This window comes from Dipodomys ordii, unplaced genomic scaffold (assembly GCF_000151885.1).
Source record: "Dipodomys ordii isolate 6190 unplaced genomic scaffold, Dord_2.0 Scaffold125, whole genome shotgun sequence".
NCBI lineage: Eukaryota > Metazoa > Chordata > Mammalia > Rodentia > Heteromyidae > Dipodomys > Dipodomys ordii.
In genome coordinates this window covers 2,273,823-2,333,547 of record NW_012267341.1, presented here as the reverse complement: position 1 = coordinate 2,333,547, position 59,725 = coordinate 2,273,823, and the positions used below count along the sequence as shown (strand labels likewise).

Below are 59,725 nucleotides of genomic sequence, written 5' to 3'. Positions count from 1 at the left end.
AGGCCCAGAGTTCAGGCCCCACGATCAGACCCAAAAAAAAAACAAAAAACAAAAAAACCAAAGATCTAGCTTTTTGCTCAGGTCGGCCTGAACTGTGATCTTCCTGTTACAATTGCCACATGGATGGGATGACGAATGCTTGCCATCATGCTCAGCTTTTATTAGTTGAAATGAGGTTTTATAAACTCTTTGCCCAGAGAGAGCAGTCCTCCAACTGTGATCCTCCTCATCTCTGCCTCCTGAGTAGCTGGGATTATAGGAGTGAGCCACAGGGCATGGCTTTGGAGGGTGAAGTGCTCATTGCTATATTATGCCATGAGGGGGAGGTAAAAGGAAAAACCAAATAAGAGAATTCTTCTGGATTCTGTGGCTCCAGAAGGAGGCATGTTTAACTCAGTTCTCTTACACATTCACTCATTCACTTACATAATCTGTAAATTTACCTTGGTCTTATGCTTATTCCATACAATTCAAAGCCTAGTGCGAGGCAAAAGTTTATCAGCATGGGCAAGTGAGGGTTGGCAAGCAGAAAAAGCATCCAGAAGATGCTGATTAAGTTTAACCCCATTACCCCCAATAGCACACCTCACCAACACCACATCCCACCTGCCGGGCTCACAATAAGACACAGAGGAAGAAATAAACCATGGCCTGCTCCTGCCTGCTGGGGCCTGCTGCCAGTGCCATGGCATTTACACATCCTGGTCCATGCTTCCTGCAGTCCTACCTGCAGAACCCCACCCCCCGAGGGAGGAGCTGGTGTGTGGCGGGGCTAACTACCAAGATTAAAGCCTGGCTAGGTCCTGGCTTGGACAGGTGGTGTTTCCTGGGGTCTTCCCTCCTTCCGATGCTTAAATTTCACTGGCTGGCTCTGAGTCCACCTAGTTAGGCGCTTCTCAGTCAAGACATGAGCTACAGCATTGGCTCCATAATTATTGGTCAGGTCATGTGACCTGAGTCAGTCCAATCTAAGTCAACCTGAAGACTTTATAAATTTTATATTAGTTTTTAATTTTTTGAGTAATTTTTGTGCCTGCCTTACTGGAGTTTTTACTTTTATTTCAATATTAAGGATCAAACCAGGATAAATGTTTTAACTGCTAGCTGTGTGCTGATGGCTCATGCCTGTAATCCTAGCTACTCAGGAGACTGAGATCTGAGGATCACGGTTCAAAGCCAGCCAGGGAAGGAAAGTCCCTGAGACCCTTATCTCCAATAAACCACTCAGAAAACCAGAAGTGGCACTGTGGCTCAAGCAGTAGAGCGCTCACTCACCTTGAGCTGTAGAGCTGAGGGACAGCGCCCAAGCCCAGAGTTCAAGACCCATGACCGACAAAAAAAAAAAGAAAAAAAATTTAACTGCTAAGCATAAAGTACAAGAACTATACAAGAACTATGTGATACTTCGACATATACATACCTTGTATAAAGTTTAAATCATGGTAAATCTATCTATTTGCTGGGCACCACTGGCTCACATCTGTAATCCTAGCTACTCAGGAGGCTAAGATTTGAGCCAATGAGACTCTTTATCTCCAATTTGTCACCAAAAAGCCAGAAGCAGAGCTGTAGCCCAAATGGTAGAACACCAGCTTTGAGCACAAAAGCTCAAAGACAGTGTCTAGGCCCTGAGTTCAAGCTTTTATATATATATGTATATATACACATATATATGCATATATGTGTATATATACATATATATGTATGTATATATACATATATGTGTATGTATACATATATACACATACACACATACATGTATACACACATATATGTAGATATATATTTTTGCACTAAAAGAATTGAAAATTTCTTCTAGCTTTTTCAAACACAAGTGGAATTATGATTATCTGTATTAATAATACTCATTTCCTATCTCATTGTTAAAATCTCAAGAGCTTTGAGGAACAGTAGCTTTTTCCCCTCGCCAGAGTTAAGCCAGACTGGTGTAAGGTCCAGTCTAGTTGAAGCCATTTTGCCACCAGATGGGTCCTAAGAGCAAAAGCCAATATTTAAAAAAGAGCCCAGCCCAGGATCTATGAAGAATTTGTTTGAGCTGCTGGATCAAATTCCACCTCCCAGCACCTCATCCAGCACAGGCACAATACATTGTTATTTTCAGCAGTCAATGGAACTTGCTCCAAAATAGGTCATATTTTAAGCCATAAAACAAGTCTTAGCAAATAGAGGAAAATTGAAATAATTCCTTACAGTGTATCAGATCATAATGGAATTAAACTAGAACTCTACAGAAAATATTCAAACACATGGAATGAACAACATATTATTGAATGATGGTGATGAGAAAGGGAGAAATAAAAGGTTCTTGGAATCTAACGAGAATAAGGACATAACCTACCAGAACCTCTGGGAAATAGCAAAGGCAGTACTTAGAGGAAAAGTCAGAGTTATAAATGTAGATCAAAACCAGAATTCTCAAATAGCCTCGAACTTTTAGGGGAAAAAAAGGAAAAAAAGACAATATCCAAATGGAAAGAAATAATAAAGATTAGTGTAGAATAACTGAAATAGACTTTAAAAATAGCTATACAGAGACTCAATGAAACAAAAAGTTGGTTCTTTGATTAAAAAAAAAAATAAGATTGATAACCCTTAGTTCCTTGACCATTGAAGACAAGGGTAGATTCAAGCTAATAAAAAAATTGGAGATGAAATTTTTAAAAATAGCACAACAAATACTTAAGAAATCAAAGTGTCACGAGAGAATAGTTTGAAAACATATATTGAAACTGGAAAACCTAGAAGAAATTTTTAGGTACAGTTGATCCACAAAAATTGAATAAAGACATATAAAATACTTAACTGGGTCTATAACAAGCAATGAAATTGAAACAATAGTCTCCCAATAAAGAAAAACCAGAACCAGATGGATTCACTGCTGAATTCATACAGTGGAAAAAGAGCTAACACCAATACCCCTACAAACTCCATGAAATAAAAAATAACACTTCTAAACTCATTCCATGAAGCCAGTATTATATTCATTCAAAATTAGAGAGAGAGAGAGAGAGACAATAATTATAAACCAATCTATTCAATGAACATTGATACAAAAATTCTCAACAAAACCTTAAAAAGATCATATACCATTATCCTGAAGGCAAGGATAGTTCAATGTATGTTATTCAGGAAATATATGAACAAGAACAAGAACAAAAAGCATATGATCATCTCAACTGACACAGAAAAAAAGTCTTTGACAAAGTTTAACATGCTTTTATACTTTTATTTTTTTAAAAAAACTGAAGGAACTAGAAATAGAAGGAAGATATCTGAACTTAATAAAGGCTTTATTACAGTGAAACTACATCTAACATTAAATAGTAAACCAATAGCCAACATTAAACATGTAAGCAGGGGAAAATTGAAATAATTTCCCCTGAAGTCAGGAGTGAAACAAGGATGTCCATTCTCCCCACTCTTATTCAATATGTTTCTAGAACTCCCGCCCAGAGCAGTATGGCAGAAAAAGGAGAGAAGGCCCTACCACCTCCCCCATCACCACAATGAGGGAGGGCCATCCCCCTCTCCTCCCAGCATATGGGAGATCCAAGTCTTAGCATCCAGAGATAAGGAAGAATAACCAGGACTAACTTGAGCTCGGAAGAAACTGCCTGAGTTAAAATCCAGCTGGAGTTGTGCAGGCTAACTTGCATATGAAACACCTGGCCTGACCCCAACCTCCCTACAAATTCGAGTTGTTACTTCAGTGCCTTTAGCTAAGGATGATTGATAAGGGCTATTCTACCTGACCCAGCTGCTAAGCTGGGGGAAACATCCCTTCCACCACTCCTGATTGGAGATTGGTAAGGGCATATTCCAGAAATTTGGAGTTGGAACACTTTTCATAACTCTTCCCCGTTTTTTCTGGTCCAAGACAGGGACTCAAACTTGATAACTGATGCTTCCATTCATTGTCTGATACTCTACCAAGTGAGCCACACCTCCAGCCCCAACATTTTTGATAACTCTAGATCTCAACATACCCAGTACATACATCCAGCATCATCCAAGCTTAATCGCCTCACAGGAGCAGACCAAGCACTCAAGGTGATGTGTTTCCTGATGGTTGCTTCCACAGAGGAGCCTCCTCACGGCTCATTCTCTACACCTTGCCCAGTCTTGCCAAAATTCCTTCCTCCATGTTGGGACTTCCTGCATGTTTTGCCAACAAATCCTTATCCCTGACCATGGGGCTCATGCTTTGGGATTTGTCCATCCTAACTTTGGGTCCCCACTCCTGAATCTTGTCTGGAAAGTGGATCCTGGATTTGAAATTCTCCACCCACCTTCTGTTCACTCCCCAATAAATGAATGCCTTAAAAAAATGGTTGTCCCAGCCTCTGCGCCCATCCAATCTCAGCACTGAATTGTCTAGGACAGCACTGGTTCAGTGAAGACTGCGAAGGAAGGAAGGAAGGAAGGAAGGAAGGAAGGAAGGAGAGAGAAAGGGTAATAAAGACAGAATCATCAAAAATAAAAACTAAAAAAGAGAGGGAGGCTTCTTATTTCCATACCATGGAGTTCATTTCAATATTTTATTTTATATAAGTATGAAGAAGCACTCAAGCATTATGCCTTTGTGTTCCTCTCATAAGAGTAACTTCTCTTGGTTTCACTGTGTGTATCTAAAATCCTGTATATTTTATCATATCCCAGGGTATTTTAGATCTATTTTCTGCATATCAGAAAGAACATGTGCCATATGTCTCTCTGAGCTTGGCTTACCTCACTTAACATGATTTGTTCTAGTTCCATGCATTTCCCTACAAATGACATTATTTTATTCTTTCCAATGGCTGTGTAAAATTCCATTGTGTATATATGGATGGTGTGTTCAAATGTATGTCTTCAGAAGGGTTGGGGGGAGGGTACAAAAGTCAAGGGGAAAAGGGTGAAACAGTGCAGCAGTGGAGCTCACTGAGCACTAATGAAAGTTGTAAGGTCCGCTCCTGGATGGCTAGCAGACTCCACCCTCCTCGCAGCAAAGTCTCCACCCAGTACCTGCGTTACCTAGGCAACTGGGACACCTGGAAGAGGTCACATCTGCATCCGCTGAGGTCACATCTGAATTTGATGTGGCCACACCTTTCCCCGCCTATACCCTACATAAGGCCTAGCCCAGGCCCACACGCTCTCTTGCTCTTGCTGCTCTTTTCTTGCTCTCTCTGTTCTATTCTAGCTCTCTCTCTTTTCTTGCTCTCTCTCTTTCCCAGCCACTTGGAGTGCCAACCTTGCCTGGTCCCAGCAGGTCTACCCCTTACCTGAATACTACGTGAGTGCTACTGTTCTTACCCCTCTCTCTGCTCTTTTCTGGCTCTTTTCTCTCTCTTTCCTCTCTTCCCAGCTCTCTCTCATTCCCAGGCCTTTCCCAGCCACGTGGAGTGCCAACCTTGCCTGGTCCCAGCAGGTCTACTGAATAAACCTACTCCTTACCTGAATACCACGTGCGTGCTGGTGCTGTTCTTACTCGGCAACCTCTTTTTAAAAACCTAACAAAAGTGAACTATTCAACTGGTGGGTGGAGACGGGAGGGAGGGACTGGGAGAGAGTGAGGGAAGAGAAGACACTGTACAAAAGGAAATGTACTCATTACCTGACTCATGTAATTGTAATCCCTCTGTATATCACCTCTATACCAATAAACTAAATTAATAATAAAAATGTATAATGTGAGAGAATGAAGGAAGGTGTGACACTGCTCAAAAAGAAATGTACTCTTGGTGAGGGGAAGGGGAAGCGCAGAAACAGTGGGACAAAGGGTGAACTAATACAGCAGTCATCCTCACTAGACATTACGCTGGAAATGAACTTTACAACTTGTGGGGGAAGGGGGTTGGGAAGGAAAAACATTTTTAAAGATATGTACTCTTTATGTGACTTATGTAACCATAACCCCTCTATATACCACCTTTACAATAACAGTAAATATATGAAAAATGTAATTTAAAAAACAAGGAAGGGCAGGAGGAAGGGAGGGAAGGAAGTCATGCAGGCAGGCAGATTTCTGTGATTGGTAAAGCACATCTGTGGATGTATTGTGAGGGCATTTCCAGACAAGATTAAATTAGGGGAGAAGCTCTGCTCTGATTATGTGCATGACACCAATACAAAGAGGCTGGGATGGAATAAAGCAGGGGTAAGCTAGAGCCCTGGCTTGCTTTCTCTCTGCTTCCTGGCTGCTGAGATGTGAGTGGCTTTTGCTGACCCCTCGATAAGAAAACCTAAAATGATGAAATGAGAACTAAAGTATAACCTTCCTCTCTTGTTTCTGCCAGAGACTTGTTACAGTAAGGAGAAAGCTGAGCCACAAAACCTTCCTCTAACATGCTCTGAACTCTGTGGCTCATCTATGCATAGAAGAGGCTCCAGCTGAACACTCGGAACAATCTGATGATTTGGAATGAGGAGAGAGGATTTGGGGAGGCAATTGGCAGTGTCTGCCACACAAGGTAAAATCAGGTGGGACAGTTAATCTCTGCCTGTCCCCAGGAGCTCCAGGGCCCTGCAGGTTTAGACCCATGGTCCTCTCTCTACCTTTGATCTGTTCACAGCATATGGCAGAAATGGTCACCAGCTAACATCATGAGCTTTTCTCAGTCAAGGTTACACCCATGAAGGCCACCACATTTGCTTCCTGCTTCTCCAGTTACACCTTTTGTTCTACCTCTTACCATATCCACACGCCAGCTTAATTACTCTTGGCAAACACTTCACCCTTAACCTCACCCTCTAAGAATAGTTTAAGCAATTCACATGTCTAAAGACGAATTCAAATGCAAGGAGTTTGTACAAAGTACAAAGACTCCCAAGTCTTTGGACCTCTGAACCCCATTTCCTGATCCCTCTCTTATGCAGTAAGAAGGATTAAATCTGGGGAATTTGCTGAGCTGGCCTTTTACAATCTCAGTCCAAGGGAGTGATGCTAATGGTAGAACTTCAGGTTCAGTGTAAAGGGAGAGACAAGATGGAGACATGCTTAGTACAGAGGCTGGTGGAGAAGGATGTTCCACACATCCAGCACTGACTCTCCCAAGATGCTCTGTCAAGTTTATTTCTCTTCCCTCAGGACCAAGGGGGCAGCATAATCAGTAGATAACTTGGGGTGGGGGCTGGGATAGTGTGGGTGGGTGGGTGGGTATGCACCAGTGCCAGGACTAGGGTTCAAATTCAGAGCCTGAGTGCTGTCCCTAAGCTTTTTTGCTCATCACTGGCACTCTACCACTTGAGCCATGGCTCCACTTCCAGTTTTTAGTAGTCAGAGATACAAGTCTTTATAGACTTTTCTGCCCAGACTGTAATTCCCAGATCTTAGCCTTCTGAGTAGCTACAATTACAGATGTAAACCATCAGCACCCAGCAGTAGACTACTTAATTCCTTTAATGTGCCTTTCAGATAATCAACCAGGGCCTCTCAGAGCCAAGGCTTCCCTGTTTATCACTAAACGTATTGGTTTTGATGAACTATCAGACTAGAATGAAAGGGATGAGGGTTAGCAAAGCATGTCTCTTGACAAACAATATATCACCATCTTCCAAATGTGAAGATTCTCCAAGTAGGGTTCAAGAGACTAGCAGATGCTGTTAGTCTTTCTTTTCCCTACGATGAGCAGATGGCAGCTTCCAGATGGAGGGGATGTAGTCTGTCAGGAGGAAGCAGGAAGTCCCGCCCCTGGAGGAGGAGGAGCATCCCCCCCAGCATCCCAGAGCCAGGGCCAGGAGAGGGGCCCCCTAAGCTCTCCCACTTCCCCATAGCCCATCAAGGAGTTTGGCCCTGAGGATGGCTTGTGGGGTTAGCATGTGAGTGTTCAGGTACCTTATATAGATTCTTTCAATTGTGAAAATGTTCAAACATACACCAAAGTAAGAAAACTCTTACAATGAACTCCCATGAGCTGTGCCCAACTTCAACATTTTGCTTATCTTGTGCCATTTATTGGTCGTTTTTTCTTATCTTGGTCGTTTATATTTGAAGTTGTAGGCCTGAAGCATGGAATTCTGGGTTACAATATGCCAGGTCCAACCACTCACTCCAAAGAAAGCAATAGTAATGGTGAAAAAAACAGGAAAGGATTGTCACCAAAATGGTGACTATAGAAAGTAACTATTTCTAAATTATTTCTATCACTGGGCGCTGGTTGCTCACGCCTGTAATCATAGCTACCCTGGAGTCTGAGATATGAGGGTGGCAGTTGGAAGCTAGCTCAGGCAGAAAATTTATTTCCAACTTCCTCCAGAAGTGGAGGTGTGGCTCAAGGTGACAGAACATCAACTTGGAACCAAAAACCTAAGCAACAGTGCTCAGGCCCTGAGCTCAAGCCCCAGTATTGTCTCTCTGTGTCTTGTCTCAGTCTGTCTGTCTGTCTGTCTATCTTACACACACACACACACACACACACACACACACACACAGCTAAACTTTCCCCTAGAATTTTCTCTCCACCGTCTTCGAACATAGTCTGGATCCATTGTGCATGAGAGTACGACTATCTTTTCTTTTCTTGGTTGTGGGGCCTGAACTCTGGGCCTGGGCGCTGTCCCTGACCTCTTCACCTCAAGGTTAGTGCTCTACCACTTGAGCCACAGCGCCACTTCCAGCTTTTTCTGCTTATGTGGTACTAAGGAATCGAACCCAGGGCCTCATGCATGCAAGGCAAGCACTCTACCACTGAGCCACCTTCCCAGCCCAGCGACTATCTTTTCATGGCATAAGAAGTCTATCAGGTATAAATAAATAAAATCCCCTGCTTCCTTTGCTCAGGGAGAGTCAGTCACAGCACAGCCCAAGGAGTCATAAAATTACCATAATCAAATTCAAAGCTTAAGGAAGCAGAAGGATCCCCAAACATTCGATTTTCTTGCAAACAGGAGATTCCGGGTCGGTAAGAGTAGATCACTCTTACCTGAACCCTTCTTCCTGTTTCCTTGTTCCTCCCTTGAGAAGCGAGGCTAGAACTCCATCCTCTTTGTAGGGAAGGCTGCCTCTAATCCTCGAATCCAAAGCTACCGGAACTACAGCTAGACCTGCTGTCAGTTTGTCTTTTGACAAACGGTACTAAATGCTGTCTGAGATACACATTACAAACAGGCCAGTTCCTCCATTGGGCCACGCAAGCTAGAGTTCTGAGCAAGAAGACCCAGAACCCCGAGTGGTCTAACTCAGCTCCGAGTTTCACAAGGAAGAGAACCCGGACCACAGAGGTGAGGTGGGAGAAGGGGGTGGGGATGGGGGTCAGGGGCGCGGGCGGCAGAAGTGAGGGGGGAGGATTGCCAACGTTGGGCAGGGACCCCAGAGGGGTCAGCCCGCGTGGCTGGGGCCCGAGCCCCCAGCCTGGCCCCTGGGGAAGGGGGGGACCCACCTCCGGGACCGGCCGTGCCCCCGCCCTCGCCCCTCTCCAGGCGCAGATCGGAGCCAGCAACCCGGGATGCAACCGGGTTCTGGGACGTGCCAGCGGCGGGAACTGACCCCGAAGCGCCAGGCAGGCGGGGGCGGGGGGGCGGCCCGGGACAGCCTTCGAAAGAGGAAGGGGCCTTCTCCCACCATCCGCGGGAAAGTGTCCCGCCGCCCCCAGGACGTGGCAGGCCGGCCTCGGGAGCCCCGGGGCGCGGGAGCAGGAAGCTGTCCGCGGGCGCGGCGCCGCAGGTGCAGCGGGGCGGCGTCAGGGCGCGGGGCCCGGACCCTGCGGGCGCCGAGCAGGCGCAGGGGGGTCGGTATTTTCGGGTAACAGGGCAGGGCCCCCGGGCAGGACAGGTGCGCGGAGCTCGGCCCCGGCCCCGGGACGGACTCGGGGCTGGCAGCGGCGGCGCGGCCTCGGGGAGCGCGGCCGGGGGTCTCGGGCTCCGAGGAGGGCTCTGGAGGCGGCGAAAACCGGGTCTGGAAAACGAGATCTGGGAGTCCCAGGACTGGACGCGGGGTCTGGGCTCGGGGAGGGACGTGAGCCTGGGGGGGGGGTCCTCCGGGAGCGGAGGGCGGTGCCCAGGCCTTCCCGAGCGCACCCCGGGTTCCGGGAGCTCCGGAACGCGGACCTGGACCGAGCTCAGGGCAGAGCAGAGGCCGGCGGAGCCGGCGGGGAGGGCGGACGCCCTCCAGGAAGAGGGCGAGGCCCAGGCACCCAGGGAAACCCCCCCAGGGTGCCGAGGGTCCCCGTCAGCCTCCGTGAGCACCGCAGCCAGAGAGCCGGAGCCCGGCGGCGAGCCGCGATGGTGCCCCGGGCTGCGACTTCCAGCGCGAGGCTGGGCGCGTAGGCCCTTTAAGACGGGGCGGGGGCGTGTCCGGAAGTGAGGCCTGGCCCCGCCCCCCGGAGGCGCGGACGTCCGGAGGTTCCCGGGCCCAGCCGGAGCCCGCGCCCGCCCGGGGCCGCGGCCCGGGGCCCCCCTCGTTCCATCGCCGCGCAGCCCGCCCTCCTCCGGCGCCTGGCGACCCCCCTCGTCCACCCTGAGCCTGCACCCCCTCTCTCCTTTCCTCTCCCTCACCTCTCCCCCTGCGATCCCTCCCTGGTAACCGCCCCCATCCCAGAGGAAGGGGGACCCCCTAGGGCTGCACCCCAAACCTCAGCTCCATCCCAGAGGAAGGGGACCCCCTTGGGCTGCCCCCCTCCCGTGTGACACCCGGGGCAAGGCTGGCAGAGAGACGCAGCTGGCCGTCCTGCGCCCCGAGACTGCATTCTGGTGACCCTTCCCTTCTGCCGCCATGAACAGGGCCCCCCTGAAGCGGTCCCGGATCCTACACATGGCGCTGACTGGGGCCTCCGACCCCGGGGACCAGGCGGAGGGCAGCGGGGAGAAGCCCTTCCTGTTGAGGGCTCTGCAGATCGCTCTGGTGGTGACCCTCTACTGGCTCACGTCCATCTCCATGGTGTTCCTCAACAAGTACTTGCTGGACAGCCCCTCCCTGCGGCTGGACACCCCGATCTTCGTCACCTTCTACCAGTGCCTGGTGACCGTGTTGCTGTGCAAGAGCCTCAGCACGCTGGCCGCCTGCTGCCCCGGCACGCTGGACTTCCCGACTCTGCACCTGGACCTCAGGGTGGCCCGCAACGTCCTGCCCCTCTCGGTGGTCTTCATCGCCATGATCACCTTCAACAACCTGTGCCTCAAGCATGTGGGCGTGGCCTTCTACAACGTGGGCCGCTCGCTCACCACTGTCTTCAACGTGCTGCTCTCCTACCTGCTTCTAAAGCAGGCCACGTCATTCTATGCCCTGCTGGCCTGTGGGGTCATCATTGGTAAGTGGCCTGCTGGGGCCTCCTGGGGATGACCCCTGCAAGACAACTCTTCCAAGAAATCTCTAAACTTCACCTGTCCCAGCCACCTAGGGCCCAGAGACAGCTGGCCAATAACTTGGTTCTGGTCACCCAACCAAATTAGGGACCCAGCCAGGGCAAACATAGTTAGCAATGGCAACAGCAAGAGCAACACAGGCACACAGATCTGAGCACTTCACCATAGTAACTCAGCTAACCCTAGAACAGGATCCGATGGCTAGAATAGCCAGAATTTACAGAAGGGAAGACGAGGCACAGAGAGGTGAAATAACTTGTCCAGGATCACACATCTAATTACTAGCAGAGATGGGAGTCTGAATGCAGTCTGGCTGTGTGGAGCCAAATGCATCTTTTAATAAAGATACCATCACCATCTGACCTTGATGAGGACAACTCCCACGTTTTTGGTTTTGTTTGGGGTCTATTGGTTTTTATGTTTGTTTATATTTTGAGGCAGTACTGGGATCTGAACTCAGGGTCTCTCCGGGCCTCCCTTGCTAGACTCTAGCACTTGAGTCACCCACACCCCAGCCCTGCTGATTTCTGCTCATTTTGGAGATGGAATCTAGTGAACTTTTCTGCCCAAGCTGGCCTCAAACCCCAATCCTCCATATTGCAGTCTCCTGAGTAGCTAGGATCATAGCCATGAGCCACTGGCAACCCTCAACACATATATTTTGACAGGCCTTAACCTTCTTCCCAGACTTGATCATCAGAAAATAATTGGGGGGCTGGAAATGTGGCTTAGTGGTAGAGTGCTTGCCTAGCAAGCATGAAACCCTGGGTTTGATTCCTCAGTACCACATATACAGAAAAAAATAGAAGTGCCACTGTGGCTCAAGTGGTAGAGTGCTAGCAAAAGAAGTTCAGGGACAATGCCCAGGCCCTGAGTTCAAGCTGCAGGACTGGCAAAAAAAGAAAAAAGATAGAAAAGAATTGGGCGGAGGGAGCTCATTGTGCTAATCATTCCACCTTAGCATCTCCTTTCTTTACCCAGAAATCCTCTGGGTGGTAGCATTTAATGATCATCTCCTTACAAACTAGCTGAGGCTTAGAGAGGTTATACTAGTTGCCAGAGCCACACAGCTAGAAAGTAGGTAAGCTAGAATGCAAACCCAGATGGGCCAGGCTCCCAGACCTGTGCGTCTAACCATTCTGTGCCGTTTTTGTACATTGGCTGTTAGAGCTAGGCTGATACAGGTGTATTTAAACTAAATTGTTCTTCTGACCACGTTTTCGGTGCCTGAAACCACATATGGCTATGGGCTGTTACTGAACTCCTCCACTACTGCACACATCCTATTGGTCTGCTCACTGGGTTGGGGGCCTCTGAGTTTGGGCCTCGCTCCCTGGGGCAGCCTCCTAGAAATGGGCTCTTTTTCTGCACCTCCTCAGGTTTTGGCCCATACCACAGTTTGTCTGACTTGGCCTATATACTCTTGTCTGGTGTTGCAGTCCCAAGCTGAGTGTCCTGGTTATGGGGAGGTTGGGGGCCCATCCACGCTATCTGTCCTAGAAAATATTTTCCTTGCTTGACCAGTTGTTGGATCTAGGGCTGCTTGGTGTAGGCCCAGGATGGGTGGAGAGAGAAAGGAGTTCCTCCCCGCAGAACCCCGCACCACCTATACCTTCTCCTCATGGGGAACTGAGACCCTCTCAAGTACCCCAGGATCCCACTTCAGTCCCACCAGCTGTGCCAGAAAAACAGTGACGTGTCCTCCCTGTAGGCAAATGTGAAGTAAGTCCCCAGAGTAACCCAAGATGCTGATGGAGAGGTAGTATCAGGGGACAGTGCCTTCACCAGCCATGGTGGCCTGCCAGGGCAGGGCTAGGAGGCAGGGTTTCCATGACCCCAGACCTGGCCCATCACTGCACGTTCTTCCTCCTGTGTGTGTGTGGGGTGGGGGGAGGCAGGAACCTGCCTTCCCTCTGGGATCTAGAACCTTGAGGTCTTGATCCTGAGGTTCTGCATTCAGAGGTTAACCAGCAGGTGGCTGGGGTAGGAGGGGGTCTCTGCTTAAGCAGGTGTGGGTGTAGTGCAGCCCTCTACCCTACGCGCAGCAGGTCTGTGAGTACCTGTGGAGTGGAGGCGTCTTCCAAGGCAGAGACAGAGGCAGATCCCTTTGTGTGTCCAGTGTCCACAGTGCAGCAAGTGTCTTGACTCCTGATTCTGAGGTAGGGTCTTGCTATAGGGCCCAGGCCAGCTCAGAGATCCTGAGTTCAAGTGATCGTCCTGATTCAGCCACCCATAGCAGCTGTGATTACAGATGCGTGCCACTGTGCCTGAGTCTTAGCTCTTTTAATACTTCCACTCACCTCCATCACAACCTCTGTTCATTTGTTAAACAGAGAAGTGGCTCAGCTCTTGCTGGCCTCTGTGCCGGGCTTCGGGGTTACAGGTCTAGAAAGGGGGAAGGGCCCGCAGCCCCTGCACTCCATGTCAATGGTATGTGGTGGCAATGGAGAGGAATAGAGAGGAGGGCTGTGTTGAAGGGACAGTAGAACATTCTGGAAAGGGGGAGAGTTTTCTGGTGTAGACAGTGAGCCTGATTGAGATATGAGGGGACAGGCAGCCATCACAGGAGAGATACAAGGCTGACACAGGCACAGGACACCAGCGTGTGGAGCCCAGGGAGTGGAGACCTGCCATTGTACCATGGGGAACCACAGAGATGCTGAGCAGGAGGCAACCCAAGAGCAGAGTCTTAGACTGTCCCAGGTCTCAGGCCACTTCAGGCCAGGAGCCATTCTCATTGAATGCTCCAGGATGATATCTAGGGAGGGAAAGCCAAGGTTAGCCAATGTCACCATCACTGTACAGCAGCACTCACCCTGTAGAACACAGTTACTGCCCAGGGCCCCAGGCAGGCACAGCTGTCTGTTTTACAGCCCTCATTACAATGATTACAGTTGTAATGAAAGAAGGTAACAGTCCCTACCGCCCCATCCCACCCCTCCCCTATTAGAATAGAGGCTGGGGGTAGAGGATAGAGGTCCTACTTGGGGCTGCTTCCCCAGCCCCTGTGTCTTGCAGGGAGCCAGGGGCCACTGAGACCTGGGATGTGGTTAAAGAGAATGACATGGAGAGAGCTGCTACACAACCTGTGAACTTTGGTATCAAAAATTTGTCCCTCTCCACCTGGGCCAGTGACTCACGCCTGTCATCCTAGCTATTCAGGAGGCTGAGATTATGCAGATCATGGTTCAAAGCCAGCCCTGGCAGGAAAGTCTGTGAGACTCTTATCTCCAATTAAGCACCAAAAACAGCCAGGAGTAGAGTTGTGGCTCAAGTGGTGGAGCGCCAGCCTTGAGCAAAGAAGCTCAAGGACAGCACCCGGGCCCTAAGTTCAAGCCCCAGGACCGGCATGACAATCGATGTGTCCCTCCCCCTCACATCCTCTCACTCCTTCTCCCTCTCCCACATCTCTCCTGCTACAGGAGGCTTCTGGCTCGGCGTGGACCAGGAGGGAGCCGAGGGCACCCTGTCCCTGACGGGCACCATCTTTGGCGTGCTAGCCAGCCTCTGCGTCTCACTCAATGCCATCTACACCAAGAAGGTGCTCCCGGCTGTGGATGGCAGCATCTGGCGCCTGACCTTCTACAACAACGTCAACGCCTGCGTGCTCTTCCTGCCCCTGCTGCTGCTCCTCGGGGAGTTCCAGGCCCTTCGAGACTTTGCCCAGCTGGGCAGCGCCCACTTCTGGGGCATGATGACACTGAGTGGCTTGTTTGGCTTCGCCATCGGCTACGTCACAGGGCTGCAGATCAAGTTCACCAGTCCCCTGACCCACAATGTGTCTGGCACAGCCAAGGCCTGTGCCCAGACGGTCCTGGCTGTGCTTTACTATGAGGAAACCAAGAGCTTCTTGTGGTGGACGAGCAATCTGATGGTGCTGGGCGGCTCCTCTGCCTACACCTGGGTCAGGGGCTGGGAGATGAAGAAGACTCCAGAGGACCCCAGCCCCAAAGAGGGTGAGAAAAGTACCGTGGGGGTATGAGCTCGGTCGGGGACGCTGGGAATGAACTCAGGCGGGAATCTTTGGGCCCAGGTTGATAGGGCATGATCAGTGTACAGACCTGATACCTGATCAGAGTCTGGGGGCCCCAGAGGAGGCCCCCAGTCCTGTCAGAACACTGGCAGCCCACCCCAGGGCAGTAGCGTCCCTCCTTCCCATCCTAGGCCGGCCTACCTCCACATCATCTCCAGGGAAAGGGACAGGATGCAGCCTTCAGGGGCAGGCTTCTTGATACTCGGGAGTTGGGGTAACCCTACCACAGCCAGCGGAAGGGACCTGGGAAACCCCAATATCTCCAGGGTCCTGTAAAAGCAGGCAGCCCTTGGAGGGCAGGCTGAGGGAGGAAAGGGACTGGCAGGGCCTTTATAGCCATGATCGCAGTCTCCCCTGCCCAAGGAGGCTAAGAGAAAAGTCTCGCCCTCTGCACTCCATATCTGCAGCTTTAGCACATGGGGACCACATGTGTTTTATAGGATAAGTAGGGTGCTCAGTGGAGCATCTCCCAGTCCTTGGGCCTAGATTTTCCTGCCTGGCTCCTTGGTCCCTTAGGGGGTACAGGTGACACTTGCCTCCCTCCCCTGGTCCCTGGCACAGCTTCCTGGCTCAGGCCTGGTTGCTGCTTTTCACCCCTCCCGCTTCTCTCCCCCAAAGCCTTCATCCTCAGGTGGGGCTATGGGGTTAGGGGACTGATTGACCCCCTCCCCCACATCCCTGGTCCTGAGCTGCCTCCCTTGAGAAAGGGATCATCACATACCTTCTCCCCTAAGGCTGCACCCAGGGGACCTGCCTGTCCCCTGCTTAGCCCTCCCACACGCTGGGTGGCTGAAAAACAACCCAAGTTGATTTCTCCAAGTTCCTGAGGCTGCACGTTCAAGTTCAGGACATCTGGCCCTCTCTGTATCATTTGATGGAAGCACAAACTAATTCTAATTGTGAGGTCTCTCCCCCAACCCCCCCCATCTAATCACCCATAAAGGCTCCACTTCCTGTGGACAAGATCTCCTAACATGCATTTCAAGGGGCCACAGCGTCCAGACCATGGCACCCCCTATCACTCCCTTTTGGTCTCAGGGTGTCTTTCACTCCCCTGTCCCTCATGTCCACCATTCTCACCTCCTATCTTGTAGGGGGTAATTTTTGAAGTTTTGGTTCTTATTATAAAAACCTGGGGCAAGTGGTGCCTCTCCTGCCCCTGCGTTCTAATGAAGTCGGTATGGCCAGATGGCTGAGCTGGATGTGATTTAATAAAAGCCTGAGCAAGACATCATGTGTGTATGTGCGTGCGTGTACACATGTGGAATCCCGGGCCCCCATGGGAAAGCTGGTCCCATCCTTTCCAGGCTCCCAGCTGCCTGCAGGGGTCAATCAAGCTGCATCCTAGTACTAGCTGACTCAGACCAAGTGCTGAGTGCTGTCACTGGCCCCTTCCCCATCTTACAGATGAGAACACAGCTCAGAGAGGCTCATCAGATCTAGGGAGAGGTCTCGGCCTTCCACCTGATTACCCACCCCCGGCCACAGCCTCCTTTGGAGGACCTTCTGTCTGCCAGGAGCTGGGTTAGAACTTCTTTTTGCAAAGCCCTGAGTCAGGGCCAAACCTGTGCCTTGTTCTGACTAGTAGAAGACAGGGGAAGAACAGCCAGTGAGGAGCTCACATAGATGAGGCCAACCACCACCTACTGGGCAAACAGGACCAACACGCCAGCCAGCCTGCGACAGCCAGAAAAACCATGAATCCTTGTTTTAAGCCCCTAGTGTTTGGGGGTGATTTGTTATACAGCAGACGATAACTAGCACGTTAGTCTAAATATATGGGATGCTGTTATTTAAGGGCAACTGGGTTGTCTGGTGGAATTTCAAGATCAGAGAAGATTCAGGAAACCAGAGTCCAATGGCCATTGTAGCAGGAGTTCACCAGCCTCCAGCCAGAGCACCCCACCCTCAGGTTCCTAGTGAAGGGTATGGCAGGGCTACAGCTCAGCAGCTCTTGCTCACTGGGGTGTTCTCCCAAAGTGGAGCTTAGTGGAAAAGAAAATGATGCTTGCAAAGTTGTGATTTTCTTCTGGACTCTGTTTAAAAAACTGCCATTCAGCCAGGCACCAGTGGCTCACGCCTATAATCCTAGCTACTCAGGAGGCTGAGATCTGAGTATCATGGTTCAAAGCTAGCCTGGGCAGGAAAGTCTGTGAGACTCCAATGAACCACCAGAAAACCAGAAGTGGTAGAGCACTAGCCTTGAGCTGAAGAGCTCAGGGACAGCACCCAGGCCCAGCATTCAAGCCCATGACAAAGAATTTCATCATGACATTTCTATACCTGCAGAAAATGTACTTTGACTATATTTATCTGCACCCCACCCCCCAGGATGGCTTGTGATTGGTCTAAATCCTTTCAGTAATCCTAAGCAAAGACAAGTATTTAATTCAAGCCAATGAGTGACGAGAGGAAGTAGCCTGGATTTTTTTCCCTTGTAAAGGAGAGTTTGATGGGGTTAATGGATCTGCTGAAGCCATTTTGCTGCTATGAGGGCGCACCAACACCTGAGGACAGGTGAACAGAAAGACTTCAGGAAACAGGGTGCCTGACCTTAGGCTTATTTCTAACCCTTACTTTAGTTCCTTAATGCTCCACCCCAGGACCTTTGTATGTACTGTTCCTTCTACCTGCAATACCTACTGCCTCTTCAGAGCTCAGCCCAAACACTGTCGAATAGAACCAAATCTAGACTTAGATAGGGAGTGACTTTAATTTGCAAGACTATTGCACGAGGACTGTAGTTAATAATAGTGTGCTTGTAATTTGCAAAGAGAGTAGATCTTAAAAATTCCTACCACAAATAAAAAAGTCACTAGATGAGGTGATGTGTACAATTGGGTTACTGTGGTAGTCATTTCACAACATACTCATAAATCAAAACCACACTATATACTTTATGAAATGTTTATTTCCTAATTATATCTCAATCAATTTGCAAGCTGGAGGGAGGAAGGGAGGAAGAGCTGGGAGGGGGGAGAAGGAGGGGCAGCAGAGGATCACTTCATCATCAAGCACTTACCCAAAGTTAGACAGCATAGGACAGTAATACCTTGACTCATCTTGAGTGTGTGTGTGTATGTGTGTGCACGTGCATGTGCGCACACGTGCACATGTTCACATGTGTGCTGATTCTAGTGCTTAAACTCAGGGCCTGGGCACTGCCCCTTAGCTTTTCTACTCAAGGTTGGCATTCTACCACTTGAGCCACAGATCAACTTCTGTTTTTTTGGTGGTTAGTTGGAGAGAAGAGTCTCACAGACTGAACTGAGATCCTAGCTCCCCCCCCACTCCCCCCACACACCAGGAGCTAAGATTACAGGCCTGAGCCACCAGCACCCATGCCATCAAAGCCACTGATAAACACAGAAGGGGAAGCTGTTGTGGGGAGACTGAGAGTAAGCCTCTTTTTAAAATTATTTTGGAAGAAGTACACTCCCAAATGATAAAAGGAAGTGGCACTGTAGCTCAAGTGGTAGAGTGCTCGCCTTGAGCTAAAGAGCTGAGGGACAGCACCCAGGCCCAGAGTTCAAGCCCCACGACCGACAAAAAAAAAAGAAGAAAATGGTACCAAATGATAAAAGGGAGAGGGTAGTAGGCATGTTCTCACGCGCTCTGTGCTGTGCATGACCGCATGTGTTGTGGTTTCCACCCCTGACAGTGCAGCACATTGGATTTCACCAGCATTACCATATGCCACGTGCTTCCTAGGTACAAGGGCTGTGACACAGCAGGTGTCAGGGACTTTATAACCTCAGAGACTGCCATTGTACTACAGGAGATCCATGCGTGACTTTAATTACGCAGCCCCGGAAAGAAAGAAGTGCCGACACATGCTACATGCTTAGTGGAGGAACCAGACCCAAAAGGACAAATATTTTATGATTCCATTTGGATGGGTGTCCTAGACCTGGCAAACTCATAGAGACAAAGGCTTGGCTTCAGGGCTTGGCTAGGGAGGAACAGGGCTTTACCCTGTAGGGTGATGAAAACATTCTGGGAATGGAGAATGGCCAGGGTCACACAACACTGAACACCCTTAATGCCTCTGAGACGTATGCACTAAATTGGTCAATTATATGGTACGTTTACAGGATTTGACAGGCGCTTGAGTTGGTTCTTCTTTTTTAGTTCTGAACACTGCACATTAATGTTGTGTTTATAAACTTTACATTGTGGACGTATGCATTTATAAGTTGTGTGTGTGTGTGTGTGTGTGTGGCCTCTTTCATTAGACTCACCATGCATACCTATAGGTTGTTCTTTTTTTTTTTTTTTTGTCAGCCATGGGGCCTGAACTCTGGGCCTGGACACTGTCCCTCAGCTCTTCAGTTCAAGGCTGATGCCCTACCACTTGAGTCACGGTGCCATTTCTGACTTTTTCTGCTTATGTGGTGCTGAGGAATTGAAGCCAGGGCCTCATGCATGCGAGGCAAGCACTCTACCACTGAGCCACCTTCCCAGACCTAGGTTATTCATTTTTACTACTGTCTAGTAGTCCTTTGCTTAGTTACACCATAATTTGTTTATCTAGTCTACTTGAATGGACATTTGAGTTGCTTCTGATTTAAAAATCTCACTAATACTCCTGTGATCATTCCTGCTCCTCTTTTGGTGCACATGAGCATAGATTTCTTCTGCTGTTCTGTTAGGTATTGGTACAGATTTCTTTTACTATTCAATGAACAAAGTTCACAGACAACAGGGGATAAATGCAAAACATTTTATTCAGAAGTCTGTCAATGAAAGGCTGGTGCTGCCCCCTCCCTGTCCTTCCTGTGTCCTCTCTGCTAATGGTCTCCTCTCTCTCTGAGTCTAGGGGTGTTTAATACCCTAGGATATACTCTGATTGGTTGTCCCTAAGCAGATGAGGCATAGGACAACTGACCAATCAGATAAAACCTGCTGACTTGCTGTGAGTCAGGTCCATTGCTTATATTCCCTCCTCTACTCCTAGCTAAGATTGTGCAGACCTAGGAATACTAGGGGAGGGATATTCTATTTTCTGGGACTGAGTTTTTGAAACAATCGTGCATTTTCTGCTTTCTGATCTCAGCTCACCAAGCTGCATCAATGCATCAATGCATTCCACAACAAGAAGTTCTCCTGGGGCTCTCTGCTCTAATTAATCTACCAACCTTTTAAACTTTCTAACTATGTCTGCCTATTAGTATGTGCTAGGAGTAAATTTGGTTGGGTGTAGGGTACAAGGTTCACTATTCATAAGGCACTAGGTTCTCAAATTTGGTGCATATGTCAATTTTCTTAAGTGGTTGTACCAGTCAGGCTCACATCTATAATCCTAGCTATTCAGGAGGCTGAGATCTAAGGCTCTTGGTTCAAACTCAGCTCCAGCAGAAAAGTCCTTGAAATTCCCATCTCAAAAAATCAGCAGAAAGCCAGAACTAGAGACATGACTCAAATGGTAGATAGAACACTAGCTATGAACAACTAAACCCAGTGAGTACAAGGTCCCAAGTTCAAACCTCAGTCTCAGGAAAGAAAAGAAAAAAGAAATTAGTGTTACAAGTATTTTCTACCAGCCTGAAGTTTATTTTTCACCTTGTTAATGATTTTTATAGAAAATATTCTTAATTCTAATGCAATTTATCAGTATTTTCCTTTGTGAATACCTTTTCATGTTTGGGGCAAGAAATCTTGCACCTAAGGTGATGAAGAAATTCACCTGTTATTTACCTTTCACAGTAAGCAAATGATATACCTGGAATTGACTTGTGTGTACTTGGCAAATGGAGCCAAATCTTATATTTTTACAATAGGAAATCTGACAGATCCATTGTCATGACAGGAAAAACCACCTTTCCCCTCCTCTCTACAAAGGCATATTTGTCATGTGTGAGATGCTCAGATTTTTGCAGGTCTGTTTCATGATTCTGAAGTCGATCTTATTCCAATTCCATCTGCATCTGTACTTCTCATTCTCACTCCCATTTTACAAATGAGCAAACAGAGGACCACAGAAGTTAGAGAGAGCTTCTGTATTTTAAGGAAGTATTTAATTTAATGGATCCTGGCAGAGCTAGAAAGGGAACTCAGAGAATTATACAGCCTATGCTTTCAAAAAGCTTTATAGCTTCTCAGTCTGAATAGTTCAAAAGAAAAACATGCTTGTCCATAGCAGGCTTTGGGTGTAGCCTTGGAAGCAGACCCGGGCCCTCCACAAGGACTGCACCCGGGACTGGAGCTACCCCTTCCCTGTCTCACCACTAGAGGGCATGAGTAGCTTATCCTGGCTGGGGGAGGACCTCTCTCTGCGTTGTACTAGCCTTCCATCACTCATCAAATACTTACAAAGCACAAGTCAAAGCCAGTGCAGAAAAGTTGATCCAGTCTCCCTACAGGACTTTTATAACAACAACATAAAGACAAAATGGGACTTAGCTGTTTTCTTTAGAGAAGAGAGTCAGCACCCACTTCCTGGCTAATTTGTCTCATCCATAATCCTTTCTTGAGCCTTTCACTCTCTAGTGGGAATTTTTTTTCCTTCTACTGTAGTAGAACTCCTCATGACAACCTCTTTTCAGAGGTGCTTGTAAATATGGAGATAAACAGGGATGAAGTCATCAGTTCTGAATTTCCTAAAGAGAAATAGCACAAGCAAAAGCTGAGCACCCTGGTTCATACCTGTAATCCCAGCACCCTGAGGACTAAGTAAGACAGGAGGATCACATTCCTGGCCAGCTTGGGCTACACAGTGAGACTTTGTGAAAGGAAATGGGAGAAGGGAGGGGAAAGGAAGGAGGTAGGGAGATAAGACTATAGTACCTGATTGTTTTAACTCTTTAACAATCAATATTTGACTTCCAATTTTTTTACCCTTTTAAAGGGTAAAACCCAAAAGTGGACTTTGCACAGCAGTATTCTATCTGGTGCTAGATTCATTTCCTGCTCCCTACATGTTACTCTGTTAATATGCCTAAGCAATAGGCATTCAATGAATGAATTCATCTTTATCAGTTTAGTGATAAAACTCAAAGCAGGCAGAACAAAGACAATACACAGCAATTGAAATGTGCTCAGCATAAGGAGGCTTGAGAAAGGAATGGCCTGGGACCTCAGCTTTGATGAAAGCTGTTCATTTAGATGCAGATGGACCCAGTCCAGAAGGCAACTTGAGGACAGGAAACAACTGACTGGTGAGATTTGGGGAGACTGACTACTTATCTTGGTTCTTTATGATTGGTGTAATTTTGAGGACATGAAAAATGAGTAAAGTCAGGTGCCTGTGGCTCACACCTGTAATCCCAGCCACTCAGGAGGCTGAGATCTGAGGATCTTGGTTCAAAGCCAGCCTGGGCAGGAAAGTCCATGAGACTCTTTTTTTTTTTTTTTGTCAGTCATGGGGCTTGAACTCTGGGCCTCAGCTCTACCACTTGAGTCACAGCACCATTTCTGGTTTTCTGGTGGTTTATTGGAGATCAGAATCTCACAGACTTTCCTGCCTGAGCTGGCTTTGAACCATGATCCTCAGATCTCAGCCTCCTGAGTAGCTAGGATTACAGGCATGAGCCACCAGCACCCAGCTCCATGAGACTGATCTCCAATAAACCATTAGAAAATCGGAAGTGGCACTGTGGCTCAAGCGGTAGAGTGCCTGCCTTGAGCTGTAGAGCACAGGGACAGCGCCCAAGCCCAGAGTTCAAGCCCAACTACCGACAAAAAAAAATGAGTAAAGCCTTTTAATCACTCATGATACCACAAATTACATGTAAGATTAAGTCTTAAGCATTACATGCAACAGTGCAAACTCTGACATCAAATCCTACTGTTCAGAATAACAGACACTTACATAGTATAAGCACTTACAATTTTTAAGGTACTCTTATCATCCCTACTGTATCTATTAAGAAAGTGAAGACGCTGGGTGCTGCTGTGTAATCCTAGCTACTCAGGAGACTGAGCTCTAAGACTACAGTTCGAAGCCAGACTGGGCAGAAAAGTCCATGAGATTCTTATCTCCAAAAAACTACTCAGAAAAAGCTGTCATTCAAGTGGTGGAGCGCTATTGCGCCTTCAGCACAAAGAGGCTCAGGGACAACACTCAGGTCCTGAGTTCAAGCCCCAGGACTGGCAAAAAAAAAAGTGAAGGACAGAGAGGTTAACTCACTTTCCCAAGGATAAAGCATACTTGCTTCTTAGCAGGTATCTATCTTGCACAGCAAAAAGAGAGAGAAGAAGAGAAATTATAGTGCTTCAACAGAAAATAAGGTGGCATTGATTCATTCAGCATCTTATTCATAAATAAGCTTCAAGTCAGGTGTAGGGACTGAGTGTAGGGACTTAGAATCTCTGCCAATCAGAGACTCTGGTCCCTTTCATTCAAATAATCCTCCAGTGTTATGGACCATGAAATGAACCATGAAAATACAAGTATAAATAAGCCATGGCCCCAGTGCTGAGAGAGGGGGACTGAGGGGATTACCTAATATCAAATTAATAATCTAATGGGGCAGATGAACAATGATGCATTAGGGATTAAGAGGAGCGCAGACTGAGATAGGCCCAGATGGTAAGAAGCTGACATCAATACTAAGCAATGACACAGAGTAACATGAAATTAGGAAGGGAATGGGGCAGGTCATGTGATCCATGCTAAGGGAACAGCTTGTACACAACCCAGGAAGGGAGAGGAAGTGCCTAGGTTTGCCAATGACACTTGATTTAGAGTGGTGTCAATTAATGCCTCTAACTTACTGACTATAAATCCCTTCATTGCTCATTCCCAAGTCCTGGAAGAGTTGTAAATACGATCACCATTGGACCAGTTGAAAGAGATTGTCTTCCACTCAGTAAGGCCAACGCTGCTGCCCATCCTCAACACTTTGCTGCTGGAAAGGACATTCAGTCAATAGACTCCAGAAGAATGGGAGGGTTTCCCTCAGGAAAGCATAGGATACAGTGCCCCCCCTTTGTCTCTGCAATCCACGTGGAATTCAGTCCAGGGCTTTTGCACAAAATGCCATTAAGTTGCTAACACAGATGGAAAGCAAATTCACCCTTATAATTACCAATCCCTATACCTCCATATTTCATACCAGCTTGCATATCTTCTGATGCACTAGTAAATAAGGACACTCTTGTCTTCCTTAAACACTGCCACTTGCATATGCTAAGGATCTTAATGCACAGAGAGGGTTAAAAGCAAATGCAAGCTTTGTTTGTGTGTATGGCAGTCCTGGGATTTGAACTCAGGGTCTGTAACTGCTTTTGTACTTGAAGTTAGCAGCTTACTACTTTGAGCCATATTTCCATTTCTTTTTGGTAGCTCATTGGAGATAAGGGTCTCATGGACTTTCCTGTCTGGATGACCTTGAACAACAATTCTCAGATCTCAGCCTCCTGAGTAGCTAGGATTATAGATGTGAGTCACCTGTGCCCAGCAAATGCAAGCAAGTGTATGTGTTTGTGTCTGTGTGTATATGTTGATACTGAGGGTTAAACTTGGGGCCTTGTACTCTTGCATAGCTTTTCCACTTAAGACTAGAGCTCTGCCACTTGAGCCACAGCGCCACTTTTGGGTTTTTGCTGGTTAATTGCAGACGAGTCTCATCGACTTTCTCCTGCCCAGGCTGACTTTGAACCATGATCCTCAGATTTCAGTCTCCTGATTAGCTAGGATAACAGGTGTGAGCCACAAGCTCCCAGCTGAAAAGCAGAAGCTTTGGAATCAGAAGACTCTAGGTGGAATCCTCCTAGTTGTTTTGTGATTCGAGGAGCAAAACTGTCAAGTAGCAATCTCGTTGGGGCTTGTTGAATGAAATCACGTTCGTTCACAAGACAGTTTAAGAAACCATCGTGTTCTCTGGCCTATAAAATGTGCTCAGTAAACTGCCGGCCGAGTGGGTAGCTGGCGACAACCTTGTGGCTCATGGTGATACAGAAGGCAGGCTGTCCGTTCTCTAAGTCACTAGCTGCAGTCACAGCAACCTTGGCCAGCTGACTCCAGGCCCTGAACAGGCTGCGTGTAAGGGATCCGCAGTCCCCAGCCTCGGCCCACGCCCGGGAGTGCCCGCCTGCGTCACTGGCCGACCCGCCCCGTCCAAACCCGGCCGAGGGACACATGGTGGGAACGTGAGTGGGCGGAGCCGGCGCCAGCGCCGCTGGGCCAATCACCGAGCTTGAGGCCCACAGCCAATAAGAGAGGTCCTACGATACCCTGGAGGCGGGGGTATATGGAGGAGCGGAGGCGTCATAGGTCACTGGGCGGGTTGTGGGCGTGGTTCGAGGTGCCAACGAAGGCGGAGCGGCGGCGTCCGGGCGCATTCTGGACGGCGATGGCGGCCGCTATGGTGACCGCGGCAGTGGCGGTCCCGGCGCCACCGAGCGGAGCGGATGGCGCGTCGTCTGTGCACTGGTTCCGCAAAGGCTTGCGGCTCCACGACAACCCGGCGCTGCTGGCGGCCGTGCGCGGGGCTCGCTGCGTGCGCTGCGTTTATATCCTCGACCCGTGGTTCGCGGCCTCCTCATCCGTGGGGATCAACCGGTGGAGGTGAGGAGACGCGTGAGGTCGGAGGCCTGGGTGGGGTGGGGGGAGGTCGGAGGCCTGGGTGGGGTGGGGGAGATGGGACGGTTGACACCCCCCGTCCTCTCCGTCCCGAAGGGGCGGGGCAGGGGCCAGGAGATGGCTAGTCACCTTCCTGGCGCCCGCCCGCGGTGGGCCAGGCCCCACCTCGCCCCGCGTTTTCTGGCCCCCTCCACGCACCCGGCGTCGGAGATCCCCGTGTACCGACGTCACGATCCGTCGTTCTGACCTCCCAAGCCTTGCAGGCGTGAGGCCGACGAGCCCTACCTAGGACTGGCAGCCCGCCAGGGACGGAACTGAATGGGGACTCCCTTGGTCGTGGGCTCTTCAGGGATGTGCTCTGGGAGGGCCAAGAGAAAATACCGTGTGAGGGCAGGGGTGGCTTCCGATCACAAGCCCATGGCTAGCCCCGTGAAGGTCACCCCTGAGCCTCTGGTTTGTTTAGATCCACCTTTTCCCTCATCCTGGCTTCCCTCCCCTCCCAAACCTGCTTCTGGAAGGGCCTGCTTTAGTATTAGGTAATTCCCTCCATTCTCCTCCTAGAGCATCTTTAGGTTGCAGTACTTGAATTCCAGAACAATCCATAACCCATTGTAAACAATCTTCAGCAGCTTGGACCTTACTAGAAAACTTTTATTATTTTAAGTGATTGTACCAGGGATCAGACTATTAATACAATGCATCCTGTCAGTGTCACCTCGTCCCACATCCTCCCCCCCATAGAAAATGTTTAAGAGGGAACCAAAATGTCCCTCCTTCCCCCCTGTTCTCCCTATTCTCATGAGATGATTTTTTAAATAGTTATTATAAAGGTGTTGTACAGAGGGGTTAGCATTTCATAAGTTAGCTAGTGAATACATTTCTTTTTGGACAATGTCACCCCCTTCTTTTGCTCTCCCTCAGTTTTTCCCTGCTGTCTCTACCCACAAGTTATATGGTTTCATTAGACTATTTTTATAGTACGGCCTGTACTATAAAATGGCCTATTGTAGGTTAGGGTTTCATGAACTATGTGCTCAGGGTAAGGAGCAGGAATTCACTACTCCCAGGAAGCAGTTCATAGGAAAGATGAAACAGATAGGTTGTTGGTGTGTTCTTTCTGTAACCAGTATTCAGAAGCAAGGAGTCTGAGGTTGTTGGTGTGTTCTCTTTGTAACCAATATTCAGAATCGAGGAGTCTGGATACATCATGTACCCATCACTCTAAAAGGCTCAGCAAGTAATGTCTGGTTTGTTTGCATTGTTCTGAGGGCTGTTTGCTCTCAGCCTTGCTGCACAGATGGACAGGCTGATTCCCAGGATACAGTGGCTCTCAACATACCATTCTTCTCCACAGTGTGTGCCCTGCCAGGAAAGTGAGTGCTCCTAGCAGCAGGTCTATTAAGTGCCTCGTCCTGCCCCCTTTCTGTAGAGGGAATAACTAAAGATAGCCCTAGACAGAGCCTGTCCACATGGTTTTCAGGCGGTTCTATGGCTCTCTTGCTCCAGTTTCTATAGATAGGAGGTTGGTGTTGACAAACAGGCTCAAATGACCATCTCCAGTGTGGACATTAAACCAGGCCTCAGACTTTGTCCCCTCTTGGTGGCAGGGTGCCAGTGTGAACAGAGTCAATAGAATGTGGCTCCGCTGACTGCTTTGTCATGAAGGTGCTGCTTTTACTGGGTTTGGGGAAGCATTGCATAGGATTGCCTATACCTTTGTGATAGAGGAGAGTCCGACTCAACAACAAAAAATGTTTGCTGATTAAATTGCAATTTACTAGGATTTAGGTGTTTATGGATTTTTGTGGGTCACCTTTTTATAGTTGTGCTTTGAAGAGCAAAGAGGAAAAAATGAATGGTGGCAGCTCAGATGCCTGGATTAAGTCCTGATGTCAAAGGCTGTGTCAGAAAGCAAATAGTAGAAGGGTGATTATTTAGTGAGGGCCTAGTATGTGCCAGACACTACTGTAGGTACAGTAGTGATGAGGCAGTTATGTGTCTTTGCTCTAGATCTAGAACCTGCATTTTAGTGAAGAAAGAACAATGTAAACAACCATAATACAGCAGAAGAAAATAAAATGGAGGGTTTCTCCACCTTCCTGCCCATAGAATCATCTAAGGATCTTTCAAAGACACATAGGCCCCACCTCCATTTCTGATTGAGTTGTTCTGATCTGGGCAGTAGAGTTTTGAAAGGGCTCCTTGCTACTGAGTTTGAGAAGCACTAGACTACTAAGTTGATCCAAGCCAAGCCGAGCAACCTGGGAAGTGTGTTGCTACAACGCCTTGGCAGGACGTCTCATTAGCTTTGGCATTCAGGAGAAAGAGGTGAAATAACACAAAACAGATCGAATATGGGAACTGTTCCTGGGCCTGGCCACAGACATCCCGCCAGCCTCTCTTCTCCAGCTCATAGGTGTATTGAGGGCAGAATTGCCTGCTGTTTTGAGCACAGGGCTGGAGGTAGGTGGAGAGTGAGGGTTCCAGCCAGCTGCACTATGAAACTACAATATGTATAATTTGCTGTGACTATTCTGCATCCTGGGAGTGGTCTGGGGAATTATTAATTGTGCCACCAGGTAATGACTGCCTGAGTTGCTATCTCAGAAAACTTCTCTAGGAAGGTGGTGGGGGAGAGGGGGGGACATCTTCCAGAAGCAAGGGGAATCAAAATCTGTCATTTCTATTACCCTCCCAAGCATCCTTCACTATGGTGCGGTGGGATTTTGTTTGTTGTTTTTCATTATTTTTGCAGATGGAATTGAAATAAAATAACATTGTTGGCATGGTCTAAAAGAGGCTGGAGGAAGGCAACCTCCATGTGGGCATTTATTGGCACAGGCAAAGGCTAGCATTTTACTTCCTTGGTAATAGAGGGACGTTTGTGGGCTAATTGTAACTATGAATCCCAAGAATGTCTTTTCAGTTATCAGTTGGCTAAGCCCTATGCCTTTCCCCCCATGCACTCCTTCCCCAAGCTTGCCACATCTGGAAGGAGGTAACTGCAGTGAGAAGGAAAGATGCAAGGAAAGATGCAAGCAGCTTCTGGATTTTAAAATGGGTACTCAAAAAGAAGCCCTTGCTGCTTCGAATTACCTTTCTCTGCCTATGTCAAGCTAGACAGATGCTTGCAACCGTTCTCCTCATGCTTTGTCGAATCATTTGGTTCCTGGCTCTGTGTTGCACCTCTTTCAGGAACTTCCAGGACAGAGGGAATTAGTGAAAACAAAATGTGTTCTCTTTCAGCTCATTTCTCTTAGAATTAGTAAATGAGGCAAACTGGGAACTCCTGGGTGTGTCTCCCCCCAAATGCTGGGAGCTAAACACTGCCGAAAGAGGATAAGGCTTCCTTGGAACTTGTTCAGCAAGAAGCAAGGCAGAGGATGGAGTCTGCTGCTAGGAAATTTGTATTTTCCCGGCTATTCACTCTGATACCCAAGAAAGGCACTTTACTGTTCTACAGCCAGGGATGGTTCCATTTGCCCAAGAGGGATGAAAACCTTCATCTTTCTCTATGAAATTAGAAAAAAAAAATGTGTTTTCATCTGAATGAGACTTAGAAAGCAATCCCAGTGCCATGCGTTGTGAATGTAGGCTACACTTCTTCATGGGGCTTTAAGCTTTCTTAATTACTTAGAAGTTAACTTCTATTGATATCCTATGTTGCCACTCTGTGCCAGCCAGTGGTATCACCATTATGGTTAGATAACCTTGGCTTGAAGCAGAGGAACTGGGTCAAGGACGATCACCCAATTCACTATCATCCTTTCTCTTCCCATGATCAACAAATGAGACATTTCACAACAGAGAATCTGCTGTCCCTTGAAAAGGTATTCCCTAGGTTTAAGAATGTAATCAGAGGATCTGCTTTTTTATTCTAAAGGGCTAGCGTTATGGAGTCACTGAGTTACAGAGCCCTTTCTGCATTTTAGAAATCCCAATTTGGTTTTTCTCTAATTCTGTCTGCCTCTGGCTCTATGGGCCTTACATAATGTAATTCCATTGCACATGTTGTCTAATCCAAAGGGTGAGCTTTAACTGTTCACACAGGACCATTGTGGCCTGAATTTTGGCCATGTGAGCTCAGCTTGGAGCAGCCAAGGATGAGGTGCCAGCCTTCCTCCCCCCACCACCTCCCACCAATACCCAGGCTGTTTTCCTTTGGAGTTCCCTGCACTAGAGTGCAGAGGAGCTGGCTTGTGTGTGGTGGAGGCTTTGAGGGAGGACAGAGGAAGGCCCAGAGTTCTTTCTCTTTGAGGGTTGAATGCCTATACCTGCCCCAGTAGCAGCGTTGTTCAGGTCTTTTGGTGTTATGCAGCAATGTTAGTGGCAGGCTTGAAAGATGATGCCAGAATGATGCCTCTCTTTCTCTGGCTGCCTGGAGGCTGGCATTGTCCATGGGGCCTCCTCAGAGCTCCGGCCTATAGCTAGCAGGGTTTAGACCTGTCTGGAAAGATATACTGAGCACCTGCTGCCTGGAAAAGCCCTGCAGCATTTCACTTTGGAGGGAAGGTAGACAGCATTTCCCAGGGCCCAGATTAAAGGCAGACACCAGGATGGGGGTGCGTGGGGTGAGGGGTACTCAACCAAAAAAAATTTGGAGGAAACAAAAAAGATAACTTTTAAGCAAAAGCAAAAAGGCCATTTTCCAGAGCAGTCCAGGTAATCATTATAAAATTCAGATTCTCCTTGTGGAGGTCTGGGATTCTGCATTCCAGCCAGCTCCTGGGAGTTCGTAGCCCACAGCAGCATGCTTAGCCTCAGACCACACTTGAAGGAGCAAAGATCTGGCAGCAGGGTATTGGTTGAGTTGGGCTCACATGGCACCACTCCCTAACAACTGAGCCCTGGGATGGCAGCACCACTTCACTACTTACTGCTCAAAATTAGCAGATCCTGGGAGCTAAGAACTAAAACACCGATGTCCTAGGTTTGAATTCTGGCCACTTGCTGGATAAGTGATGCCAGTGGTTACTTAATCTCTTCATCTGTAGAATGGGAAAGATAATAACACCTAGTTAACAGGCTTCTTCCAGAAGAAATGAGGTGCTGGGCACCCGTGGCTCACACATGTAATCCTAGCTACTTAGGAGGCTGAGATCTGAGGATCTCAGTTTAAAGCCAGCCTGGGCAGGAAAGTCCATGAGACCCTAGGACTGGCACAAAAAAGAAAAAGAAAAGAAAAGAGAAATGAAATGAAATGATGTAATGTTTGTAAAACAAGTAGATGAGTGTCTGGGTTCTCTGAATAAATCTTAAATGTGATTTATTGCCATTATCACCATTAGCATTGTTTGTTGCTGCCTCAGCCTAAAAGTCTCTAGTCAAAAGAAAAACCTCTCAGATCTGTACTTTTAAAACCTATAGGAAATTCTCCTTTTAGCAAATGAGGCCTAAAAATAGAGTTCTATAGAAGGCAGATTGCAAGGTTCTGGAACCTAGATTTCATTTCAGCCTTAGTTATGGCTAGAGATGGAAATCCTATGCAGCCTGGTGGACTGAGAGAGAAGAGGACCTCCCCACAAAATAAAGGGGACATTTCTGGGAGACTGATTGAGGGCCCTCTGTCCTAGTGTTGGGGAATTTTAAGAACATTGAGGCCTAGGGGAGGCCGGTACAAGTGTGGCATGTGCAGATCGTGCAGTATTCAGAGCATGTCTGCTTTTTTTTTTAAATTGTGAAAATACTGTACAGAGGGATTACAATTACATGGGCAAGATAATGAGCACATTTCTTATCAAGCATTGTTGCCTCCTCCTTTGTTTCCCTCTTTCCCATCCCTTCCCAGCTCCCCCACCCCTGCCAAAGTTGTAAAGTTCGTTTTTCAACATAACGACTTGTACATCTCTTTGTTGCAATGGGTCTACCGGCATCCCAATTTAAACAATTTGTTTTTGCCCTTCCCTTCCACAAATTATACCAACATCAAATACAGTGAAAGCAGGGGTTATACCGTCGGGGAGGGACATACAAAGCAACAAAGAAATCATCTCATAAATACGTTAGAAACAATCGTAAGAAAGAAAAAACATTTGAATCCTTATCTTGGGATTCATTTCACCTAACACCAACTTATCTGACCGTTTCTGCTTGTCTCAGACATATACTGGTTATTGCAAATAAGGGAAACCATGGGACCTATGTTTTTTCAAAAACAGAAATTCACAGCGGCAGCGCTTCTGGTTTGCTTACAGCACCTTTCAACCTGTCAATCTCCTACCCCCGCCCTTCACAAGCCCCCTGCATTTTCTTTACCCAATACAGTGTTCTAGGCTGGGCCCAGGGCTGGGCTGCTGTTGGAATGTGGGCCTGCCACATGGTGTCACATTGTGTACGTCAGAGGCAGCCGTGGGGGTTGGCACTGGTGGCAGCTTGGGAACACACGCTGCTTGCTTCCTGTAGTCAGGGAATGCAGCATGCCTGCAGAGGAGGCAGAGGACCTCATTGTGCCCAAAATAAAATGTAGTGCCTCCTACTTTGGATAGTAGGAAAGTGCTGGGAATGAGGAGGAGAGGCCATGGGGTGGGGAGCAGGCTCTTTGAGGAGATCGTGGCAGGCACAGGCTTGAATCCTGAGGAAAATGAAAACGCAGTGGGTCACCCCTATGAGCTGTGTCTGTCAGAGCTGCAGTCTCAGCCCTGGAGCAGTGTTGACATGCCACTCAAGTTTGTAGAAATGGGACACAGAGGGGAAAAAAAATACGGGTTTCAAAGTCTGACTCACAAAAGTTCTTATGCCAGCTCTGTCTCGTTTAAGTAAATTGCTTTTTTCTTTCTCAGTTTCCTCATCTATAAAGATACGGGGATAGTATGCCTTCTTTCAAAATGTATTGAGATAATTAAATGAGGAAATGCACTTAAAAAGCCTAACAGAGCTGGGCACTGGTGGCTCAGTTCCTGTGAGACTAGCTACTCAGAAAGCTGAGATCTGAGGAAAGTCCATGGCACTCTTCCTATTGACCACCAGAAAAACTGAAAGTAGCAAAAAGGCATAGGGACAGCATTCAAGCCCTAAATTAAAGCCCCTGGGCTGGCGTGCGGGTGCGCGTGTGTGTGTGTGCGTGCGCACGCGCACACACACACACACACACACACACACACAAGCATGACAGATGCATAGTGAAATTGATAACCTCGTTTGCCTCTGAGAAGGAAAGAAGAGAGAACACTTTCCTGTGCACCTTTTTGTCAATGGAGTGTTGAACCCCATAACTAGTTATCGGGATAAAATATTTATTTAATTTCAAAATAAGACTTTTTTATCTATGTCTTTCTCCTGGTGACCCAGCTTTCCTGAAGGGGCTTTGAGTATCTGTAGTCTCTCCTTCCCCCACCTGTACACTAGGTATCATCTACCCAGAAGCATCTTCTAAGGCCCTTGTCCCTGTTTGGATTAGAACCTGGCTGCCACAGCAGTGGGAAGACCTGGAGAAGAAGCCATCTCCAATCAAAGCCTGGGGCTGGGGGCTGGGATGTAGCTCAGTGGCAAAGCGCTTGCCTAGCAAGTGCAACGTCCTGGGTTCGATCCCCAGTACCAAAAAAGAAAAAGACAAAAAAAAAAAAAAGCCTGGGGATGGTACCGAGGCTGGTGGGGGATGGGGGTGGGGGGGCTGGCCCATTAAACAGATGTGTAGCCCAAACCATGAATGCAGACAAACCAGTGGCTGTGAGATAGGATTGCTTCCATGCCTGGTCCACAGCTGGTGTTCTCATCTTTCGTCCTTTAGTTCTCACAACTACCTGGTGCCAGCCCAGGAGTTCCATACAGCACCCCAGGCTCGAGGAAATGCGGGCTTGTCTCTGATCACTTAGAAACACAACTGTGGCTATAGCTTATGTTTACTCCTGACTTCTATGTGCCAGGCTGTGTGCTGAGTGCTTTGGTTGTTTGTTTTTTGTCTTGTTTTTGTTTTTCCAAACCTCTGCTTTTCTTTCCTTAGCAATTGTATGAGTGCTGGTATTTTAGCACTTCCATGGGCTCTGATGTTATTCCATATTACAGATGAGAAAACAAGCCTTTAGGGGTTAAGTCTCTGCCTGATGTCACACAATGAGGAAGATTTCTACCCAGGCAGTGCTGGCCCACACCCATTCCTCCTGGGCCAGCACCCAGGCCTCCAGTCTCCAGGCTCACCACACCACTTGTTTGCCATGAATAGCAGGGCCATTTGTCCGTGCTTTGCTAGGAAGCAGTGCCTCTTTATTCCCTTATCACTAACAAACCCTGTGTGCTCTCGGCAGGTTCCTTCTGCAGTCTCTGGAAGATCTGGACACAAGCCTAAGGAAACTGAACTCCCGCCTGTTTGTGGTCCGGGGACAGCCAGCTGATGTGTTCCCAAGGCTGTTCAAGGTGAGTTTGCAGGGCAAAGTGGAGACCGGAGACCCACTCCCTAGGCTTGCCCTCAGGCTGAGGGAGATGCTATGGTGAGCAAGGAAGTGGTAATGTTGCCACAGGTCTGGCTGCTCCTGGCTACTGAGGAAGTGGGAGGCAAAAGCAAGCCAGTCGGCTTGCCAACAGAATGGAAACTGTGTTAAGGAAAGACATTTTTTGTGAACCAGTGTCTTGTTGGAAAGTCTCCGGCTCAGTGCAGACAGGCAATGTGGTAAGTCATTCCAGGCTAACTGCCTCAGCCCTCCTTAGATATTTGCTTGGCTCCAGCCAGTAAAGTTTATGAGGGCTCCTTCTAGCCAGGACGTTGAGGGTGGAGTTTCCTGTTTATCAAGGGGCGTTTCCCACTTCACTTTGCTCTGCTTATTTGGGGAAAAAAGTCAGCCTGTCTGAGGGAATGACTGATAAAATCTTTACTTGATGCCAGGTAGGCGTCTGTTTATAATATTGGGGGCCAGCTTTTTTTAAAAAAAATAAATAAATAAAAGTTTTATTTGTACCATATTCCCATCATGTTTTGCCTTGGTGAAATTGATGCTTGGTGTGTTCCGAAGGGCTTTTGAAGTAGTCAGGGGCCGGCTTCTTTAAAAAGCATGTGGAGGCCAGGCGCTGGTGGTTCACACTGTAATCCTAAGCTACTTGGGAGGCTGAGATCTGAGGATCAGAGTTCAAAGTCAGTGAGACTTTTATCTCCAATTAACTACCAGAAAACCAGAAGTGGCAATGTGGCTCAAGTGGTAGAGTGCTAGCCTTGAGCTGAAGAGCTCATGGACAGGCCCAGAGTTCAAGTTCTACAACCGACCAAAAAAAAAAAAAAAAGAAAGCAAGAAAAAAAAAAGCATGTTGTAAGCTGGGTGCTGGTGGCTCACACTTGTAATCCTAACTACTCAGGAGGCTGAACTGAGTATTGTGGTTTGAAGCCAGCCAAGGCAAGAAAGCCTGTGACTCTTGTCTCCAATTAACCACCAGAATACCAGAAGTGGAGGTATGATTCAAAGTAGTAGAGCATTAGCTTTAGAAAGAACTCAGTTACATTGCTCAGTCCTGAGTTCAAGCCCTATGACTTACAAAAAAGAAAAGATGTTGTAAGTTCCAAGTAGAGGCAGAAGTATTCACAGAGGGTTGGTTTTAGGGCATTCTCCATCCTCAGCAGCACACAATGGCTTTTATGCCCCCTTTGCTCCAGCTCCATGACAGGCTGGAAAGTCTGACGTGAAGGCAAATAGCCTTGTAAAGATATCATCATTCACTTTCCCCTCTCTATGTAATTACATGTACATACAGATCATTCAATATTATAGTTACTAATGTTCATTGAGGGCCAACTATGAGTCAAGCATTGTCCAAACACATTAACTCACCCCTTTCAGTAGCTCAATGGAATGGGTATCTCTCCCACTTTTATAGGTGAGGGGACAATAATACATTCATGGTCAGGAAGCTGACCCCATAGCTGGGTGTTTACCCACCATATGATACAAATGCATTTGCCAGTCTGTAGATGTAGCTCAGTGGTAGAGTGCTTGCCTAACATGCTTGAAATTCTAGATTTGGTCCCTAGCACAGCCACAAAAAAGTGGAGTTTTTTGTTTTTGTGATTTTTGCTTTTTTTTTTTTAATCCTTTCACATTGTTCCTATCTCTCCTAGTAATTCAGAGCTAACCCAAGTCTGGAGGGTTTTTACTTAATGGAGGTCCTACTATGTAGTAGGCAGGTGAAGGGCAGCTTCATTGCCATAGGATAAGTGTGAGGGAGATACAGGACCAAGGCATAGAAGGATCATTCTGAAGCATAGGGTGTTATTAATACCTATTATATTATTCATCATGTTATATGCATATTTACGAGCAGCATGTATGAACTGTTAAGCATAGAACATGGCTTATAAAGAATAAACAGTAGGCTGGGGTGGTAGTAGAGTGCTTGCCTTGCATGTACGAGACACTGGGTCCGATTCCTTAGCACCACATAATGCAGAAAAAGCCAGAAGTGGCACTGTGGCTCAAATGGTAGAGCACTAACCTTGAGCTGAAGAGCTGAGGGACAGCACCCAGGCCCAGAGTTCAGGCCCCACAACCAACAAAAATAATAATAATAATAATAAACAGTAAACATTTACGCTTGAACTATGGATTTTCAGTCTCCTAAGTACCCATTCCCACCCAAGAGGGCTGAGTCAGGACCAGACCAGCCTGTGCATGGCCAGGGCCTTTGCCCTTTAGGTTGCAAGCTTTAAGGAAGACTAATCACAGACTGGTTAGAATATTTTTCTTCCAGTTACAAACTATAAGGCTTTCTGTAGATTGTCTTGTAGCCTTTCACTGGGTCAGCTTTCTCCTGGTGTTGCTAGGAGTCTGAGGAATTCATTCCAGAAGTAACTAAAGACTTAGAAAAGACTTCCCTTCTTTACCTGCAGTTGCTTTGTTTTCTCCGGCCTCTGGACTAAGGAGCACTCCTCCCCCAGCTCTGAGAGCTGGGACCTATTAGCTCTGTTTGCTTCTGGCCTCAGGAGTGTTGCTGTGGAAACCATTAAGACACTTCACATAGCACTGAGCTGCCAGAAAAACTAGGCCACAAGTTTGCAGGCTGTGAGAAGCTCTGGGAGAGGTTTGCAGAGCAGGCAGGAGGTGGTGATCCTGTCTCCGGCTGTATCCACTATGAGTCACTGCTCTTTCTGGGCCTGGGGCTCCCCCGGGAGGGTTGTATTTATAGCTTCCCTCTGTATTCTCCCACCTCAGGGGTGTAGTGAGTACACAGGGCCTCCCCCCTGACTGCCCTCCTCATACTATGATGTTCGCTCTCTAGTTCTGGTTATTGTTCCTAAATTGTTCTGTAGCCATTGTGTTCACTCTCAGGAAGGGACTGTACGCTATATCCCCCCTTCCTCCCCAAACATGAGTGTAACAGATTCTGTCCCCACAGGAATGGGGGGTGACCCGCTTGACCTTTGAATATGACTCGGAACCCTTTGGGAAAGAACGGGATGCAGCCATCATGAAGATGGCCAAGGAGGCTGGTGTGGAAGTGGTGACTGAGAACTCCCATACCCTCTATGACCTGGACAGGTAAGCTGCAGGACATAGGCTCAAGTTGCCCATTGTAAGATTGTTGACTTGGGCCCCTGTCGAGCAGATAAGGCTGCTTGGCTCATGAACTCTGGCATTTTCTAGAAGCTGGAGGTATGTGGTCAAGAGTTGGGGCTTGAAGAACAAGTCACAAAGCCCTTGCCTGATTTGGATGACAAAGAAGCTTGTTAGGATCCTCTCAGGATCTTCATAGACCTGCTGCTGCCCCATAGTGCCTCCTGCTCCCTTCTGCCTTGCTCCTGACCTTGGTGCCCTATGAATGAAGATTTAGAAAGCAATACTTTCCTTGTCAACCTGTAGCCACTCTGGTCTGTTTTCTCTGACTTCTGAATTGAGGATAGCTCCTCCTGTCCCCGCCTTCTGTCTGACATCAGTGGACCCCATCTTCCAGTAGACCTATGTTCTCTTGGGCCCAGTTTCCTAACTGGGGCTTCCCTGGATATCTGGGTTTCCAGGCTATACATTCTGATGCTGATCAGGGGGGGGCTCCCCTGCCAGAGAGCTGTTGACTCAAAGGAGAGCCCCTTTCCCTCTGTGCTTTCAGAGTTCAGGAGGAACCTTCTCCTCCCCTTTCCCACTGGAGCTGTTGCCTTTCTTCTACTGTTGCTGCTGTTACCAAGCCAGCAGCCATCACTGCCCCCCTCCCTGCCCTGTTCTCCCAACCCAGGGCTGGCTGCCAAGAGACCAGGTCACACAGCTGTGCACGTGAGCCTGGGCCCTAGGAGGAGAGGCTTGGTGTGGAGCTTTTCCTCCTGCCACGTGCTAGAGGAGGAGAAGGACTGCAGAGGCAGCCGCCAGCCTCTGTCTCTGCTAATAGAGGGAGTGCAAAGAGAACAAACCAGGAAATGAACTTCCCAGCCAGCCAGACCTTGCATACGCTGCTTCTTGGCCAACAAGAGCCCCAGGAATCTGGCCGCAGCCATTCCAATTTATCATTATATAAATAGCTACATTCTCTTCTTCACCTTTTTCTTGGGGGGTGGGGGTGGGGGCAGTCAGTCATGGGGCTGGAACTTAGGGCCTGGGCATGTCCCTCAGCATTTTCCCTCCAGACTAGCACACCACTTCCGGTTTTCTGGTGGTTAATTGGAGATAAGAGGCTTGCCAACTTTCCTGCCCCAGCTGGCTTCTAGCCGTAATTCTCAGATCTCAGCTTCCTAAGTACCTAGGATTATGGGAGTGAGCCACCAGTACTAGGTTCTTCTTCACCCTTAAACTTTCCTTCTTGTATGAGTGCAGTGACATTCCCTGTACATGAAAAGTACTTTGTATACTGCAAAACTTTCTGAGGCTTAGTGGTTCTATTGACCCCAGCCCCATTCTGTGACTCAGGACCATCAACTGGCCACTACCTCTCTCTCCTAAACAAGGGATAACAGGAAGATGATCTTCTAAGAAAGGAACATTTTCAGCTCTTAAAGAAGTTAATCCAAGGTCCCATGTGGGGTCAAATAGGTCAGGTACCTAGAAGGCCAGTGGGATATTTCTGTGATGCCAGAGGTATGGTCGGTCTCTGTCTTTAGGCGGGCTGTGCGTGGACACCAGCGAACCTGATGTCCTGGCTTTGGCCCTGCCTTGCTCCATTACCTGAGGCACCTTCTCCAGCTCTTTGGGCTTCATTTTTCCTCTCGGTAAAATGGAGACACAGCCTTCCTGTCCTTTCCTTTCCTTTCCTTTCAGGGGTAGGACCTGTGAAAGCAGAGGAGGAAGGCACTGTCAAAGCTTCACAGTCTAGGCTTTGTTCTGGGTGGGTTGGGACCCAAAGCATGAGTGATCCCAGTGTGTTTTGAACCCCCAGGATCATTGAGCTGAATGGGCAGAAGCCTCCTCTCACCTACAAGCGCTTTCAGGCCATCATCAGCCGCATGGAGCTGCCCAAGAAGCCAGTGGGCTCGGTGACCAGCCAGCAGATGGAGAGCTGCAGGGCTGAGATCCAGGAAAATCACGATGACACCTATGGCGTGCCCTCCCTGGAGGAGCTGGGTGCGTGCATCCCCCACAAGCCACAGCTTCCAGTGTGGAAAACATCTTACTTCTTTGTCATAGTGGTGTCTGTTATCATAGAAAATCCAGGAAATCCAGAGCAGCAAAGGTGGCACTAATATCACTGTTACCACTAACATTCATCCCCCAAGACAGTTGCTATAATTTTGCTATCTGACCTTTCTGTCTTGCAGTTCACATCTCTATAATCTCTAGCTCATACTCTTATTTGTGTACGTCCCACTTTTAGACAATAGAGGGTCTGTCTGGTACTGGTGTATCCACAGGCTTCTCAATACCAGGATGACTCCACCCTTCCTTTACTTCTCTCTGCCCCTTCCTCCCATCTTTTGATCTGAACCCAGTAGCTTTTCCCACCTGAAAATCATAGTCACTGCCAGATAATCTGAACCAGGCTGGTTCACAGTGGCCTAGAATGGTGGGGGGGGGGGGGGTGGGGAAGTCGAGAGAGAGGAAAAAACTGGCAATGGTAGGGAGAGACCCACGGTGACCTAGAAGTGAAGGTTCTTCTCAGTTCCAAGGATGAGACCTCTAGCTCTGTGACCTGCTACTCCTCTTGCAGGGTTCCCCACGGAAGGACTTGGCCCAGCTGTCTGGCAAGGAGGAGAGACAGAAGCTCTGGCCCGCTTGGATAAACACTTGGAACGGAAGGTATGGCCCCATTTCCAAGCCACAGAACTGCAGATACTGCACCCATGCAGCAGGTTCGTGTCAGGTCCATGTCCCTTGGTGTCCTGAGCTCTGCTGGTGAAAAGTGAAAACTCCCAATGACAAAAATAGCCTGGCTGTTACCATTGAGAGTCCTTACCTCCGGCTGCTCCTTAAACTGTTCCTGGAATCAGGGCCCGCTAGCATTTTCTCCTTTAGTCTTATCTGCATCCCTACAAGGCAACATTTCCAATTATGAAATTGAGGCTTAGGGAAATTAAATATCTTGCCTGAGGCAATCAGCAGTGAGAAGTAGTTCTGTATGATTGCAGAGTTTACTCCATCTTGCTTTTCAGTTCGGAGTCAGCTCCCCTTTTCTGGTTGGAAAAGTGCAAATGATCAGTCATTTTATGTCGATGTCTTCCATCTTTTGCTGGATCTCCTTCCAGGCTTTGATTTCCATTTGCTTGGTCCCAGAGAGCAAATAGCCCACCTCCCAGAGCAGTGGGGGTTGGCAAGAGAAAAGGCTCCGGAAGTGTGTCAAGGCCCTCATCACCCTGCAACTAGAGGAACAGAGTAGCTTCTCCAGACAGAATTGCCTGCTAGCCCCTTTTTCCCTGCCCCTTCATCCAGCTTGGAGACTGAGCCCTTAAAGGCACAGCGTTTTCTATTCCTGCTCATATGGTAAGACATTTTGCTCAGCAGCCAGATGATTACACAGGAACAAGGAGGTCAAGGCAGGCCTGCTTGTGAAAAGTGTTTTCCCAGCCTTGAAGGTACCTAGCCAGAACTGACAGCTGTGCTAATGGTCTCAGCCTCCCTGAACCCAGCAGCCTCAATGTTCCCATCTGGAGGTTTCAATCAGCTGAGGCCAAGAGTTGAGGTTCAGCATCCAGAGGCTATAAAGGGGACCAGCTTTCTCTGCCTGGAGATGTAGCTGAGCCACATGGCATGCCTAGCATGGTCAAGATCCTAGGTTCAATCCCCTGAGACAGAAACAAACAAAACTTTTTTTTTTTTTTACAAACAAAACTTTAACCTGGGCTGGGAAGGTGGCTCAGTGGTAGAGCACTTGCCTTGCATGCATGAGGCCCTGGGTTCAATTCCTCAGCACCACATAAGCAAAAAGAAAAAAGCCGGAAGTGGCGCTGTGGCTCAAGTGGTAGAGCGCTAGCCTTGAGCTGAAGAGCTGAGGGACAGCGCCCAGGCCCAGAGTTCAGGCCCCACGACCGGACCTCCCCCTCCAAAAAAAAACAAAACATTTTTTAGAGTATTATCCTCTGTCACAAGTCAGGAGTCTCTTTTTCACGTATTAGTGGAAGGATCCTTCTGTCGTGGACCTATCAAGACCCAATGGTGGCCAGAGAAAATACTATGACCTATACACCTAGGAGAACAAAGGTGCCTTGTGGATAGGAGTTGAAGCTTTGTGTGTTACCTTTGTAGATCTTGAAGTCTGAAGCGAGCAGCTACCTGTGCCAGGATATTCTAGGTATTAGATACGCTGCTAAACAAGGCAGGCATAGAGAAGCTTCTAGGAGCACAATCTGCTGGAGATGATACAATTAAACAGGGGATAGCGGATGTTCATAAGGTTATGGTGGCAAAAAGCGTAAGTATCCTTTTTGCAGTTGACTTTTTAAAAAGGAAGGTTTTGAATGCACATAATCAGGAGTTAACACATTGCTTTCAGGCATAGCAGGATTCAAGTGTCCAAAGAATGCTTGGCTTTGCTTTCCTCTGTGTTAGCTCATTCTCGATAAGCTTTCCTTGACCAGATGCAAAGGTGGTCACCATTGTTTGTTTTCCAACAAGGATTGCCCCTTTTCCAAAAGCTTCAGGGAAAGTCCTGAGGTAAATTTTAGTTGGCTTGGCTTGGATCATGTGACCTCTGACTCAATCATTATGTTCCTAGTGGATAATCACTAATTTAAGGAAGGCAGTTTTCTACAAGAAAATTAGATTCTGTTACTAAAAAGAAATTGGGGCGGTGGGGGGGACGAGGAATGGGGAGGGAGGCTTGGGGGCACTGGTGGCTCACACCTGTAATCCTAGCTACTTGGAAGATTGAGATTTGAGGATCATGGTTCAAAGCCAGCCTGAGCAGGAAAGTCTGCAAGATGCTTATGTCCAATTAAGCATAAAAAAAGCCAGAAATGCCGGGCGCTGGTGGCTCACGCCTGTAATCCTAGCTACTCAGGAGGCTGAGGTCTGAGGATCGAGGTTCAAAGCCAACCCGGGCAGGAAAGACCGTGAGACTCCTATCTCCAATAAACCACCAGGAAACCGGAAGTGGCGCTGTAGCTCAAGTGGTAGAGCGCTCGCCTTGAGCTGAAGAGCTGAGGGACAGCACTCAGGCCCAGAGTTCAAGCCCCACAACCGACAAAAAAAAAAGCCAGAAGTGAACCTATGGCTCAAGTGGCAAAGAGCTAATCTTGAGCAAGAAAAACCCCCCAAGGACAGCACCTAGGCCTGAGTTCAAGCCAGGACCTGCACTCACACACAAAATGGTGAAGGCAAACTATGATCTTTACCTTGAGGCTGTTCAGTAGTAAGTGAGCACCCTGAAAAAAGAGAAGCCCCCAGTAATTCCAGTAACACCATAAATAGACACAAACAAGATTGTATTCCCTTTAAACTTCCCAAAAGGCCAAACGCAAGCCCAGTCCAATCCCTGGTACTACCCAACCAAGGTGTATTGGAGGCAATACACAGATGGAGGACACATTAAACTGCACCATGAATCTGCAGTCAGCAAAATCCAGTCTGGGAATCTTGATAAGTCCAGTAGACTGGGTTCTTCCACAGAAAAATGGCAGGAAGTATGTAGATGGCAAGAACTTAAATAGTGTATGAAAGTTTTTTAAATGGCCAAGGCTAAACTAGTGTTCAGGGTGCACATCTGTGTGGGCAAGGTAGCTACCTGAAAGAACACGAAGGGACCAGGAATGTAGCTTAGTGGTAGAGTGTTTGCCTAGCATGCATGAAATCCTGGGTTTGATTTCTCAGTACCACATAAAAGAAAAAGCCTGAAGTGGCACTGTGGCTCAAGTGTAGAGTACTAGCCTTGAGCAAATGAAGCTCAGAGACAGTGCCCAGACCCTGAGTTCAAGCCCCAGGACTGGCAAAAAAAAAAAAAAAAAAGGCAAAAAACTAGAAGAATAAAATTGTCTTCCCAGCATGCTTTGCAAAAGTAAAAAAATTAGCTGAGCACTGGTGGATCAAGCCTGTGATGCTACCTACTCAGATTGCTGAGATCCGAGGATCAAGGTTCAAAGCCAGCACAGAAAGGAAAGTCCCTGAGACTCATCTCCAATCAACCAGCAAGAAGCCAGGAATGGAGGTGTGGCTTGCCTTGAATGAAAAAGCTAAGTGAAAGTGAAAGGCCCTGAATTCAAGCACCAGTACTGGTACAAAAGGAAAAAAGATTTGGGACTCAGTCCCAAGAGTAGCATGAGCACTCTGGCCCCAGTGTGGAGGGTAACTGGAGGGAACTCAGATAACACAGATGGGGAGCAGTCCAAAGCTGTCACTGTTGTCCAGTGTAGATATGATCTTAGTTAAACCAGATTGGTTGCAGTAGAGAATGAGAATAAAAGGATATATTTGCATAACATTTGGTCGGTAGAAGGTGTGAATAAGGGAAGCCAACAGAAGTGTGAGTTAAAGAAAAGAGTGTTTATGCAAGGCTGGATGGACCATCAGGACTAGACCTGCAGATATGATGATTGTCTGCCAAGAGATGGTTTTGGGAGCTATGGGACCAGAGGATCTAGGGAAGAGCCCAGGGCTCCAACATTGAAGGGGTGGGCAGAGGAAATGGAGCCTGTGGTAGGCATAGCCAGCAGCTAGCCAGGTGAGAGGCACCCAGGAAAGTGTCTCTGGAGGGTCATGGGAGTCACTGAGGCCCAAAGAATAGAGGAATGAGATGGTTCAGTAAGAGCAGGATCCAGGGCTACTGAGAGCTCCACAAATACAAGGGCAGCGAATGCCTGCAGGATTCAGTAACATGGAAGTCACTGGAGGTCAGTGGGCACCAGTAAGGTTGAATGGTAAAGGCTGGAGCCAGCCAGGTGTGCTGGAAAGCAGAGGTGGGAGGGGGGGAAATGGAGACTAGTTGGCTGTCAAGTAAGAAACCAGGGCCGTGTATGGAGTCCCACAGCATTCCACAAGTCCTTTTGTTTTGGTAGTTGGTTTCATTTGGTTTAGTTTGCCGAGAGGAGACATGAGATCATTTTTTATGTTCTTGGAGTGGAAACTGTTAGGACGATTATGCAAGAAAGGAAGAGAGGAGGGCTCAAAGCCAAGTGGAGGCCTTGGCCCTGGGGATTGTCCTGGGGGGGGGAGGAGTCAGGAGAACTTGTAGATTCTCTGGCCTTCAGTTGAGGTATTTCCCACTTGGTTTCCTTACTATAAGGAAGGAAGAAAGGTCAGTGATCTAAAGGCTGGTGGGGTGGGTGGAGGTCTCTGGAGAGTGTGGGGAAGGGGAGGAAGAGAAAGTAGTTATTAGCCATAAATGTAGGAGACTGAACTTGGAGTCAGAAGCCAAGTTCTGCAGCCCTGTTTCTTAGAATCCCCTCCCTTCTCTGGAACCTCAAGAGGGCATGGGAGCCTTTGGAGCCTGGCTTCTTGTATTCAGAATGGCTGCTGCTCAGAGAACAGTGGAGATGGAATAAGAGCATGTGGCAAGGACAAGTCAGGAAAGTAAAGCACTATGCCAGTGGCTGTTAATAAACACATGCCCAATCATATTCTATGACCAGCGGCCCCAGAAGTGATTGTCTCTCTGTTGGTCCCCAGAAATGGGTGGTGAGTCTCTGCCTTCCCTGGCTGCTGTTGAATAATGGCGAAGAGTTTGGGAGGTCTATGACATCACCTCCACCCCCTGGTGACAAGAGCTGAGCTAGGAATACTTTTTTTTCTTCTATGTAATTACAGAGTTTGTTCTATGCTAACAGAATTTTCTCATTTAAGTCTCAAGGGATGGGAAATTCTGTTCTTATTTAATAGATAGTGGCTGAGGGGCCAAAGCCCATTCCCCTGGCAAAGTCAGGCCAAGAGCATGGCCTCTTGTTTGCCCTGGTGGTGGTTCCATGTCCACCTTTGCTACCATAAAGAGCTAGTGAGCTCTATGCCTTTCTGTTCTTTGACTTCAGGAAAACCCTCAAGCACCCAGGACCTTGTTTGTTTGTTTTTTTTCCCCCTCTGTAACATCTAGGCTTTTTGTTTTGCCACCTTGCTTCCCCATTGCAGGCCTGGGTTGCCAACTATGAGAGACCCCGGATGAATGCCAATTCCCTGCTGGCCAGCCCCACAGGCCTCAGCCCTTATCTGCGCTTCGGCTGCCTCTCCTGCCGCCTCTTCTACTACCGCCTGTGGGACCTGTATAAAAAGGTGAGGTGTACAAGGATGACTCAACCACATTCACTTGCAGCCTCATTCACTCCATCCTATTGGGCCTGCCAGTTATCCTGAAAAGAATCTTGGGTTGAGAGTCCTATAGGTGCTTGGCCCAGAGTTAATTTTCAAGAAGTGGCAAAGCCAGACACACACAGAGTCACTGATCTAAACAAACCCAGAAGGGGATACAGAAACACAGCCCTCAGGGTGCTGAAAGGGAACCCCATGAGTGAAGTTGTTCATCAATAAGAAGGTTGGTCTGGAAAGGCTGCATGCTGGGCTGGGCCATGCGATTCCCCGAAGAGAGGACAGAAGGTCAGCCTTGGTATTTCTCAGATGATTGTTGTTGTTGTTGTTTTTTCCTGGGGCTTCAACTCAGGACCTGGGCACTGTCCCTGAGCTCTTTTTCTCAAGGCTAATACTCTACCACTTTGAGCCACAGCTTCACTTCTGGGTTTTCTGGTGGTTAATTACTGCTAAGAGTCTCACAGACTTTCCTGTCTGGGCTGGCTTTGAATTGTGATACTCAAATCTCAGCCTTCTGAGTAGCTAGAATTACAGGTGTGAGCCACCAGCACCCAGCTTTCAGATGATTGTTTTTGTCTGCAGTGTGTGTGTGTGTGTGTGTGTGTGTGTGTGTGTGTGTGTGTGCGCGCGCGCACATACTGGGGCTTGAACTCAGGCCTCATGCTCTCTCTGGGCATTTTTTGCTTAAAGCTGGCACTCTACCACTTGAACCACACCTCTGCTTTTGGCTTTTTGCTGGCTAATTGGAGATATAAGTCTCACAGACTTTTCTTTCCAGACTGGCTTTGAACTTTCATCCTTAGATCTCAGCCTTCTGGGTAGCTAGAATTACAGCTGTGAGCCACCAATGCGTGCTTACATCTACATTTTTAATATTTTTCCATCTTTGTTAGTATCAGGATTTGGTGGCATGGATAGCACTACCAGTTTGGTGGGTAGTCTTGTAATTGTAGGTAATCCTGATTTGCATTGAAGCCCCAGGTCCAGACTGTATATAATTCATTTAGCTAAAATCTAGATTATATTTTATGCATGGTGATGTGTAAACTCCCTTTGACTTTCTAGAAAGTATACCTGACTGAGGAATGCTGAGGTCAAGGGTCATTGCCTTTCTTGAGGAGTTGGATTCCTATGGCAGTGTCCTGCAGCAGTGTCCCTTCCCACGGCTGGCTGTAGTCACTCATGTTGCAGAGAGCAGTAGCCCAACAGACAGGGCCAGGGCATTGTCTTATAGACACACATGTCACTTCTTAGGGTAGTTCTTCTGTATAGCTAGAGCATTTGGCATCCCTTGTTTGGGGGTCTCCAGATTTCTTTCTTTCTTTTTTTTTGTGGGAGAGACCTGAGTGGCACAGGGCTAAGAGCTGTATTGTGCTCACCCCTCAGGTGAAGCGGAACAGCACACCTCCCCTGTCCCTGTTCGGGCAACTTCTGTGGCGAGAGTTCTTCTACACGGCAGCCACTAACAACCCCAGATTTGACCGCATGGAGGGGAACCCCATCTGCATCCAGATCCCCTGGGACCGCAACCCTGAGGCCCTGGCCAAGTGGGCCGAGGGTAAAACAGGCTTCCCTTGGATTGACGCCATCATGACCCAGCTGAGGCAGGAGGGCTGGATCCACCACCTGGCCAGGCACGCTGTGGCTTGCTTCCTCACCCGCGGGGACCTTTGGGTCAGCTGGGAGAGCGGGGTTCGGGTGAGTGCTCTCAGAGCAGAAGCTCGCCTATACCCTATGATCAGGTCCAGCCAAGGGCAACCACCTTTTGGGCTGGAGGAAGGGGTGGGAGCCCTGGGCCCAGGAGATCTCCGCATCCTTGGTGGCTGGCCCTCTGCACAGGGATTTGGCTCCTTGGGGTGCTGCAGTGACTTGGGAAGAACCATGGCAGCAGATTCTTAAGGAGGCTGGTTGTTCCCCATCTTCCTCCCCTCCCCCCCCCACCAGGTATTTGATGAGCTACTGCTGGACGCGGACTTCAGCGTGAACGCCGGCAGCTGGATGTGGCTGTCCTGCAGTGCTTTCTTCCAACAGTTCTTCCACTGCTACTGCCCTGTGGGCTTTGGCCGCCGTACGGACCCCAGTGGGGACTACATCAGGTGAGGATGCAGGCTCCTGACCTCTGTGACCTCCTCCTAGGCTGGGATGATGCCCTAGGCCTTTGGAAGAGGGTTTAGGTGTGCTGACCAGTATCTGGATGTGTATGTTTCAGGCGGTATCTGCCTAGATTGAAAGGCTTCCCCTCTCGATACATCTATGAGCCCTGGAATGCCCCAGAATCGATTCAGAAGGCAGCCAAGTGCATCATTGGTGTGGATTACCCACGGCCCATCGTCAACCATGCTGAAACCAGCCGGCTCAACATCGAGCGAATGAAGCAGATCTATCAGCAGCTCTCACGATACCGGGGACTCTGTAAGGAGCCATTCATTACCCCTCTCCCACCAACACCTGCAGAGCAGAGGGATAGATGGGACTTTTGAGGTGTTTGTAAAGGGAGAATGGGGGTGGTCTTCAGGCTGAAAAGTTGACTTCCTGGGACACTGGCCATGAGGCTGGGCTAGATTTGGCCTCCCTGGGGAGTTGTGGGGTAATAGAAGATACAGCCTATCCTCTTGTTTCTCATGCCTTGCAACCCTCTAGTTCTCAGGGCTGTAGTCTGACTGCACCCATCTCCCCTAGGTCTGCTGGCATCTGTCCCTTCGTGTGTGGAAGACCTCAGCCACCCAGTGGCTGAGCCTAGCTCAAGCCAGGCTGGGAGCATCAGCAGCACTGGTGAGTAGAGTAGCAGCCTCTGGCCCACAGTCTCCTTGGCCTCCTGTGAGCTTCTGTGGCCTGTGCCACTACTAGAGTCATTCAGGGCTGAGGCCAAAAGGAGTACAAGCAGAGTGAAGCTTCTGTTTCCCCCAGGAGCCAAAAGACACTAAGGGAACCAAATAAGCTCATTTCAGATGACAAGGGCCTTGGGTGAAAATGGTTTCCAGCAGTTAGTGTTGAAAGGACAGTTGGGGAAGATTTGAGGAGCAGCCTGCCTGAGACTCACTATCCCCAAAGAACTGTCACTGCATACTGTGGGGTCCTGTGCCTGTCTGTCCCATCTGTGACCCTGCGTCATGCCTCCTCACAGGCCCCAGACCACTTCCCAGCAGTCCAGCCTCCCCCAAACGCAAGCTGGAAGCAGCTGAGGAGCCGCCTGGTGAGGAACTCAGCAAACGGGCCAGGGTGGCGGAGTTGCCTGCCCCAGAGCTGCCAAGCAAGGACTCCTGAGCGTGAGTGGCAGCAGCTTAGAGTCCTCCTCAGGAAGGAAGGTGGGAGAAAGCTGGGGCGTGGTCTGCAGGAGGCTAAAACAACCAACTAGATTAGAACCTGGGAGGGGGCTTCCTGGTGCTTAGGGTTTCAGCTCAGAAATCCCATGCTTCTGCCAGGCATAGTGGTGCATGCCTGTAATTCCAACTACTAGGGAAGCAGAGGTAAGCTTGCACAGTTAAGGCCATCCTTAAGCAACATTCTGTCTCAAAATAAAAACAAATTTTAAAACAGGCATGAGGCACCAGTAGCTCATGCCTAACTACTCAGGAGGCTGAGATTTGAGGATCCCAGTTCAAAGCCAGCCCAGGCATGAAAGTCTAGAGTGAGACTCTTACCTCCAATAAACCACTCAGAAAACCGGAAGTGGCACTGTGGCTCAAGTGGTAGAGCATTAGCTTGAGCTGAAGATCTAAGGGACAGCATCCAGGCCCAGAGTTCAAGCCTCTGGAAATGGAGCTGTGGCTCAGAGTGGTATAGCACTAGCCTTGAGCAAAAAAAAGCTCAGGGACAGCACCCAGGTCCTGGGCACCACCAAAAAAGAAAACTCTATCATCCTGATTGAAATACCTTCCAAAACTTAAAAGGAAATTTAAAAACCAAAGCCATTGGATATGTTGGCCTACCAAAGAGAAGAAAAAGGAATGTTTTGGTTGTTTTGGGTTTTCGTGCTTTCTTCCTTAATGGGTGGTCAAATCCAACGGGAAGTATAAGCTCCAGTCAGCATTCCCCTGCAGGCTGTGTTATGTAGGTAGCCACTAGAGGGCAGCACTGAGCTTGTGGATGTGGAAGCGGAGCTGTGCAGTGCTGGCTCAGTCACTGAGGACCAGAGGCCCAACCTCCCATCAGCTGTAGCTTTTATATCCACTCCTCCATTACACCTTTTCCCACACCAGGGCCGCAGCTCTGCACTTCCAAGACAGAGATCATCTTTACATCTTTTCTGGAAGCCTCCTGAATGTCATAAAAAACAAAAAAGGAAAAACAAAACGAACCTACCCTGGCTTTTCCTCCACTGACACAGGAAAGGCCTTTTATTACGCCTCTCTTCAGGAAAATGTAGACTGCTGTCCTATCTGAGTCATTGTGTCAGGCTGCTCCTGACACGCCTGTCTGCGTCAGTAGATAGGAGGGGCTTTTTTTTTCTATGAAAGTTTCCTTCGTCAGGGCCATCCTTTTGAGTGTCTAGTGTTGTTTGCTCAGCAAGACCCACTGCCTTGACCGGGCTTTCTGACGTGGACTGCCAGTGGACAGATTGTACTATCTTCTCCCTGGGAGCTGGTACTATATACAACTGTAGATAGCTTCTCCCTCAGCTATCTATCGCTCAGCTCTTTGATACTAAGCAATGCCTTCAATATAACTCTGAAACTTGCCAGCCAGTGCTCTGATTTCAAGTAAGATCAAAGAACAGAGATATGGGCTGGGAATGTGGCTTAGTGGTGGAATGCTTGCCTAGCATGCATGAAGCCCTGGGTTTGATTCCTCATTACCACGTAAGCAGAAAAAGCCAGAAGGGCCTCTGTGGCTTAAGTGGTAGAGTGCTAGCCTTGAGCAAAAGCAGCTCAGGGACAGTGCCCAGGCCCTGAGTTCAAGCCCCAGGACTGGGAAAAAAGAAAAAGAAAAAGAAAAAAAAGAATAACAGAGATGTTAGATGTATGAGTAAAGATTGCTTAGTAGCTAATGCTACTAATGCATGAAATTGTTGTCAACAGAAGTATGAGGAACAGGGAGTAGAAAACTAAACATGACACAAGTTGGGTGCTGGTGGCTCCCATCTAATAGGCTGAGATCTGAGATCCTTGATCACAGCTGTCCTGGACAAAAAAAGTCCAGGAGACTTTTATCTGCAATTAACTAGAAAAAAAGAAAAATCCCAGCTGGTAGAGAACTGAGTTTGAGCAAAAAACCCAAGTGAGAGCTCAAGGTTCTGAGTTCAAGCCCTAGCATGGTCACAAATAGTAAAGTGCCGCATTCAGGTGAAACCAGTGTCATCCTGCGCGTGCTTCTGTGTTGTATATTCAGTCAGTGCTGGGCCACAGCACTGCTCTGAGGCAGAAGTTGATGGAGCTTTATACTGATAGGAGGTGACCTCTCTCCTGCCCTGTTTAGTCATGTGACTTTGAGAGGCTGTAGGCATGAGGGGTGAATGACCATTCTTTTCCAACTTGAACATTCCATCCTGGGCTTTGAGGTCTCTTAGCTCTGAGCTCTATGGCTTTGTGGTTCTGGAAGTCCAACTCTTCTGGCTTGTGACGCGATATAGGATAAACAGTCATTTACAGTTGAAACTGGTACTGTACAAAAACACATCGAGTATCTAGATTTAATGCTCACCTCCAATCCACACCAGCGAATGTTCTGCATCTAGTTTGGTTTTACAATGTTTGCTAAACTGAAAACAAACCAGCTTCCAAAGAGCTCTCCTGTCAGCTGCTTCTCCATAATCCCCAGAGCTGCTGACTGTTCAGGATTCCGCTGGCCTTGAATTGTGCACAGATGGCCCTCATTGGTCCAATTATTTTAGCATGGAAGGACAGCCCACATGTTCCATTTGTCCTTCTGCAGGTACATAGTAACCCATGGAGAGAAGTCCCGCTGAGTGTAGAAAGTTCATGGCCGAGGAGCCCCTTTCCCCTCCCCAGCCTGCCCAGACCTCACCTGCGGGATCTCTTCACTGTCACTTTGACACTTGTTTAGTTGTCCTCCTGGCATGTGACAGGCCCTGACAGTCTATCAAATTCAGAAAAGAGCCCAGCCTCTGTGCTCTACACTCAGGCCCAAGTCTGCGCCCAATTCCTGCTACTGTGGCTGTGAGGCCTCCCCCTCACCCCGCTAAGTGGTCCCGTCTCTCCATCTCCGTTCCTGACCTAGAAGTGAGAAGGAAGAGCTCAGTGTCCACCAGCACTGAATACAGAGTTGCTCTCCTGGACTCTTTGGTGCAGGGGGGGAAGGGTGTGGTTGAAAGCATGAGACTAAGTTGAGAACAACAGCTTGTGCTCCAAGGAGCTCCATGCAACTCTGGACTTCCTGGGTCCTGGTTTGGAAGCCACTCGCTGGCCCACTGCCTTTCTCATACTCTTACGTGGTGGGGGAGGGGAAGCCCTGAGGGCCAGATACAGCCTTCAGAGCCTCTTGCAGTCCTCCCATGACTCCCACTTTTATAGATCCTACTTGCGCAAGCTCATGTGTGCATGCTAGCACACACCCCTCAGGCTGGGGGCCTGAGAAGGGCATGGCCAGTTGTTGCCTCTTGGTAACATCTGAGGAATGGGAAAGGCTGTGAGGGCAAAGGTACTGTCCTAACACTGGGGGCAGAGTAGGCAGTCATTAGCTTCCTTGCCATTTTAGCTGCCGCTTTTCATGACAGGTGGAGATAGAAGGACCACCAGAGGCTGGCTTTTCAGTGCCCATTTTATGAGTTGATTTCCCCTCCATGTCATACCCCTGGCTGCCTTCCTTAGCCTGTAGTGCTACTTCATCACTGTCCTGCAAGGCTCCTTTGATTTCCCTCACCCCTTTTTCTGCAGACACCTGCCCTAGCTTGAAAAAAGAAACACCGTTGACTTGCTTTCTTCTAAACCTCTGTGTTCTCTGATAGTGGCTTTGAGCAGTGAGTGAGATGTGAGTGACTAGGGCTTGTCTGAGGTCAGTCCACAGCACTTGCAGTCCAGAGCCTGCCCAAGGTAACAGAGCATCCACCTGGCTGCTCCTTAGCTCCCGCCTCGCCGTTGAGACATTGGTTCCAAGCCCTTTCGAGAGGCCAATGGAAGGGGGAGCCTCTCCCCCAGAACATGCACATGTCCACAATGGTGTGCCATTCAGCAGTAAAAGAGAATGCAGTCTTACAATTTGCAACCACAGGGATGGAACTGGAAAGCATCCTGTTAAGTGAAATAAGCCAGGCCTAGAAAGACAAAATGCCCATGATCTCACTCACATGGGGAATGTTAAGAAAAGGGAAGAATTGGAGGGTGTGGGTGGACAGGGAGCAATTGACCAACAGGACTAAGTTGTAAGTAGATAGAGATAAAAGGTTCTGGTTGGCCTGTAGACACTTATGTACTATGTATTTCAAAAACCTAGAAGAAGGGATAAGCAACATACAGCATATACATATGCCACATATACATGAATACATGGTACCCCATAATATACTATTACAATTTGTACGTACTCATAAGCCAGGGGCCAGTGGCTTACACCTATAATCCTAGCTACACAGGAAGCCAGCCCAGGCAGGAAAGTTTCTTACCTCTAATTAGTGAGCAGAAAGCTGAAAGTGGAGGTTTGGCTCAAGTGGTAGAACACCAGCCTTGAGAACAGAAGCTAAGGGACATCCACCCTAAGTTGGAGTCCCAGGGAATATATATGTATAGAGGTATGTATGTATGTATGTATGTATATATATACATATGTATTCCATGCCCATACCTCCATGCCAATAACTGTAGAGTCTTCACAAACTGTTCTTTCCACCTGTCCTTAACACTTCTGAAGATTTGAGAACAACCTCTTGTTCTAGGGAATAATCTACAAGCAGCTTTTGTCTCCTCTAAGTTCTGAAGATGGAGACAACTAGAGCTGGAGGACCCATAGTGGCATATGCTCCAATAGGAAATTACTGTATCTCAGAGAGTACTTGCCTGTGGCTTCACTGGGCCAGCTCTCTGTAGAACACATACTCACTGTCTGTGTGCTTCAGCACACTAACAAGTGTGTTTATTTGTAGTGAAAATATGGCTATTACAGGACTTGCTAAAAGGGGAAATGGTTGAAAGTAGGAATGAGGCATTCAGAACTGACCCATAGGTTCTCACTCTTACTTTGGCTGTCCATCTCACCCAGCCCCTAAGAAAATTATCATCCACATACAGTCTGCTTCAGATTTAGCATGTGCTGGAAGACTGATGTAGGAGACATGGTTCCCATGCCTCTGTGTATGTGTGAGCACATGCACACGCACCAGTCCTGGGGCTTGAACTCAGGGCCTGGGAACTACCCCTGAATTTTCTTACTCAAGGCTAACACTGTACAACTTTTGAGTCACAGCACCACTTCTGGCTTTCCGGTAGCAATAAGAGTCTCACAGACTTTCCTGCCCAGGCTAGCTTTGAACCAAGATCCTCAGATCTCAGCCTCCTGAGTAGCTAGGATTATAGGCATGAGCCACTGGTGCCTGATGCCATGCTTGCGAGACTTCTAAGAGCATTTGTCCTTTTGTTGTAACATTTTAACGTCCATTTCTGTTGCTTAGGTATTAGTCTTTATGCCACTGTGTTGTTTCTTCTTTCTACATTCTCTAAAAGTCTTAGTGAGGAATGCTGCATATAATTTACAGAATTTACTAATTTACAGAAGCCATAGCAACACAGGTTTTGGAATTGTAAAGACCTGGGATCCCTGTCTTGGCTCTGCCACTTATAAGTGAGTGTGTTTGTCTTGCTAAAGTCACTTCTCTTCTCACCTGAAAATGGGGCCATATCTTCAGGGTTAATGGACTGCAAACTGCATTGGTTTGTAACAGCTGCCTTAACAAAGTACCTCAGACTGGCAGCTTCCACAGACACAACGGTACAGCTCATGGGGTCTCCATTTGGCTTGTAGATAGATGCCTTCTCCCTGTGTCTTTACATAGTCTGGGTCTATATCTCCTCTTTGTTCTGGTTTAGGGGTTACCCTCATTTTTTCTTTTTCTTTTTTTTTTGGGGGGGAGATCCTGTCGTGGGGCCTGAACTCTGGACCTGGGCGCTGTCCCACAGCTCTTCAGCTCAAGGCTAGCGCTCTACCACTTGAGCCACAGAGCACTTCCAGCTTTTTTCTTTTGGCTTATATGGTGCTGAGGAATCGAACCCAGGGCCTCAGGCATGCAAGGCAAGTGCTCTACCACTGAGCCACCTTCCCAGCCCCTCACCCTCATATTTTCGTATTCTAAAGTACTGGGACTAAGTCTTGCATATATGAATGGGGACATGAGTCAGCCAGAGCACCATTGTGGAACACTGACCCACAGCAGGCCAAGTGAGTCTGTGAGTGTTGCATGCCCCACCTTGCCAGCATTCTGGCTGTAGAGACTTAGAGTCTCTGCAGGCTCAGGCATAAGAAACCTCCTTACACAGGCAAGACAGTCTCAAAACCTATTCTCACCGATGAGGCCGTTTCTTCTCTTGCCCCAGATTCAGGATCTTAATACACATTTAAAATGAGTCATGCTGGTGTCTGCTCACCTTTCTGTCCCCTCCCCCAATCTTCTAGCTCTGTGATAGGTTTGTTTGTTTTTTTAATCTGTACATAGAAATTTGCTTACCACTGGGCACCAGTGGTTCAAACCTGCAATCCTGGCTATTCGAGGCTAAGATCTGAGGATCATGGTTCGAAGCCAGACCAGGGAGAAAAGTCCCCATGAGACTCTTATGTCCAATTAACCAATAAAACTGGAAGTGGAGCTGTGGCTCAAGTAGTAAAGTGTTAGCCTTGAACACAGAGAGGCTCAGGGACAGCAGCCAGGCCCTGAGTTGAAGCTCCATAACAAAGGAAAGAAGGAAGGCAGGGAGGAAGGGAGGGAGGGAGGGAGGGAGGGATAATTGCTCACCTGCTAAATCTAGACTCACTCATGTGTAGCTTCTGTTGATTCTCCATCTCCAGAAGCAGCTGATGTGCTCCCATCATATGTGAGCAAGTGTCACCCAAGGCTTTAAGTGATTGTTATATAGCATTGTCCTCTCTGCTGCACTTGGCCCTGGTGATTTGTCCGCAGGGTGCTCATCTTGTGCTCACACTACATAGATGCAACTACCTGTTCTCAAGAACTGTGGTCTGGGCAGTACAGGATGAGCCTCCCCAGCTCCCATTCTGAGTGTCCCCAGGGAAGCAGCAGAGGTGCTCATGTCTCCGGGCAACTGAACATCCTCCTGAATGCTCCTTTGCACTTGTTTTTCTCTTCCAGCTGCAGAGTCCTAGCTCCATGAGCAAAGACTGGGTGCCCAAGCAGCCACCACAGCCACAGAGTGCAACCTACAGAGAAGCCGATTGCCGACCAAGAGAGAGCAAGTGTGTGTGTGCGTGTGTGCAGAGGAAGGAGTGGTGTGCTGTGTGCGTGTGCATGCATCTGTTTACACTCTCATGATCCTGAGTGCTGCCTCGGTGGGAGGAGTACCTGGAGCACACCTCCCAGTGGGCACTTCTTCCTAGCCTACAGACTTGAGCCCAGAAGTCATGGCGCTAATCTTCAGCCTAGACCTGCCCTGAGAGCCCCCTTGTCCTAATAGGACATTGCAGTACCACCTTAGCTGGGATTCTGGCATCTGCTCCCATCCTCACATCCCTCTGAGGAGTCAGAGGACTAGATTTGGGCTCTGTCCAAAGTGTGGGATTCTAGAGGCATCCACTGAGTCCCCATTTTCTGACCCTGGGAAGCTGGTTTGCTGGAGTAGGCAGATTTGTCCAGACTTAACCACAATCCCTGTCATCTTACTCTAAATCCCTGCCCCTGGTGCCACAGACTCTTCCGTGGGCATTTGTGATAAGCACGAGGCTGTAGACAGAGCTGGGAAGGTTCCTCCATCATACAGCGTGTACCCAGGTACCTGTCATGAGTGTGCCAGCACTACAGAGACACCCAAGACAGCACACCCACCTTTTCAGGCTTTGAACCTAGGGAGAGAAGCAGAATCTCAGCTCTCACTGTTCCTTCCCCAGAAGCTTTGAGGTAGTCTCCATCTAGCCAGGAGCTGCAAAGGGCAGGGTCAGAGTGGGTACCTCTGCCTGGAGTAGACCAGATCCTGATGGCTTATGCCCCTCTGACTCCTCTGGCCACACTCCAAGGCACCACAGTGCCCCAACATAGACAGCTGGCACCAGCTGTTCTATAAGGTTCCATGGCCTGCCCTTTACTTCTCAGCACCCAAGCTGCTATGTCAGCTATCCAGTAGCCAAGGTCTCAGGCAGAGGGGTGGGCACTGCTAGGGGCAGTTGGCAGAAGAAGAGAATATATCCAGCACACCCTCCCTCCCGAAGCAGCAGTGGGAGGTCTGGTCAGAGAAGCGGAGCCTTGTATTCCAGGAGGGCCTGTCCTCCCGCCTCTCCCTCCCACGTCCACAGGCCCATATGGAGAAAGCAATCCTGAAAAGAAAGGACTGTGGTCAACCAGAGCAAGTCTTCCTTCCACCCCCGTGGCCTGCACTTGAGCCACTCTGTGTGTGTGTGTGTGTGTGTGTGTGCGCGTGTGTGTGTGCGCGTGTGTGCGTGTGTGTGTCCGTGTGTGTGTGTGTGTGTGTGTGTCTACGTCTACCCATAAAGCTCAAAGGCTAATTCCTGTTTAGATTGTTCTCATGTATAACATTAAGCTGGCCTCTGGGCCTTTTCCTCTCTACCTCCCCTGTGACCTTTCCTAGCCTCAGAGCTGTTCACCCCCTGGCCCTCTTTGTCCTCTGGCCTCAGCCAGGACCAGGGGCCAGGCTTCTGTCCCCTGCAGCTGTCCAGCATATTGTCAGGGTTCTTCCTGAGATGTCCCCAGGTTTTTTCAGCAGAGACCTGCTTTTAGAGTCCAACTGTTGTGTTTGTCATCTCACCTAGTATGTCCCAGGGCCATGTGGGGAAACAAACACAGGTGATGGGGTGGGTTCAGAGCATTGTGGTAGGGTCTTCCCTCTGCCCTCAGCTCCCGCCAGGGAGGAGTGGGGGGGTCTTGCCAGGGGGAGAGGACTGCACATGAAGGGTCAGCCTGTTGAGGGTCAGGGCTGAGGGCCACATTCAGTTCTTACTGAGAAGTGCCTTCACCCCCTGGGATGACTTTCCTGCCTGTTCAATGATGACACTCTTCCCTGACAAGCAAGTTGGCAAGGCCACCCCACCCTCCACTATTGCTGGAGTGCTGGCCTGTTTCCAGGATGGCTTCCAGTGGAACAAAGCAGTCCTGTCCCAAAGCTATGGGGCACAGTGTGCAGGGGCCAGGGGCTCCAGCAGCTTCATGCCTCCCTTCTAGCCCAAGTGGCTCTGGAGCTGCCACAGGACAGACAGTACCCCGAATCCTGCTCCAAGGGCCAGCATGGGGAAGAGATGGTCGCAGAAAAAAATGCACTTTATAGGGTTTTTTTTCTTCTCTTGCTGCGAAAGTGTTTCTCCCACAGTTTGTGAATATTCATTTGTTTATAAACGTCTGATCCTGTCTAAGTTAAGCTGTGTTGTCAGTCTCATGAGGATCTGGGGACCAGGGCCTGAGGGATGTTTCTGGCCAGACCACCTTGCTTCTGCTGGGGCTGGAAGCCTCTTCCTCCTTGGAGACAGACTTAAGGCCAGCTCCCAGTGGCAGGTCCAGAGCTGGGGTCAGTTGGGAGAACAGTGCAGAACACACTGGGCTGGACCAGGTTTCTGAGCGCTGCTCTGTGGCTGGGCCTTCAACCCACCCTTCACCCTATGTAGCCACTGCATGCAGCAGTGCGGTGAGGGGCAGGTTGAAATCTGCCACAGCCACACCTGAGGCCTGAGTGCTGGCTTTGTCTTAGGCTATCTGGCCAGAGTTCCATGTGCATGGCTGTCCTGCCGGGAAAGGGACCAGGCAAAGCCAAAGACATTCAAAATTCCCCAATCAGCCCTGCACAGAGAGAGGAAGAGGAGGGGCTAGACCCAGCTCCTCCTTGGATCTACTTTGAAGTGTGTGCTGACCTCCTTCCCACCAAGAGTTGAGCTGGTGCCCCCCCCCGCCCCCTTCTTAAGGCATTTTGTGTGGTTTTGGTTGAACCTGGGAGCATAAGGTTCTGGAAGAAGGAGCTGTCTTACACAGAAATGTACACCTGACTCCTAAGAGTGCTTCTGAGCTGACACAAGCAGCCATTCTCATTAGCCATGTTAATTAGGCACGACTGCTTTCTTGGGAGGAAAAGGCAGGCACCACAGTAGCAGATGGTTCCTGGGAGGGCCTAGTGTGAGCCGCTTGAGCCAAAATAGAAAGTAAAGTGCCACACCACCCCTTTGGGCCCTAATGGCAGGGAGAAGAGAGTGCCACCACCTTAGGTTCTGGGGTGTTCTCGGGGCTGGAGCAGGGGATTGCTTATTCCAGGGCAGGTCCCTGTGGTTTACCACATGGAGGGAAAGGGCCAGTGTGGCCAGCTGGCAGTTGAGATTTGCAAGCTGGACTCCTTTGCTTTGTCTCCCTGTCCTGCCTTGTCCCATGGAAGGTAGGAACTATGTGATTCAGGAGGCCAGAGAAGCAGTGAGGTTTGGCTGGTGAGAACCTGACCTGGGGCAGAGGGCCTTAAAGGAGAGACCAGGAGGAAATGACAGCAGCAGGGATGGAGGGAACAGAAGCAACCAAACAAATCCCAGGAAGTCACCCAGAGGACGGGAGGCAAGGTAACAGGTCTTAAATGCAAGAAGCCACCCTGGGGTGTGTCTGGGTGTAAGAGGGGTGCCCGCCCCGCAGAACATGCATTTGAGGGACAACACTGGGGGAAGGAGGCGCCAAGGGTTGGGAAGCCAAGGGCAGGGCTCAGCCATGAGTAGCTGGCTGAGGGTAAAGGGGGACCAGTCTTGAGAGAGCACTGGGTTTGGGATAGCAGCCCTCAAAGGGAACGGGAATGAGGCAGGCGGGGATCTGGAAGCTGGTGGTACCCAGCTCTAGATCACGTTGTGTGTTTCTATTAAATTCCGTCCCCACCACCACCTTGGGCTCATGGTTGCCCCCATTTCGCAGCTGGGGAGCAGGGCTTGGAGCTGTGAGGTCACTGGCACGGGCCACTGCCTGTCCACTTCACCTGTCTGCTCTCACCTCTCCTCCCCACCCTCCTTTCCCACCCACCTTCTTTGTGTCTCCCGTGGGGGGAGGGCGGGGTCCCCAGAGTTACCTGATGTTGGACGCTAAGCGCCCCCCTGAGGCCAAGCCCACCACCGGGGATCTTTGCGGGGCGGGGGCAGAGTCTGGGTTGGGTTTAGGGCGGGGGAGGGGGCTTCAGCACCTCGGAGAGCTCCAGGGGGCGGGGCCAGACGCGATCGGGGCGGGGCCACGAGACCCCG

At 48.7% G+C, this 59,725-nt stretch overlaps 2 protein-coding genes across 4 annotated transcripts; both read left to right on the top strand.

The window, feature by feature from the left end:
- The first annotated feature begins 9,139 nt into the window (after positions 1–9,139).
- Positions 9,140–16,565, top strand: Slc35c1 (solute carrier family 35 (GDP-fucose transporter), member C1). 2 transcript variants are annotated; one of them, XM_013029943.1, is made up of 3 exons: positions 9,140–9,222; positions 10,720–11,246; positions 14,724–16,565. In XM_013029943.1, exons 2-3 carry the CDS (start codon positions 10,751–10,753, stop codon positions 15,281–15,283), a joined length of 1,056 nt encoding a protein of 351 aa, XP_012885397.1. In that variant the 5' UTR covers positions 9,140–9,222; positions 10,720–10,750; the 3' UTR covers positions 15,284–16,565. The 2 variants fall into 2 exon arrangements, with proteins under 2 accessions (XP_012885397.1, XP_012885396.1); XM_013029942.1 differs by lacking the exon at positions 9,140–9,222 and having other exon boundaries at positions 10,358–11,246.
- An 8,984-nt stretch (positions 16,566–25,549) lies between these two features.
- Positions 25,550–56,569, top strand: Cry2 (cryptochrome circadian clock 2). 2 transcript variants are annotated; one of them, XM_013030030.1, is made up of 12 exons: positions 25,550–25,844; positions 34,100–34,208; positions 37,170–37,312; positions 39,132–39,316; positions 39,900–39,988; positions 45,239–45,379; positions 46,799–47,110; positions 47,357–47,508; positions 47,622–47,824; positions 48,092–48,184; positions 48,537–48,678; positions 55,662–56,569. In XM_013030030.1, the coding sequence occupies exons 1-11, from the start codon at positions 25,630–25,632 to the stop codon at positions 48,674–48,676; spliced, it is 1,782 nt and encodes a 593-aa protein (XP_012885484.1). In that variant the 5' UTR covers positions 25,550–25,629; the 3' UTR covers positions 48,677–48,678; positions 55,662–56,569. The 2 variants fall into 2 exon arrangements, with proteins under 2 accessions (XP_012885484.1, XP_012885485.1); XM_013030031.1 differs by having other exon boundaries at positions 48,537–48,717.
- The last annotated feature ends 3,156 nt before the right edge of the window (positions 56,570–59,725 follow it).

Coding starts and splice junctions, on each gene's coding strand:
- Slc35c1 (XM_013029942.1), top strand. CDS start 10,712: ATGAACAGGGCCCCCCTGAAGCGGTCCCGGATCCTACACATGGCGCTG. Junction 11,247..14,723: donor GGCCTGTGGGGTCATCATTG/GTAAGTGGCCTG, acceptor CTCCTGCTACAG/GAGGCTTCTGGCTCGGCGTG.
- Cry2 (XM_013030030.1), top strand. CDS start 25,630: ATGGCGGCCGCTATGGTGACCGCGGCAGTGGCGGTCCCGGCGCCACCG. Junction 47,111..47,356: donor GCTGGGAGAGCGGGGTTCGG/GTGAGTGCTCTC, acceptor CCCCCCCACCAG/GTATTTGATGAGCTACTGCT. Junction 48,185..48,536: donor TGGGAGCATCAGCAGCACTG/GTGAGTAGAGTA, acceptor GCCTCCTCACAG/GCCCCAGACCACTTCCCAGC.